This window comes from Artemia sp. Qi Xiang Cuo, chromosome 2 (genome assembly GCF_049724085.1).
Source record: "Artemia sp. Qi Xiang Cuo chromosome 2, ASM4972408v1, whole genome shotgun sequence".
NCBI classification, from domain to species: domain Eukaryota; kingdom Metazoa; phylum Arthropoda; class Branchiopoda; order Anostraca; family Artemiidae; genus Artemia; species Artemia sp. Qi Xiang Cuo.
Window position 1 is genome coordinate 53,531,257 of NC_142795.1, and position 66,068 is coordinate 53,597,324.

Here is a 66,068-nt window from a genome sequence, read left to right on the forward strand (position 1 = left end):
AGTGCCGATTAGACCAGGTAAGCTCCCACCTAAAATTCAGCCTATGGGCGCCCATAATTGATGCTATTACAACTATTGCTACTACGCAACCTAAGAGTATTAAAGTGAAGCTTTCAAGGAATATTTAGGCAGATGTTGAACTAAATCAAATTGAAATATGAGCATGAAGATTTGTGAAAAGGTGACAAAGTAATATTTCAAGAATGGCTTATATTATTAATTTAGACCTTTAAGGGTAAGATGTGGCTGATTTTGAACTAGCCAGAAAGCTATATGTGTATACTGTTAATACTACCATTACAGTAACTATACTAAGACACAAACTGTATTATGACACCAACTGGATTAAGATGAAACTCTTAGGGAATGTTTAGGAGAAGTTGCAATTAAACCAAAAAACTATATGCTTAGAGGTTTTCAAAAGGACATATAAGCATTATCATAGGCACCACCGCTCTATAAAAGCTAGAAATATTATAGACACTTTTAAAGGAGCTAATTTGATTAGAAATTAAAAGCTCTAGTATCCTTTTTAAGAGTCAAAATACACTGGAGGCCAAGCTGTCGTCCTCTCAAGCCCATTCATTTTCAATTCACATCCAGTCATAACTTTGAGACAGTCATTTTATTTGGCATAGTAGAACGGTCCAGTAACTATGTCTCTAGGGGTATAGGGTATGCCCCCCCCCAATTATGCAATTGGACCATTATGCTTGAAAACTAAATGTTGCTTCAAAACTAAATCACAAGGCACTGTGTGTATGGTTGCCAATAAGATACCTCAGCAGTACATAGAGAACGACTGGGGGAATTAAGTTGAAACTTTTGGGGCTACTACTGTTACTACTTCTGGTCTTACAACTTAAATAAATCAAAAGAGTGTAAGTATATCCAGGTTGTCAGAAAGCACAGATAGAATATTTTGGGATTGTATAAGTTTCATTTTTCAGGTACACTTGAAGAGGTGTAAAATTAAATTATGCAATACTATTTGCATCAGTATTAAATATTATTGAAAAAGTTTCTCGAACATACCAATAACAAGCCGTACTATGGGTTCTTATAGAAAAAAAAAACGAAAAAATATAAAATATTATTTTTTCCATGAAAAAGACTATGTCACTAAGAAACGAACAGAAAATATCTTATATTTTTTTTTTATAGAACATTTTTTTTCAAAGAAAAGTAAAGGACTACCGTAAACTAAAAATGAGCAAAAATAAAGTAAAATAATCTTCCAAGCGTAAAACTACCACAAATCACCGTTAGTAAACAAATGAAACCAAAACGAGCAGAAATTACAATAAATAACCGAGTCAAACCCAAAACAAGAAAAAATTAACATGAGTAGGGCGACAACCCCAATACCATCTCAAGACCAGAACATAATTTACACTTTGCTGAAAAAAACAAATGACTATGAATTTTTAGTTTAATGTAGGCCTACATTTACTGATATTTATTCCTTAATGTTTCGATAATTGTTTGTTTAATAAAGCCAAAAAAGTGAAAAATTTTAAATGTATTTTGTTTTCAGTAAAGTGCAAATTATGTTCTGGTCTGTAGAAGGTATGGGATTTTTCAGCCCTAGTCATGTTAACTTCTGCTCGTTTTGAGTTTGACTCAATTATCAATTGTGATTTCTGTTCGTTTTTGGTTTCATTTATTTATTGACTGTGATTTGTGGTAGGTTTGCATTTGGAAGATTAGTTGACTTTATTTGTATACCTTTTTGGTTTATTAGAGTTTTTATTTTTCTTTAAAAAACATGTTTTGTTGAAAAAGTTGTTTAAATTAATCCATTTAAAACAGCAAGGGTTTATCTACTTCGTTTTTATTTTGCCTGATCAGTTACATCTCGGATGGGTTCGATGTTACTAAAAGCTGCAGCTAAGAATATTATTAAAGAAGAAATATTTTATAAAATATGTATTGCTACTGAAAATAAGGTGCTGATTTATTTTAGACGCAGAGAAATTGTAAAATTCTGCAAAAAGAAGCTTATGATGGTAAATGTTTTGATTTGCCTCGGCTACTTCAATTCTTTCTTTCTTTTTCAAAACCCTGATTAGTATAAAAAAATATATTGTTATAGCATTTCATACTATTCTTAATATAATCAAATATTTCTACTTTTTCAAAAGTTCGGAAGTACGGAAGCCACTTGTTGAACGGACATTAGGTGTTGAAGGTCTTTTTTTATTGCTAACTGATTTTCACCCGAAGGAAAATGCTGAAATGTAACGTAATCCTTTTCTGTTGAGTTGAAACGCTTGAGATAGAATCGCTATTACTTATTTGCACGTAATACTGCAAAATTAAGGCAACAATTCTCTTTGGGTATGATACCACAACTATTAGTACTGAAAACTCCTTGGAGTACAAGGCCATACTAGGTCAGCTTAGCTATTCATGCTACTCCTCCACAAGGCCTTATCCAGGGAGGTTTGGGGGTTTGAACCTCCCCCCCCCCCCCTGAAATGTCTGTCCTACTCGTAAAAAACAAAAATGAACATAAAATAATTTTTGATGCGCCTTTTAATTTTTTTTTGTAATCCCCCCCCCCCGAAAAAAAATAGTTTGTAACCCCCCTACCCCTCCCCCCCGATGAAAAAGAAAATTTTGGATAAGACCCTGCTCCTCCACCCAATCCTATTCCGAATTCCACTCTTTCATCCCTTCTGTTCAGTTTCTACTTCCTTTAAATATTTTCTTATAACCATGTTAAAAAGTGTTACTATTGCTTTGCCCTTATCTGGAATGACAAAACTCACTTTTGGGACAAAAAGCACACGTTTGGCACAAAATAGACATGCCTTCATCGAACCATGCTTTTTGAGCAATCTTTTTGGGGCGTCTAAATAATAGGGATTTTAAAGGGAAAATAGAGCTTCCCCAGTTTGTTTCAAAATGAAACAATTACTATTAAAAAATAGAATGAAGAATGTATGGTAATAAAATAGTAATAATAATGCGTCCTAGGCTTATAGAAGTTCTTCTGGGGGGACTTGATGTTTTAACACTTCCCTTAAAGTATCTTGATTTGGATCTTGTGATGGGCAATTCTAATCTTTGTATACATCTTTGTATCAACGAAAAAAGAAACAAGCGTTCCAAAACTCGGGGAAAAAAAATCATAGGCAGCGCAATCGCGCTGCATAAGTAAAGTACGATTTTGGCACAATATTTTGTTTATTTAGACCAGGACACTTCGTATTAAAAGAGTTGTCGTAGAAACTTGGAAAAGGGCTCATTAGTAGTAAGGCAATGCACAGTCCTGAACGTGATTGCGTAATATGCCTTGCAACGGGTCAGTAACCTATTACAATGAACGACACTTACCTTACCAGACGGGTTTTCTGAGGTAACACCCATTTTTTGGAGGTCAAACAGAGAGTGGTGGTCACACTAACTTGATTAGTAGTTGGATTCGGATATAAGGAGTAATTTTCATACTGTATAATACACAAGTGATGATTTGCACAGTGTTGTCAATTTTAAATAGTTTAGAAATAAAAAAATTAACAAGAAATGGCTGAAAAGTGTTTTGAGGGAGTTGAGTTGCACGAGGGATGACTTGCACGAGGGTTCAGGTACATGCGGATTCAGTTACACGGGGATTAGTTAAATGGGATCGAGTTGCACGAGGGTTCAGTAGCACGGAGGTTCAGTTGTACGGGGTTTCGGTTATACAGGGGTTCAGTTACATGGGGGGTTCAGTTGCACGGGGGGGGGGGGGTATCTGCTATAAAAAACACTTCATTCTAAACAAATACGAACATTTTGAAAAGCAGACAAAAAATTGGACACTATAATTAGAATTATTTGATTAACATTTAAAAAGGGGTAATGAGATATGTGATCTGTATAATACACAAGTGATGTCTGATAAGTATTGTTAATTTAAAATAGGATCTAACGTTCCCTTCGTTCCCCCATTTCTGAGGGCAGGGATTATTGCCTAGCTGTGACAATGGATATTACCTCTAAATACAGAGAATTAAGGTGATAGTATTCCGATACAATAAGTCAAGTATACTAGAATTTATGCTCCTAGTGGAAGCTCGTAAAACCCTTACCCCTCCCCGCGCTAGGATTATTGCCTAGCTATGACAATGGATATTACCTCTAAATACAGAGAATTAAGGTGATAGTATTCCGATACAATAAGTCAACTATACTAGAATTGATGTTCCTAGTGTAAACTCGTAAAACCCTTCCCCCTCCCCGCGCTAGGATTATTGCCTGGCTGTGTCAATGGATATTACCTCTAAATACAGAGAATTAAGGTGATAGTATTCCGATACAATAAGTCAAGTATACTAGAATTTATGCTCCTAGTGGAACCTCGTAAAACCCTTCCCCCTCCCCGTGCTAGGATTACTGCCTGGCTCTGACAATGGATATTATCTCTAAATACAGAGAATTAAGGTGACAGTATTCCGATACACTAAGTCAAGTATAATAGAATTTATTCTCCTAGTGGAACCTCGTAAAACCCTTCCCCCTCTCCCGCACTATGATTATTGCCTATCTGTGACAATGGATATTACCTCTAAATACAGAGAATTAAGGTGATAGTATTCCGATACAATAAGTCAAGTATAATAAAATTTATGCTCCTAGTGGAAACTCGTAAAACCCTTCCCCCTCCCCGCGCTAGGATTATTGCCTCGCTGTGACAATGGATATTACCTCTAAATACAAATAATTAAGGTGATAGTATTCCGATACAATAAGTCAAGTATACTAGAATTGATGCTCCTAATGGAAGCTCGTAAAACCCTTCCCCCTCCCCCCGCGAGGATTATTGCCTAGCTGTGACAATGGATATTACCTCTAAATACAGAGAATTAAGGTGATAGTATTCCGATACAATAAGTCAAGTATAATAGAATTTATGCTCCTAGTGGAAGCTCGTAAAACCCTTCCCCCTCTCCCCCAATAGGATTATTGCCTAGCTGTGACAATGGATATTACATCTAAATACAGAGAATTAAGGTGTTAGTATTCCGATACAATAAGTCAAGTATACTAGAATTTATGCTCCTAGTGGAAGCTCGTAAACCCCTTCCCCCACCCCCCGCGAGGATTATTGCCTAGCTATGACAATGGATATTACCTCTAAATACAGAGAATTAAGGTGTTAGTATTCCGATAAAATAAGTCAAGTATAATAGAATTTATTCTCCTCGTGGAAGCTCGTAAAACCCGTCCCACTCCCCCCACTAGGATTATTGCCTAGCTGTGACAATGGATATTACCTCTAAATACAGAGAATTAAGGTGATAGTATTCCGATACAATAAGTCAAGTATACTAGAATTTATGCTCCTAGTGGAAGCTCTTAAAACCCTTCCCCCTCCCCGCGCTAGGATTATTGCCTAGCTGTGACAATGGATATTACCTGTAAAACAGAGAATTAAGGTGATAGTATTCCGATACAATAAGTCAAGTATAATAGAATATATGCTCCTAGTGGAACCTCGTAAAACCCTTTCCACTCCCCGCGCTAGGATTATTGCCTAGCTGTGACAATGGATATTACCTCTAAATACATAGAATTAAGGTGATAGTATTCCGATACAATAAGTCAAGTATGCTAGAATTTATGCTCCGAGTGGAAGCTCGTAAGCCCCTTCCCCCTCCCCGCGCGAGGATTATTGCCTAGCTATGACAATGGATATTACCTCTAAATACAGAGAATTAAGGTGGTAGTATTCCGATACAATAAGTCAAGTATAATAGAATTGATGCTCCTACTGGAAGCTCGTAAAACCCTTCCCACCCCCCGCGCTAGGATTATTGCCTAACTGTGACAATGGATATTACCTCTAAATACATAGAATTAAGGTGATAGTATTCCGATACAATAAGTCAAGTATACTAGAATTTATGCTCCTAGTGGAAGCTCGTAAAACCCTTCCCTCTGTAAAATCTGAGCTAATAAGGGTTTTTGACTGTAAACTCTACATTTTTGAAAGAAAATTATTGAAAATACACATATAATGTTCAACTGTTAAAATTAATTCCATTTTTGGATTGAAAAATGAAAATATATCAGTAAAATAATTAATAATAAGTAAGTATTTTTTTCATAAGATATAACTATTTTTTTTTTTTTAAACTTCAAAATTTTTAAACTTTGTTTATGTTTTTATTTTTGTATATATCTTAAAATGTCAAAGTATGATTACGGTTCTATCAATTGCGCTCTATGATTGGTCAGAGGCACGATGTGGCTTTCCCACTGGTATTCTATGACCGCTTATCGTCACTACCTAATCTACTGCATGTATTAAATCAGTATTTTTTACATAGTGGAACGATAAACACATAAGTCATATCTTTTAAAAAAGAAAGTGAAGATGGAACATTTTAATAGAGTGTGTTCTCATAACAAGGTTATTGTAGCATTTAATGCCGACAAGGAGAAGTATTTAAACTATGAAACAAGTACAAGTGGTAGCACTATTGGAAATGTATGCATGCATTGTCATGACAGTAAGGAATTAAATTTCTTTGGGATACCGAAAAAATTTAACTCTTATGATGGTGGTTATGCGAGACTGAGATCTCCAGAGATGATTGCACTCAAAGAGAATGCTAACATAAAAATCATTGTCGATGATAGAGGAAAACTCCTTGCTACTGCTGCAGGTAACACATTACCTACGGATACATCCAATCATCAGCTTTCGGGTATTAGCATTCAACGGAAGGCTAATAAAAGAAAGTCCTAATCTGCTACTAATATCGTAACCCATATCTTGTTTACGTGCCGAAACTGCTACATGTGTAAAAATAATGTGTTAATAGACAGTGAAATTGCAAGAAAAATAAAAATGGCATTGTCAAAAAATATCACTACGGAATATAAAGATGAAACGATGAAGAACAAAGCACCAGCAAACATTACTGGCATTGATCAAACAGTCAATGAAACAAATAATAGCAAAGAAGAAAAGCATATTGAGCCTGTTCATGAGACACCAGTAAAAATTGTGTATGATTCAAAATGGAATAATGATTATTCTACTGATTACGAACTAAAAGACGACAATAACTACAATATCAAGAGAGAACATGGTGAACTATTTTATGGAACAGATTCAAAATGTCCAAAGTTAATCATTGATATTAATAATTTATCATAATATATTTTTGTATTAATATTCAACATAGCATTATTTCATTTAAAATATTACATTGTTACGTGTTCATTATTTTTTAGAGTAAGCTAGCTTATCAAGCGTTTAGAATGTATATTAAAACATTGGAGATGTAGGAAAAGGAATTTGCGTACATCTATTGTCAGACACCCTATATCCGTAAAATCTGAGCTATTAAGGGTTTTTGACCGTAAACTCTAGTTTTTTTTTGTAAGAAAATTATGGAAATACAATTCTCTGGTTCAAATGCGGAACTTAAGTCTATTTTTGAATCGAAAAATAAAACTATTTCCGTAAAATCTGCGCTAATAAGGCTTTTTCGACCGTAAACGCTAGTTTCTTGTGAGAAAATTATGTAAAATAAATTTTTGTACGTATCGTAAAATGACAAAATATCATTCTTGAATTCACCTCTTGGATACGCATTACAAAAATTATAAAAAAAATTGTAATACTTCCCCCCAAACTCAAATTTTCTAAAATTGTTCTTTAGAAGCTTTTAAAATAATTCTAAAGCACCACTAGATAGAGTGATAAAACATCAGAATCAACTTCAGAGGACACGTTATATCACGGGGAGAGGTTTTGAAAATCCCCCTTCCCCCAAACTCAAAATTTTCCAAAATTCTACTTTAGAAGCTTTTAAAATATTTCTAAAGCACTAGTAGATAGAGTGCTAAAAACATCAGAATCGACTTCAGAGGACATGCTATATCACGGAAAGAGGTTTTGAAAATCCCCCTTCCCCCCAAACTCAAAATTTTCCAAAATTCTACTTTAGAAGCTTTTAAAATATTTCTAAAGCACTAATAGATACAGTGCTAAAAACATCAGAATCGACTTCAGAGGACACGTTATATCACGGGAAGAGGTTTTGAAAATCCCCCTCCCCCCCCCCCCCAAACTCAAAATTTTCCAAAATTTTACGTTAGAAGCTTGTGTGTGTCTCTTTGGGCTTTTTGTGTCTCTTCGGACTGTGTGTATGTCTCTACAAATGTAGAAAAACCCGTGTGGGTGAGTTGAAATAAAAAAAAATTTAACAAGAAATAACTGAAAAGTGTTATTCTTTGGTTCAAATGTAGAAAAAAACCCGTGTGAGTGAGTTGAAATAAAAAAATTTTTAACAAGAAATTATTGGCAAGGGTTTCGGGGGACATGGTTTGATTAACAGAAGTAATTGCTGGCGAAGCAGCAGTGCAGCGCGATAATGTCTTGAAAGTCAAGTTTATAAGAAACAAATGTTCGGAATATTGTATTCGGATTGTAGTTTACACACTAATATCAATATTAGTAATGATTCTATTTGAATTTTCTCCAAGTTGATCAAATTGGTCTCTAAACGGTTCATGATAAAAAAATAGTTTGGGACAAGAAAAAAAACTAAAATAATGTCATGAAATCATTTTCAACACTCAGAGAAGTTTTTTTTTTTTTTGGTTTTAGTTTTTTTTTTTTTTTTTGTTAGTTGGGTGTTTGTGGGTTTAAGTTTTTTCTTTTGTGGGTTAGTTTTTTTTTGTGTGTGTGTGTAAATTTTTTTTGTGTGTGTGTGTGTGTGTGTGATTTTTTATGTGTGTGTATTTTTGTTTTTTTTTGTGTGTATCTGTAAGTTTTTTTTTGTGTGTGTGTGTAAGTTTTTGTGTGTGTGTGTGTGTAAGTTTTTGCGTGCATGTAAATTTTTGTGTGTGTGTGTAAGTTTTTGTGGGTGTGTAAGTTTTTGTGTTTGTGTAAGTTTTTGTGTGTGTGTGTGTGTGTAAGTTTGTGGGGGGACAAGAAAAAAAAAACTAAAATAATGTCATGAAATCATTTTCAAAAAACAGAGAATTTTTTTTTTGTGTGTGTTATTTTTTTTTTTTTTTTTTTTTTTTTGTGTGTGTGTGTGTGTGTGTGTGTAATTTTTTTTTGTGTGTTTATGTTTTTTTTTTTTTTTTGTGTAAATTTTTTTTTTGTGTGTGTGTGTGTGTGAGTTTTTATGTGTGTGTAAGTTGTTTTTTTTTGTGTGTGTTTGTGTAAGTTTTTTTTTGTGTGTGTGTTTAAGTTTGTGTGTGTGTGTATAAGTTTTTATGTGTGTGTAATTTTTTGCTTGCGTGTAAATTTTTTTGTGTTTGTGTAAGTTTTTTTGTGTGTGTACGTTTTTGTGTTTGTGTAAGTTTTTGCGTGTGTGTGTGTGTGTAAGTTTGTGTGTGTGTGTGTGTGTGTGTGTAAGTTTTATGTGTGTGTGTAAGTTTCGTGTGTGTGTGTGTGTGTGTGTGTGATTTTTGACCATAAACTCTAGTTTCCTATAATAAAATTATGGAAAATACAGTTCTATCGTTCAAATATGAAACTTAATTCCGTTCTTTGGTTCAAATGCTGAAAAACCCGTGTGGGTGAGTTGAAATAAAAATTTTTTGACAACAAATGACTGAAAAGTATCTTTGGGGAGATGGTTTGATTGGCAGAAGGATGTATTGGTGAAGTTATAGTGGAGGGCGACAAAGTCTTCAAAGTCAAGGATATAAGAAAAAAAAGTTCTGGGTATTTTTGTAAGTTTGTAGTTTACGCACTAATATCATATCAGTAACGATTCGAGGATGTTTCCCCATTTATCGATAATCAGGGAATTTTCTCAAGCTCTTGGTCACAAATAGAGGCTGTTTCCAAAGATTTAGAATAAGAAAAAAATTGTCAGGTGTGGGACTCGAACCCACGACCCCATATAGGGTTGATGTTAGTGTTGTCAGTCAAAAGCTATGTCCTTGAGAAAAGAGCTTGAGAAAATTGCCTGATTATCGAAAAATGGGGAAACATCCCCAAAAGTCGACAGGAATGCTCCCCTACAGCGCTTTTTCGGATATGTTGAATAAAATATGCAAAGTCGACATAGCTTTATTTCATTTTTAAGGTTAATTTAGACGAGGTTACGTGCGCGCCCGTACCCTCGTGTAAATTAAACTTAAAAAATGAAATAAAGCTATGTCGACTTTGCATATTTTATTCAACATATCCGAAACAGCGCTGGAGGTGAGCATTCCTGTCGACTTTTGGGGGATGTTTCTCCCATTTTTCGATAATCAGGCAATTTTCTCAAGCTCTTGTCTCAAGGTCATAGCTTTTGACTGACAATACTAACAACAACCCTATAAGGGGTCGTGGGTTCGAGTCCCACACCTGACAATTTTTTTCTTATTCTAAAGCTTTGGAAACAGCCTCTATTTCTGACCAAAAGCTTGAAAAAATTGCCTGATTATCGATAAATGGGGAAACATCTTCGAATTGTTACTGATATGATATTAGTGCGTAAACTACAAACTTACAAAATACCCAGAACTTTTTTTCTTATATCCTTGACTTTGAAGACTTTGTCGCCCTCCACTATAACTTCACCAATACATCCTTCTGCCAATCAAACCATCTCCCCCAAAACACTTTTCAGTCATTTCTTGTCAAATTTTTTTATTTCAACTCACCCACACGGGTTTTCCTTAATTTGAACCAGATAATGGAAATAAGTTTCACATTTGATCGATAGATTTGTATTTTCAATAGTTTTATTACATGAAACTAGAGTTTATTGTCAAAAATCACACACACACACACAAACACACACACACAGAAACTTACACACACATACATAAAAACTTACAAACACACACACACACACACACACAAACTAACACACACACACACACAAAAACTTACACACACACAAAAACTTACACACCCACAAAAACTAACACTCACAAACAAAAATTTACATGAACCCAAAAAATTACAAACACATAAAAACTTACACACAAACACAAAAACTTACACACACACAAACAAAAAAAACTAACAGACACACACAAAAAAAAAAAAACTTACACACACATAAAAACTCACACACACACACACACACACAAACAAAAAAAAAATTTACACACAAACAAAAAAAAAAACTTAAACACAAAAAAAACTTCTCTGAGTGTTGAAAATGATTTCATGACATTATTTTAGTTTTTTTCTTGTCCCCACACCAACTTACACACACACACACACAAAAACTTACACAAACACAAAATCTTACAAACCCAAAAAAACTTACACACACACACAAAAAAATTTACATGCACGCAAAAACTTAAACACACACACAAAAACTTACACACACACACACAAAAAAAAACTTACACAAACACAAAAAAAAACAACTTACACACATAAAAACTCAAATACACACACACACACAAAAAAAATTTACACACACACAAAAAAAAACTACAACACACAAAAAAAAACTTACCTCCCCACCCCCACAACAAATACATAAAACAACAAAACCTTAAACCAAAAAAGACACTTATCTGTGTGTTGAAAGTGATTTAACGACAGTATTTTAGTTTTTTTTTTCTTGTCCCAAACTATTTTTTTTATCATGAACCGTTTAGAGACCAATTTGATCAACTTGGAGAAAGTTCAAATAGAATCATTATTGATATTGATATTAGTGGGTAAACTACAAACCGACAAAAATATTCGGAACTTTTTTTTCTTATAGCCTTGACTTTGAAGACATTGTCGCCCTCCACTATAACTTCGCTAATACATCCTTCTGTCAATCAAGCCATCTCCTCCAAAACACTTTTCAGTCATTTCTTGTTAAATTTTTTTTTATTTCAACTCACTCACACGGGTTTTTTTTACATTTGAACCAAGGAATAACACTTTTCAATTATTTCTTGTTAAATTTTTTTTTATTTCAACTCATCCACACGGGTTTTTCTACATTTGTAGAGACATACACACAGTCCGAAGAGACACAAAAAGCCCAAAGAGACACACACAAGCTTCTAACGTAAAATTTTGGAAAATTTTGAGTTTGGGGGGGGGAGGGGGATTTTCAAAACCTCTTCCCGTGATATAACGTGTCCTCTGAAGTCGATTCTGACGTTTTTAGCACTGTATCTATTAGTGCTTTAGAAATATCTTAAAAGCTTCTAAAGTAGAATTTTGGAAAATTTTGAGTTTGGGGGGAAGGGGGATTTTCAAAACCTCTTCCCGTGATATAACATGTCATCTGAAGTCGATTCTGATGTTTTTAGCACTCTATCTACTAGTGCTTTAGAAATATTTTAAAAACTTCTAAATTAGAATTTTGTAAAATTTTGAGTTTGGGGGGGAGGGGGATTTTCAAAACCTCTTCCCGTAATATAACGTGTCCTCTGAAGTCGATTCTGATGTTTTAGCACTCTATCTATTAGTGCTTTATAAATATTTTAAAAGCTTCTATAGTAGAATTTCGGAAAATTTGAGTTTGGGGGGAAGTATTACATTTTTTTTTATAATATATGTATTGTGTATCCAAGAGGTGAATTCAAGAATGATATTTTGTCATTTTAAGATACGTACAAAAATGTATTTTACATAATTTTCTTACAAGAAACTAGCGTTTACGTGTCGAAAAAGCCTTATTAGCTCAGATTTTACGGAAATAGTTTTATTTTTCGATCCAAAAATAGACTTAAGTTCCGCATTTGAACCAGAGAATTGTATTTCCATAATTTTCTTACAAAAAAAAAACTAGAGTTTACGGTCAAAAATCCTTAATAGCTCAGATTTTACGGAAATAGTGTGTCTGACAAAAGATGTACGCAAATTCCTTTTCCTACATCTCTGATGTTTAATATACATTCTAAACGCTTGATACGCTAGCTTACTCTAAAAAATAATGAACACGTAACAATTTAATATTTTTAATGAAATAATGCTATGTTGAATATTAATACAAAAATATATTATGATACATTATTAATATCAATGATTAACTTTGGACATTTTGAATCTGTTCCATAAAATAGTTCACCATGTTCTCTCTTGATATTGTAGTTATTGTCGTCTCTTAGTTCGTAATCAGTAGAATAATCATTATTCAATTTTGAATCATAAACAATTTTTACTGGTGTCTCATGAACAGGCTCAATATGCTTTTCGTCTTTGCTATTATTTGATTCATTGACTGTTTGATCAATGCCAGTAATGTTTTCTGGTGCTTTGTTCTTCATCGTTTCATCTTTATATTCCGTAGTGATATTTTTTGACAATGCCATTTTTATTTGTCTTGCAATTTCACTGTCTATTAACACATTATTTTTACACAGGTAGCAGTTTCGGCACATAAACAAGATATGGTTTACGATATTAGTAGCAGAGTAGGCCTTTCTTTTATTAGCCTTCCGTTGAATGCTAATACCCAAAAGCTGATTATTGGATGTATCCGTAGGTAATGTGTTACCTGCAGCAGTAGCAAGGAGTTGTCCTCTATCATCAACAATTATTTTTATGTTAGCATTCTCTTTGAGTGCAATCATCTCTGGAGATCTCAATCTCGCATAACCACCATCATAAGAGTTGAATTTTTTCGGTATCCCAAAGAAATTTAATTCCTTACTGTCATGACAATGCATGCATACATTTCCAATAGTGCTACCACTTGTACTTGTTTCATAGTTTAAATACTTCTCCTTGTCGGCATTCAATGCTACAATAACCTTGTTATGAGAACATACTCTATTAAAATGTTCCATCTTCACTTTCTTTTTTAAAAGATATGACTTATGTGTTTATCGTTCCACTGTGTAAAAAATACTGATTTAATACATGCAGTAGACTAGGTAGTGACGATAAGCGGTCATAGAATACCAGTGGGAAAGCCACATCGTGTCTCTGACAAATCATAGAGCGCAATTTTTAGAACCGTCAGCATAATTTTACATTTTAATATATATAAAAAAATAAAAAAATTAACAAATTGTAAAAATTTATAAGTTAAAAAAAAAAAAATATTTTGATCTTATGAAAAAAATATTGAATTATTAGTTAAGATTTTGAAGATATAGTTTTATTTTTTAATCCAAAAAGGACTTAAGTTTAACATTTGAACAATAGATTTGTATTTTTCATAATTTTATTTCAATAAAATAGAGTTTACAGTCAAAAACCCTTACTAGCTCAGATTTTACAGGGGGAAGGGTTTTACGAGCTTCCACTAGGAGCATAAATTCTAGTTTACTTGACTTATCGTATCGGAATACTATCACCTTAATTCTATGTATTTAGAGGTAATATCCATTGTCACAGCTAGGCAATAATCCTAGCGCGGGGAGTGGGACGGGTTTTACGAGCTCCAGTAGGAGCATCAATTCTATTATACTTGACTTATTGTATCGGAATACTATCACCTTAATTATCTGTATTTAGAGGTAATATCCATTGTCAAAGCTAGCCAAGAAGCCTAGCGCGGGGAGGGGGAAGGGTTTTACGAGCTTCCACTAGGATCATAAATTCTAGTATAGTTGAAATATTGTATCGGAATACTACCACCTTAATTCTATGTATTTAGACGTAATATCCATTGTTATAGCTAGGCAATAATCCTAGCGCGGGGAGGCGGAAGGGTGTTACGAGGTTCCACTAGGATCATAAATTCTATTATACTTGACTTATTGTATCGTAATACTATCACATTAATTCTATGTATTTAGAGGTAATATACATTGTCACAGCTAGGCAATAATCCTAGCGCGGGGAGGGGGAAGGATTTTATGAGCTTCCACTAGGAGCATAAATTCTAGTATACTTGACTTATTGTATCGGAATACTATCACCTTAATTCTCTGTATTTAGAGGTAATATCCATTGTCACAGCTAGGCAATAATCCTAGTAGGGGGAGTGGGAAGGGTTTTACGAGCTTCCACTAGGAGCATTAATTCTATTATACTTGACTTATTGTATCGGAATACTAACACCTTAATTCTCTGTATTTAGAGGTAATATCCATTGTCATAGCTAGGCAATAATCCTAGCGCGGGGAGGGGGAAGGGTTTTACGAGCTTCCACTAGGAGCATAAATTCTAGTATACTTGATTTATTGTATCGGAATACTATCACCTTAATTCTCTGTATTTAGAGGTAACAACCATTGTCACAGCTAGGCAATAACCCTAGTGCGGGAGAGGGGAAAGGGTTTTACGAGGTTCCACTAGGAGCATCAATTCTATTATACTTGACTTATTGTATCTGAATGCTATCACCTTAATTCTCTGTATTTCGAGGTAATATCCATTGTCACAGCTATGCAATAATCCTAGAAGGGGGAGGGGGACGGGTTTCAAGATGGTACTCTATGATTATAATTTATATTCTAATAGACTAAGTGTAATTGAATACTATCACCTTTATTCTCTGGATTTAGAGGTAATTTCCAGTGTCACCGCTAGGCAATAATCCTAGTGGGGGGGAGGGGGAAGGATTTTACGAGGTTCCACAAGGAGCATAAATTCTATTATACTTGACTTATTTTATCGGAATACTATCACCTTAATTCTCTGTATTTAGAGGTAATATACATTGTCATAGCTAGGCAATAATCCTAGCGCGGGAGAGAGGGAAGGGTTTTACGAGGTTCCAGTAGGAGTATCAATTCTAGTATACTTGACTTATTGCATCGGGATACTATCACCTTAATTCTCTGTATTTAGAGGTAATATCCATTGTCACAGCCAGGCAATAATCCTAGCACGGGGAGGGGGAAGGGTTTTACGAGTTTCCACTAGGAGAATAAATTCTATTATACTTGACTTATTGTATCGGAATACTATCACCTTAATTCTCTGTATTTAGAGGTAATATCCATTGTCACAGCTAGGCAATAATCCTAGTGCGGGAGAGAGGGAAGGGTTTTACGAGGTTCCACTAGGAGCATAATTTCTATTATACTTGACTTATTGTATCGGAATACTATCACCTTAATTCTCTGTATTTAGAGGTAATATCCATTGTCACAGCTAGGAAATAATCCTAGCGCGGTGAGGGGGACGGGTTTTACGAGCTTCCAGTAGGAGCATCAATTCTAGTATAGTTGACTTATTGTATCGGAATACTATCACCTTAATTCTCTGTATTTAGAGGTAATATCCATTGTCATAGCTAGGCAATAATCATAGCGTGGGGAGGGGGAAGGGTTTTAAGAGATTCCACTAGGAGCATAAATTCTAGTATACTTGACTTATTGTATCGGAATACTATCACCTTAATTCTCTGTATTTAGAGGTAATATCCATTGTCACAGCTAGGCAATAATCCCCCTCCCCTGCCCTCAGAAATGGGGGAACGAAGGGAACGTTAGATCCTATTTTAAATTAACAATACTTATCAGACATCACTTGTGTATTATACAGATCACATATCTCATTACCCCTTTTTAAATGTTAATCAAATAATTCTAATTATAGTGTCCAATTTTTGTCTGCTTTTCAAAATGTTCGTATTTGTTTAGAATGAAGTTTTTTTTATAGCAGATACCCCCCCCCCCCCCCCGTGCAACTGAACCCCCCATGTAACTGAACCCCTGTATAACCGAAACCCCGTACAACTGAACCTCCTTGCTACTGAATCCTCGTGCAACTCGACCCAATTTAACTAATCCCCGTGTAACTGAATCCGCATGTAACTGAACCCTCGTGCAAGTCATCCCTCGTGCAACTCAACTCCCTCAAAACACTTTTCAGCCATTTCTTGTTAATTTTTTTTTCTAAACTATTTAAAATTGACAACACTGTGAAAATCATCACTTGTGTATTATACAGAATGAAAATTACTTCTTATATACAAATCCAACAACTAATCAAGTTAGTGTGACCACCACTCTCTCTCTGTTTGACGTCCAAAAAATGGGTTTTACCTCAGAAAACATGTCTGGTAAAGGTAAGTATCGTTTGTAGTAATAGATTACCGGCCCTGGTAAGTCTTATTACGCAATCACGTTCTGGACTGTGCATTGCCTTACTACTCTCATTTGATTAGAAATTGGAACGGCTAGTGCCCTTTTTAATAGTCGAAAGTGATTGGAAGGCAACTAACACCCCTTCCACGTCCACCATTTTCCCAAACACATCCAATCCAAGTTTTGAGATAGCCATTTTGTTCAGCGTAGTTGATTTCCAGATAGAAATTATGTTTTTGAGGAGGCAACTCCCCCACAGCCTCAGCGCAAGGGTTGTAAGTTATGCCCTGGGGTGTATAAGGTTTTTTATAGAAAGCGTTGTCGTAGAAACTTCAAAAAGGCTCATTCAGTTGAAAATTCAAAGGGCTAGTGCCCTTTTTAACAGTCAAAAGTAATTGGAGGGCAACTGATCCCCCTCTCACGCACACCTTTCCCCAAACACATCCAATCAAAATTTTGAGATAGCCATTTTGTTCAACGTTGTTGAAAGTTCTCGAAATTAGGTCTTTGAGGATGAGCCCCCTCCCCCACAGCCCTAAAGGCAAAGGTTGTAAATTATGCCCTGTGTGCATATAAGATTTTTATAGAAAGTGTTTTCGTAGAAACTTCGAAAAGGGGTCATTTGATTGGAAATTGAAATAGCTAGTGCCCTTTTTAATAGTCGAAAGTGATTGGAAGGCAACTAACACCCCTTCCACGACCACCATTTCCCCAAACACATCCAATCCAAATTATGAGATAGGCATTTTGTTCAGTGTAGTTGATTTGCAGATAGAAATTATGTTTTGAGGAGGAAACTCCCCCACAGCCCTCAGGATAAGGGCTGTAAGTTATGCCCTGGGGATATATAAGGTTCTTATAGAAAGCGTTGTCGTAGAAACTTCAAAAAGGGCTCATTCGATTGGAAATTCAAAGGGCTAGTGCCCTTTTTAATAGTCGAAAGTGATTGGAGGGCAACTAACCCCCCTCTCACGCCAACCTTTTCCCCAAACAGATCCCATCAAAATTTTGAGATAGCCATTTTGTTCAACGTAGTTGAAAGTTCTGGAAATTAGGTCTTTGAGGATGACCCCCCCCCCTCGCCCCACAGCCCTAAGGGCAAAGGTTGTAAGTTATGCCCTGTGGACATATAAGATTTTTATAGAAATCGTTGTCGTAGAAACTTCAAAAAGGGCTCATTTGATTGGAAATTGAAATAGCTAGTTCCCTTTTTAATAGTCTAAATTGAATGGAAGGCAACTAACACCCCTTCCACGCCCACCATTTATCAAAACACATCCAATCAAAATTTTGAGATAGTCATTTTGTTCAAAGTAGTTGAAATGTCCGGAAATTATATCTTTGAAGATGACACTCCCCCCACAGCCCTCAGGGTAAAGGTTGTAAGTTATGTCCTGGGGGCATGTAAGGTTTTTATTGAAAGCTTTGTCATAAACACTTGTAAAGGAGTTCATTTGATTGGAAATTCAAAGGGCTAGTGCCCTTTTTGATAGTCGAAAGTGATTTGGGGGCATCTAACCCCCCTCTCACGCCCACCTTTTTCCCAAAAACATCCAATCAAAATTTTGAAAGCTTTGTCGTAGAAACTTGAAAAAGGTTTCATTCGATTGGAAATTCAAAGGGCTAGTGCCCTTTTTAATAGTCGAAAGTGATTTGGGGGCATCTAACCCCCCTCTCACGCCCACTTTTTCCCCAAACACATCCGATCAAAACTTTTAGGTAGCCATTTTGTTCAACGTAGTTAAAAGTTCTAGAAATAAGGTCTTTGAGGATGATAACCCCCTCAGAGCCCTCGGGGCAAGGGTTGTAAGATATGCCCTGGGGGCATCTAAGGTTTTTATAGATAGCAATGTTGTGGAAACTTTAAAAAGGGCTCATTCGATTGGAAATAAGAAGGACTTTTGCACTTTTAATAGTCAAAAGTTATTGGAGGGTAAGTAACACCCCTCTCACATCCACCATTTCCCCAAACACTTCCAATCAAAATTTTAAGATAGCCATTTTGTTCAACGCAGTTTCAAATTCCGGAAATTATGTTTTTGAGGATGACACTCCCCCCACAGCCCTCAGGGCAAGGGTTGTAAGTTATGCCCTGGGGGCATATAAGTTTTATTTTTATAGAAAGCGTTGTCGTAGAAACTTTAAAAAAGGCTCATTCGATTGGAAATTGAAAGGGCTAGGGCCCTTTTTAATAGTCGGAATTGATTGGAGGGCAACAAATGCCCCTCTCATGCGCACCATTTCCCCAAACACATCCAATAAAAATTTTAAGATTGTCATTTTCTTCAATTGAGTTGAAAGTTCTGGAAATTAAGTTTTTGAGGATGACACCCCAGACCTCCGGGCAAGGGTTTAAGCTATACCCTGTGGGCAAATCAGGTTTTTATTGAAAACGTTGTCATAGAAACTTCAAAAGGGTTCATTCGATTGGAAATTGAAAGGGCTAGGGCCCTTTTTAATAGTCGGAATTGATTGGAGGGCAACAAATGCCCCTCTCATGCGCACCATTTCCCCAAACACATCCGATCAAAATTTGTGAGATAGCCCTTTTGTTCAAAGTAGTTGAAAGTTCTGGAAATTAGGTCTTTGAGAATGACAGCACCCCAGCACTCAGGGCAGGGGTTGTAAGTTATGCCCTGGGGGCATATAAGGTTCTTATAGAAAACGTTGTCATAGAAACTTCAAAAGGGTTCATTCGATTGGAAATTGAAAGGGCTAGGGCCCTTTTTAATATTTGAAAGTGATTGGAGAGCAACTAACGCCCCTCTCATGCCCACCTTTTCCCCAAACACATCCAATCAAAATTTTGAGATAGCCGTTTTGTTTGACGTAGTTGAAAGTTCTGGAAATTAGGTCCTTGAGAATGACAGCCCCCTCACAGTCCTCAGGACAAGGGTTGTAATCTATGCCCTGGGGGCATATAAGGTATTTACAGAAAGCGTTGTAGGTAGAAACTCAGAAAGGGCTCATTCGATTGGAAATTAAAAGGGTTAGTGCCCTTTTTAATAGTCGAAAGTGATTGGAAGGCTTGACTTTTTAATAGTAAGTATCGATGTGGGTACAATGTATTACTTTTTTATTTTTTTTTAAACCAGGGCACTTGGTATCCAAAGAGTTGTCGTAAGAACTTCGAAAAGGGCTTTTTCAATTGAAAATAGAAAGGGCTAATGCTCTTTTTAATAGTCAAAAGTGATTGGAGAGCAACTAGTCCCCCCCCCCGTCAGGCCCACCCTCCCACTTGCCCTTTATGTTTAAAAACTGAATGTTGCTTTAAGATTAAATCAAAATGCACTGCGTTAATGGTAATTCCCAATAAGGGTTCTCAGCGGTATCCCAAGACCGACTGAGGGTATTATGTTCAAACTTTCGGGGCTACCTATGCTCCTAAAATTTAACCAAATCAAAATAGCGTAAGTGTATCCAAGCAATCAAAGAAAGTAAGCAGATTTTTTTTGTGAATAATATCAAGTTTCCTATTTCAGGTCTACTAGAGGAGGTATGAAACTAAATTAAACACTTCTATTTATGTTCAGATTTTTGAAAGGGTGTATGTTGTTAAAAATTGCTGAAAATATTTCTCCATCATACAAATAGCAAGCCAAACTATAAAGTCTTAAAAAAAAGATTTAAAGTATTATTTTCTTTTTCCCTGAAAAGACTATGTCAATATAAAACGAACAGAAATTAATTAAAAAAAAAACATTTTCCACAAAATATGTTTTTCAAAGAAAAGTAAAAAACTACATTAAACCAAAAATGAGCAAAAATAAAATAAAATAATCTACCAAGCGTGAAAGTACCAGAAATCAGCATTGATATATAAATGAAACCCAAACTACTACTACTACAGCTACTACTAACAACTCACCGCAGCCCCAAGCTGCCTGAGGCCAACACTGCTACGTACGCTCCTCCTCTATCCCAATCTTTTCAAAGGCTCCCTTTTTACACCCTCCCACAAGGTTTCCGTTTCCTTTAAATCTTTCTATATGACGTCCTCCCACCATAGACGAGGACGACCTGCTTTCCGTTTAGCCCCAGACGGTTGGCCGACAAGAACAATCTTCGACAATCTGTAATCCTTCATCCGCACAACGTGCCCTAGCCATCTCAACCTTTCTTTCATTATAGTCCTAGAGAGCGGTATTGAACCACATTTTTCATAAAGCCTATTGTTTGAAATACGGTCAGTTAGTCGGGTACCCAGAACAATCCTTATTTCCCTAGAAAACATCAAGCAAATCTTCATTTGCTTTTCGAAGCGCCCATGCTTCAGAGCCATATTGGACTACTGTCATCACTGTAGCTTCTAATATTCTAATCTTGGTTTGCAGACTTATCTTCCTATTCTTCAAACTTTTTTTAATTGTGAAAAAACACCCTGAGCCTTGGCTATTCTACTTTTAACATCTCGCAAAACCTCAAAAACTCATTCATTTTGCTCGCACTTTCCTCTAGGATGCTTAAATCATCAGCGTAATCTAAGTCCAGGAGACTTTTTCCTCCCCATTTGATTCCATGTTCTCCCATTGCCTTTCCTGTGCTCCTTAATAGAAAGTCCATCAAAATAATCCATATAAGGGGGGGGGGTAGAATACAACCCCGTTTAACTCCTGATTTAATACAAAACCAGCTGATAACCTTATTTCCTACTTTAACGCAGCAGTGTTATTCTTGTACATAGCACTAATCACTTTAATGTATTTGTCTGGTATACCATACAAGGATAAGATCTTTCCTAAAGCTCTTTGCTAAAGAATTTTTATCAACAGAATCGAACACTGGCTCATAATCTATAAAACTGAGGACCAAAGGTTTTGACAACTCAGGCACTTCTCAATTATTAACCTAAGAGTGAAAATTTTTTCGACACATCCTCTACCTTTTCTAAAACCGCACTGTTCTTCTCTTAAAACTTGTCTACGGCATCTCTTTAAAGTCTAAAATTATCATATTACTAAGTAATTTGCTACCTACAGACACCAGACTAATGCTTTGATAATTACCACACTCACTTTTATCACTTTTCTTATAAAGTGGCTTAATACGAACAGAAATTACAGCAAATAACAGAATCAAACTCAAAACGCGCAGATATAAACATGAGTAGGGCTCAAAACCCCCTATACCTTCCCAAGGCCAGAACATAGTTTACACTTTACTGAAAAAATACAAATGAATGTGCATTGTCAGTTATCATATTTAGCAATCAAAATGTTAATATTATTTGATTTATTAAAGTTATAAAAGAAAAACATTTATATTTTTTCAGTAAAGTGAAAATTACGTTCTGGCCTTGGGAAGGCATAGGGGTTTTGAGCCCTACTCATGTTAATATCTACTCGTTTTGATTTTGACTCGGTTATCTATTGTAATTTCTTTTCATTTTGGGTTTCATTTATTTATCGATGCCGATTTGTGGTAGTTTCACGCTTGGTGGATTATTTGATTCTATTTTTGCTCATTTTTTGTTTAATGGACTTCTTTACTTTTTGTTGAAAAACTTATTTTGTGGAAACAATTTTTTTAATTAATCAAATAGAAAACATGATTCTTGATGAAACTTTGTTAGCCCCCACATAAAGAAAACAAAATTACAACAAAGCCGAAAAGTTTTGAAATGTCATATTATGGACCAAAAAAAGGAAAACCAGGAGTAAGCTTTGCTTTTCTTTTTTCTGTTGAATACCCAAAGCTTCCTGTTTGTTACACAACCATTCAAAGGAGTGCCTTAGCACATTATTGAACAATTCCTATAGAAAGCATCTTCACGTTCTACTCAACTTCTCGAAGTGCCCACGCATCAGAACTAGGTCTATACATAATAAGTGAGATTACTGTTACCTCTAGTATTCTAATCTTGGTTCTAAAGCTTACCTTTTTATTCTTCCTAACTTTTCTCTAATGTAAAAACACATCCCATACCTTGGGTATTTTACTTCTTATGCAGTCACTAGGCCCATTTTTCTGTTTGAAAAGTCTAGCTATGTAAATTAAGCTATCAACTCCGTTGGTTTTCTTGGTACCCATGATCATATTTTACCATACATTTCCACTTATACTCATACATTTCCATTTATTGCTAATCTTAGTAATTTAGTCTTCTGAATGTTAATTTAGAACCTATTTCTGCACCCTGGACTAGAGTTGGTTAAAAACATGAAATTAACTTTTCTTATGTATATAAACGATACTCCTAATTGTTTAGCTCATAAGAATATCCTATCAATACGTCCACAGACGATAAATTAGTATCTTCTTTGTTGACGAAGAGTTTAGTTGCTGTAATAAATTTTGTCAATCAATGGTTTTTCCGTTATTCTTTAATCCCAAACTATTCCAAGAGAGAATTTATTGTTTTTGTAGATGCAAGGATAAAGTTGATATATAACTAATCATTGAAAGACAATAGAAACAAAAATGTTAAGGAATATATAGGCATTTTCTTGCTGAGATAATGTCTTTCCGTAATCACTCCTCCATGTGGGTAAATTAGCTCAACCCCCCCCCTCCCCACCCTTACTGTCATTAGTGTTTACATAACCTTCATTCGATAAAAATCAAGTGTCAGCAAATTATATGGAGAGTACATAATCATACTAAAATCCTACAAAAATAGATTTTGGGGGAGGATTGAGAGTATAGAGCCATCTACTTGAAAAGTATTTTGCTTATGCAGTATTTTACTTCCTTTAATAGGACTTGTGGCCAAAGACAACATAAAATCTAATTAATCTTTTTTTAGTGAATTATCTCCATTGTTTAGCCATAGAGTGTGAATATCACAGTAAACATTTTGCAATTGCTGACAATCATGACAAACTGGAAAATTTATATAAAATAATCCATAAGTAGTGCTGATCTCGTCTAAGGTTAGTTTAACAAACAAATTTGGGGATTGGTTTTATTGCAACACTGTTACAATAGTGAGAACTACTGCAAAGCATTAGTGAGTTATCTTTATTTGACACATTTGAGCATCTTACTTAATTAATTTTACTCGCACTTGAGTAGAATTTCTAAGAGGGGGGGGGGCAAAAAAACAGGTGAATCGTGTAAAAATACATACAGGTTTAGTGGAGGTAATATCTATCTTTGTATTTCTGGGGTTGCCCTCCCCTACTCTGTTGTCCTTTATTACACGTTCTTGTACTATTCTATAGAATTTGCCTATAAATGTGAACCAGAGAGGTAGTCAAAACTGACAGAGATTCTGTTAATTCAACTGCTGAAGATATGAATTTCTTAGTTCCAAAAATTTATTTATTGAGAAAGAGAAATTCAACAATCAAGCCTTAAAATAATGAAAAAAATTAGTTGACATACATTAAGTTAATACCCGATATTTATTTCTGTTTACAAACGAATTTGAAACAACAAAGTAAATAAGACAAAATTTGTCGTTGCTTGAGAAAAATATATACTAAAGAATGGCAATATGAAAGAAAATATGGCAAAGAGACAAAGGGATGACAGAGAAACAGAGATAAAGTTTATATACACATATACAAAAAAAGAAGATAAATATATGCATAGAGGATAATATTTACATATACGACGTAAATTTTTTCGTTATGAATCAACATGACTTGAATTAATTTTTGCTTAGAAATCTGTTCTGTATAGTCCAAAGCATTAAATTTATAAGAAGTAAAACTATTTAAAAGCTAAAAAGCCTATCAAATCAACCAAAAGTCCTGAAAACGATTCTATTAAAAGGTTCCAAATTTAAAAATTGAAAAAATCAAGCTTCTAACAATCGGATATTAGATAAACATAAAATAGAGATGGATCTTAAAGAAAAGTTAGGACTTAGATCTTAGAATAGTATCCCCACTAGAAAAAGACTGAGGAGTGTTTAGAATCATCTCTCTCAAATTCTTTTTTTTTTAAATTCCGGTTACGAAGTTTTCACTAGTCAGGAATTTTGTTCCTTGGTAGAAATTTTGTCACATTCTTGTTTACATGTTGCTAGTAGCTAAACTAATATTTTCGGTTGTGCCATGAATGCCAAACTAAGTAAATTGAAGTTTGGGAAAACGTAAAATAATACAAAAATGCAAAGAGTAAAAGGCAAATAATTTTTGAAGGAATCAGAACTCGAAATACAACAATTAAACGTCAAACAAACAAGGAGGTCTCTATTTTCATGAAAACAACTGAAAACAATCATGAAAACAACTTCGCGTTTAACGTGACATTCCAAAATACTAAGAAAAACTCATCATTCATAAAAGGTGTCTACTTTAAAATAACACGCAAAAATGTACATACATTAATAAAAGTTTTCATCAAAATGAATAATTGATGAATATACAGAAGGAAAATATTTTTGCTCTTATATTTCATCATTTTTCAGAAGACTTTCAGCCATTATGGTTCTTTGCAAAGGAAACATTAATCGTCTCTCTTCTTAAACTAGAACTGACATTACTTGAAATGAGAAAACACTTTCTTTCAGTATAGTCCACAAAATATTCAATAAATATTATATTTGTATGATAACAAACTATTCGTTAGGTTTAAAGAAATGACGAATGATATCAATAGGTACAGGAAAAACTATAGTTGAATTCTTTTCGTCGGAGATGGCGTTGAGTGTTTGTAGGAATCTTAACTGGAAATTCAAATGAAGATAAGTTAGTTTTAAAAGACAAGTTATGTAAAATTAAGATTGTGCTCAAGAAAAAGTGCTATGTACAAGAAAAAAAGCCGGAAAAGACTTGAAAGAAAATAAATCTGAAATAAAGGAAAAATCCGTTCGTTGACAAACGAATAAAAAGGTCGTCGATGGTATATCGTTCATATGTTTAAAAAGTTATAAAGATTTGCTAGACGCTTATTTCTGATTTATAAAATAGGGAAACTGACAATTTTAAAAGCTGTTTCATAAATAGGGTATTATTCAGGCTGTCTTAAATGGCCATATTTTAATTATATTTAATTTCCAAAACAATTATTAATCTCTAATTTTTAGTTTTAGCGATGGGAATATTTTAATATTATAGAAAACAAATATAGAAAGAAGGAAAATCCAGAATAGTGAGCGGCTCCATAGAATGAAACAAAATCAAATTTTAAAGGTGACCGTTTGTTCAATGGCTATCACCAATATATGACATGGAAGAAAAAAAAAATCGACTAATGTAAGACTAACTTTAAATATAAGACATTGTCAGCATACATTATTTAATATTTTGGGTCACCAAATAATTCACCGAACTTAAATAAAATTCTTGGTCCTTAATTTTGAGCCCCTAATTTAGGTTTATTATAGATTGATAGGGCTTTAATTTAAAGCCCTAAATTTCTGCAGGTGTCTCAATTCAGGTTGTCTTACATGGCTACTCTGAAAGCTCAATCAATTGTTTATTTAGCGGATTTTTCAGGATTTATGCTTGCAAATCACAAGAAACTAAGCATGGTGTGCCTAAAGATGGATCTTCTACTTCATTACCCCATGGGCTCTATAAGGTCTCAATCCGACTCTGCTTATATTATGTAACTGTTCGGTTTTATTTCTGCAACTAAATTCTTTTTGTATTGAAGGGATTAAGGTTAAAATCAGAGTAGCCATATGGAAGGGAATTTTAGAGAAATTTTACAGTAACTTAAATTCATCGATTTCAGAGAATAGCTAAATTGAAATTAATTTTCTGACATTCAATATTCTCTGCTTGTTATCTTTGCCCTTGGACCCACCTTGAAAATTTTTACTTAAAAATTTTTCCCCTCTATATCGTGGAGAAGAAGGTTTTGTCAATATCTTTGAATATACTCAGTTTCGTCTGATGATCATAGCTACTAACTATAAATCAAGTGTGACCTTTATTTGTGACGAAATACTGTAATGTCTAAAAGATGTCTTTCATCCTCCTTCTTGAAAACACTGTCATTTTAATTTCTGTCACTTTAAAAATGTGTGCGATATGTAAACAAGCCAGCTTTGGACAAAAATTAGTATTTTTCATTAGAAGTAATAAAAGATCAGTCACCCTTAATCAAATGATTGAATATATATTGTTAAATCATATCACAATCGTCAGGGACATGTCCGATAGGTGACTTTTTGAGGGATTCAGTTAAAGGAATTTCTATAAATGCACTTTACCCAACACATCTAGTGGTGCAGTAAAAATAGAAAGAAATACCAAACAGAAACTCATGTTTCTTAGTTTTTTTTTATTGACTTCACAATTTTTCTTAATCTGATTAACACTTGCATGTGATGTGTCATTCTCACTATAAATCATCTACTATTAGGCATTTACGTTTCATTGACTGGCTTATCAAAACGAAAATAGCTACTTTATTTTTATCCAGAAAGTTACGCTGCTAAAAACAAGAATGTATTGTAGAAGCGACTTTTTAAAAGAAAACAAACATTTTCATAAGAAAAGGATGATGGATTAAATAAAGACTATAACCCCAAGATATTTTAAGCACTACAAAAACTAAGTCACTTAAACACATGATCAGTTTCTTTTCTTTCACTTTCACTTAAAGAAATGTCTTATCAAGTCAATAGGTAAAGGAAAGATAATCGTGGAGTTTTTCTCAGCTGATATTGCATTCAGCGTCTGGAGATACCTCAACTGAAATGAAAACTTAATATAAAAATATTGCCGCTGCTTTACAAAACTGTAAGTGCATTTGAATGCTGTGTGGAATTATGAAACCTTGCAAAAATCATAGTGCACTCTGGCTTTAAATTTAAATGTTCCAAGGTCAATATTGTTATATTAAAAAGAAGGAGCATTATTCTTTTTCTCGTTTTCTAGAATTTTAAAATATTACATTTTTGTTGTTAAGCAATGTAATTAATGTAAGTTTTTTTGTTTATTCTGACAATAATGTTGAAAAACAACATTTAGAGGTCAAACAATTCTTTTTTTTAGTTTGTTTGGAATAATGACATATCTAAATGGAAGACCTACCTTATTATAAAGACCTACACTAAAAGTAGACCTACATTATTTAGTAGACCTACCTTATTTACGTTTGAATTAAGTAAAAAAAAGAAAAAAAAATCAAATAAAGCTAAACAGCGGAGATAAAACTTCAAACAAACAAAGATTATCCAACATATGAGGGGTGTTTCCGCTCACCTTGTTGCACTGAAATTTAAATAATACTTTGCTGTCAGCATGATCAATATCTATAATATCTCTAAATGTTGGTGTAAAGAGTGGGGGATTAGATCATGGTAAATCCCTTATATACAGGATCATTTCTCTTCGTCTAAAGAATCAACGTCACTCTTTACTTTTAAGTGATATATTCTTTTTAAATTCAACCTTATTTTATGCCTGTCGTGGAGAGATGGGGCCTTAAATTAAAGTCCTAAATTTAGACAAAGGTTGTCAATTCAAATTGTCCTACATGTGGCTACTCTGAAATCTGAAAGCTCAATAAATATTTCAAAAGGGGATTTTTCCCCGTTAATGTTTGTAAATTACATAGTATGTAAAGCATAGTTTATGTAAACAGGCAACAAAATTTCATTAACTCGAGGGCTCTAGAAGGGTTAGTTCTTGCCCTGTTTACATTATATGATCTGTAGCTAATTTTCCTGCATTTAGCATCTTTTGTATTCGGGGAATTAAATTTAAAATCAAGGAGAGGGGATTTAGGAGGAAATAGCAGAGTTACATTTGTATACCTTTAATTCACTAGACTTGAGAGAGTGTCTAAGTTGAAGCAAATATTCTGACATTCCATGCTTTCGCCTTGAGTCCTTTGTGATCTTATTTGCCTTTGAACGTTCCCATTTAATAAATGTTTCTTTTTTCTTTGTATCGTGGAGAGGAGGTGTGGCTTTGCCAATATCTTTAATCGAGCAATCTTAGTTTCGTAGGTCAATCATGACTACTAACTATTAATAAGTGTTAACTGTATTGATAAAGATATGTTGTAATGTCTAAAAGATATCTTTTGTCCACTCGAAAACGCGCTTTTTCGAGTCTTTCATGGGTTATTTTGCAGTTTTAATATATCCAGCTTATACCTCCACATGAGGAGGTTGCCGCTCCCCCAAAGTCAAGGTTCCTCAAAATCTGCATTAAAGTGCACTTTTCCTTCGAGTCTTTTATCCACCTCTAAAATATCCATCTCCTCCTAAAAGATAGTGCGTATGTGCGTATGAATGTATAATAAAATTATACATTCTTGTACAATCGTCAGTGTTGCTTTGTAGTCTAATTAAAAAAAAAAACAAGTTTTTTTAAGTGAAAGTAAGGAGCGACATTAAAAATTAAAACTAACAGAAATTATTCCGTATATTTTCATATATAGGAGGGGACTGTCCCCCTCAACGTCTCGCTCTTTACGCTAAACTTTTTTATTGTTTTAAAAAATAAAGTTGTGTAACAGAGTCAAACTTTAGCGTAAAGAACGAGGCGTTGAGGAGGGGACCGCCCCTTTCATGGATGGATTAATTTCTGTTCGGTTTAATTTTTAATGTCGCTCTTTACTTTCACTTAAAAAAAATTGTTTGTTTATTTAATTTCTGAATGTTTTTGAATTAATGCAGCTTTGATTTCGGCTCACCGTACATGAAATATTAGAATGAAATTTACATATTAATTTTACTTGTTATGGCTAAATGGCTTTTTCAAAATTTTGTTCTGACGTACCTTACGAATTAACTTACGTAACGAACTTCTATATTTTTATGTTTTTATTACGTATGTTAGGGAGTTTACCCCTAGTCAATACCTCGCTCTTTACGCTAAAGTTCGAATTTTGTTCGAATCACAAACCCCTGAATCACAAAGGCCGGTTAATTAGAATAGAAAGCTCTTTTGAAAGTACTAAAAAAAACTTTAGCGTAAAGGGCGGCATATTAACTAAGGGGTGAACCCCCTCATATACGTAATCATTTCTGTTCGTTTTAAGTTTTAATGTTGCTCCTTACTTTCAGTTGAAAAAAACTTGTTTATTTATTTAATTTCTGATGGTTTTTTAAATAATGCTGGGAAATCCGGCGTCCCCTTTATACAAATGTCCCTGCCCTTAATGAAAGATCCTCCATGGAAAGATTATCCCCTGTAACTCCCCCCTCCGACCCTTTCCCCCACTAAAACAAAATTCTTCCTGAAATGTCTGTATACTTTCCTTTAACCGATACTATCATAGGCAGCGCAATAGCGCTGCCTAAGTAAAGAACGATGTTGGCACAATGTATTATTTTTTTTCTTCGTCTTAGACCAGGGCACTTCGTATCGAAGGAGTTGTCGTAGAAATTTCGAAAGTGGTTCATTCGATTGGAAATTGGAGTGGCCCGGGCCCTTTTTAATAGTAAAAAGTGATTGGAAGGCAACTAGTACCCCTTCCACGCCCACCATTTCCCCATAGAAAATATAGAAAATATGTTTTTGAGGAGGTCACTCCCCCACAACCCTCAGCGCAAGGGTTTTAAGTTATTCACTGGGGGTGTGTAAGAACGATGTTGGTGCAAATTGATATTTTTTTTTTTCCTTTAGAGTAGGGTACATCGTATTGAAGAAGTCGTCACAGAAACTTCAAAAAGGGCTCATTCGTTCAATAATTCAAGTTGCGTAAGCCCCTTTTAATTGTCAAAATTGATAGGAAGGCAACTAATACCCCTTCCACGCCCACCATTTTCCAAAACACATCCAATCAAAATTTTGAGATAGCCATTTTGTTCAGCGTAGTTGATTTCCAGATATAAGAATTTTTTTGAGGAGGTCACTCACCCCCTCCAACCCTCAGGGCAAGGGTTTTAAGTTATGTCCTGGGGGCATATAAGAACAATGTTGGCACAAGATATTATTTATTATTTTTTTCCTTTGGACCAGGGCACTTCGTATCGAAGAAGTTGTCGTAGAAACTTCGAAAAGGGCTCATTCAATTGGAAATTGGAGTGGCTTGTGCCCTTTTTAATAGTCGAAAGTGATTGGAAGGCAACTAACACCTCTTCCATGCCCACCATTTCCCGAAAGACATCCAATCCAAAATTTTGAGATAGCCATTTTGTTCAGCGTAGTTGATTTCCAGATAGAAATTATGTTTTTGAGGAGGACACTCCCCCAAATCCCCCAGGGCAAGGGTTATAAGTTATGCTCTTGGGGCATATAAGGTTATTATAGAAGGTGTTGTCGTAGAAACTTCAAAAAATGCTCATTCGATTGGAAATTCAAAGGGCCAGTGCCCTTTTTAATAGTCGACAGTGATTGGAGGGCAACTAACCCCCCTCTCACGCCCATTCTTTCCCAAAACACATCCAATCAAAATTTTAAGATAGCCATTGTGTTCAACGTAGTTGAAACTTCTGGAAATTAGGTCTTTGAGGATGACAACCCCACACAGCCCTCAGGGCAACGATTGTAAGTTATGCCCTGGGGGCATACAAGGTTCTTATAGAACGTGTTATCGTAGAAACTTCGAAAAGGGATCATTCGATTGGAAATTGGAAGGGCTTGTGCCATTTTTAATAGCCGAAAATGATTGGAAGGCAACTAACACCCCTTCCACGCCCACCATTTCCCCAAACTCATCTAATGAAAATATTGATTGGATGTTTCACGCAGTTTAAAGTTCAGGAAATTATACCTTTGAGCAGGACACTCCCCCCATAGCCTTCAGGGCCAGGGTTGTAAGTTATGCCCTGGGGGTACATAAGGTTTTTATAGATAGAGATGTCGTAAAAACTTCATAAGGGGCTCATTTAATTGGAAATTGAGGGGGCTAGTGCCCTTTTTAATAGTTGAATGTAATTGGAGGGTAACTAACCCCCCTCTCACGCCCGCCATTCCCCGAAACACATACAATCAAAATTTCCAGATAGCCATTTTGTTAGATGTTGCAAAAAGTTCTGGAAATTAGGTCTTTGAGGATGAGACCCCCCCCCCAGCCCTCAGGGAAAAAGGTGTAAGTTATGCCCTGGAGGCATATAAGGTTTTTATGGAAATTTTTGTCACAGAAACTTCAAAAAGGCTCATTCGATTGGAAATTGAAAGGGCTAGTGCCTTTTATAATAAATGAAAGTGATTGGAGAGCGACTAACGCCCCTCTCAAGCGCACAATTTTCCCAGACATATTCAATAAAAATTTTGAGATAGCCATTTTGTTTAACGTATTTGAAAGTTTTAGAAATTAGGTCTTAGAGGATGAAAACCACCCTCACAGCCCTTAGGGTTAGGGTTGTAATTTATGCCCTGGGGGCATGTATGGTGTTTATAGAAAGCGTTGTCGTAGAAACTCAAAAAAGACTCATTCGATTGGAAATCGAAAGGCCTTCTGCCCTTTTTAATAGTCAAAAGTGATTTGAAGGCTTGAAATTTTTTAGTAAAGATCGATGTGGGTATAATGTATTATTTTTTTGTTGTTGTTGTTGTTTAGACCCGGGCACTTCGTATCGAAGGAGTTGTCGCAAGAACTTCTAAAAGGGCTACTTCGAATGAAAATAGAATGGGCTGATGCCCTTTTTAATAGTTAAAAATGATTGGAGGGAAACTAATTCCCCTCCCACGCCCCCCTCCTATTTGTCTATTATGTTTAAAAACTAAATGTTGCCTTAAGATTAAATTAAAATGCACTGTGTTAATGCTAATTCCCAATAAGGCATCTCAGCAGTATCCCAAGAGCAACAGAGGGTATTATGTTCAAACTTTTGGGGCTACTTCTGCTCTTAAAATTTAATCAAATCAAAATAGTGCAAGTGTATCCAAGCTATCAAAGAAAGTAAACAGATTTTTTTTTTGTGAATGGTATCAAGTTTGCCATTTCAGATCAACTAGAGGAGGCATGAAACTAAATTGACAACTACTATTTGTGGTTAATTTAGGGGAGTCAACTAGAGGAGGTATGAAAATAAATTAATCACTACTATTTATGTCCAGATTTTTAAAAGGGTGTATGTTGTTAAAAATTGCTGAAAAATTTTCTCCAGCATACAAATAGCAGGCCACTCTATAAAGTCTTGAAAAAAAAGAAAAGATTTAAAGTATTATTTTCTTTTTCCCTGCAAAGACTATGTCAATATAAAACGAACAGAAATTAATTAAAAAAACTTTTTCACAAAATAAGTTTTTCAAAGAAAAGTAAAGAACTCAATTAAACAAAAAATGAGCAAAAATAAAATCAAATAATCTACCAACCATGAAACTACCACAAATCAGCATCGGTGAATAAATGAAACCTAAAACGAACAGAAATTACAGTAAATAACCGAGTCAAACTCAAAACGAGCAGAAATTAAAATAAGTTGGGCTCAAAACCCCTATGCCTTTCAAAGGCCAGAACATAATTTGCACTTTACTGAAAAAAATACAAATGAATGTGCATTGTCAGTTTAATATAGATATACTGGTATTTAGTAATCAAAATGTTAATATTACTTGATATATTAAAGTTATAAGAGTAAAAACATTTATAGGTAAGACTAAACTTAATAAAACTTATATATTTGAAATCAGCGTAAAAATCTGATTCTATTGATGTATCTATTGGCATCAAAACTCCGGTTTTTAGAGCTTTGGTTACTATTGAGCCGGGTCACTCCTTACTTACAGTTCGTTACCACGAACTGTTTGATGACTGTTTGTTTTGCATGAAATGCATACGTTTTTGGGGACAAAGGTGCCACGACGCAGGCTTACAGTCTCTGAAAATGAGGAGAATATTAAAAAAAAAATTGATGAATAAAATTATCTTGTAGTTTTCACCAATAACAATTTTTCCCAAAGGCAGGCCAAAATGGATATTATGGTGCATGATGGTGGAAATAGGCAATTTACTGTAGCGTGATTTTTTTGTTGCTTCAAAAAGGCAAGAACTTCACATTGCCGTTCTAAAGATGACTTCCACAGCCACGGATATGATGCGATCACACCTGGGGAAAAAACAGCAACAAAAGAAAAACGCATTTATAAACACCCTCGGTTACAAATTTAGTATTTTTATGAATAGATATAGGAGCTCAAAATGCCTGTTGTAGTGTTCTCCTAAATGCTGAATTTGATAGTGTATTTTCATGAAAATCACCCCCTTATGCTACAACATAAATTTCTTGTGCTTGGAATATGTTTCTTAAAACGTCGGAAAACAATATATCGTGTTTAGATTTTTATATTGATTTAATTTGGTGTATCTTTTGTTCGGTTAGATTCTTTTAATTTCTATATTATTATCGAACTTCTGTCTTCTAGAGATTCAGCTTCAATTCAAAAACATTTCTCCTTACTTAGCGTTAATTACATGAACAACTGGTAATGACTCAACATGGGAGCGGAGAATTATATTTAAATATATACTTCTCACTTATTCGAAGCCTTTACCTGAAATGGATAGGGCTCCTTCTGAATTTGCACAATGATTCTATTTTCTTCAACTTTTTTTCAATAGTGATGGCTATATCGTGATTAGTTCTCACGAATCAATTTGTAAAATAAATGTTCTTTTTTTTAAAGTCGCTGCCTACAACGTCTCTTCAAATATATTGGATTAGAACTAGAACAATAAAAAAACTAATCCTAGGCAGCACAAAGGCTCATCCTAAGTGGAGAGTGATTTCGGTACAGTCTGTTATTTATTTATTATTATTTATTCCACAAATACGTCAAATAAAAATGTTTAAATATCCACTTTGTTCAACGTAGTGGAAAGATCCAGTAACAATGTTTATGGAGATGTCAACGTCTCACAGCCTTCGGGACAAGGGCTGTAAGTTATTCAATTTGCCTATTGTTTACAAACAGTACTGGTTATTGAGAAAGAGGGTATTTTTTTACCTTTAGTGGTCAAAAAGACCAAGGGCATTCAGGTGACATTTTCAGAGAATGTTGAGGGAAGTGTTAAATTAAATCAATACATATTATGTGCATAAAGGTTTTCAAAAGGACGTAACTCAAGGATGACTGAGGGTATTAAGTTGGAACTTCCAGGGATAATAAGGGGGACTACTACTACAGCTACTGCCACTATTACTGCTACTACTACAAATGCTACTACAATTACGGCTTCTATAGTGACTACTACTAAGACTGAGGACATGGAGGTGGAAATTCGAGAAATGTTCAGGGGAAAGTTGAACTAAATCGATACATACCACGCGCATGCATATTGTCAATAGGCCGTATCAGCAATATCTTAAGAACGACTTACCGTATCAAGCTGAAATTTCTAGGGCATCGTCAGGGGGATATTCAGCTGATCAAATGGCAATATTTTCATACTACTACTGATACTACTACTGTTATATTAATGCTAAAAGTTTCATGGACTTAGATTATGCTGAAAATTTAAGCATCCTAGATGAAAGTGTGAGCAAAATAAATGAACTTTTAGAGGTTTTGCGAGTTCAGGGTGCTAGAATAGGCTTGAAAACTAATCTTAAGAAGATTAAGTAGGTAAGGCTAGGAATAAGTGAAGATGAAAAGGTGACGATAAATAAAAGTTCAAAATAGGGATAAAATCCTTTTTAGTAGACAGTGTATAGAAAATTCACAAGAAAATACCAGATATTTCGGTCACATATACAGTGACCGTCATCAGTCGTAAAACTGAAAAGGTGACATTGGGCAATGAAAACATTGATCAGGTGGGCAGTTTCACTTACCTTGGTAGAATTATTAGTAAAGATAATGGGAGCAGTGAAGATTTTAAAAGTAGAATAGCCAAGGCTTAGGGTGTTTTTTCACAGTTAAAAAAAGTTTGGAAGAATAGGAAAATAAGTCTGCAAACCAAGATTGGAGTATTAGAAGCTACAGCGATGGCATTGGTCAAATATGGCTCTGAAGCATGGACACTTCAAGAAACAGGCGAAGATTTATTAGATATTTTCCAGAAAAAGTGCACACGAACTGTTCTGAGTACACGATTGACTGACCGTATTTGAAGCAGTAGGCTATACGAAAATCGTGGTTCATTAATGCTTTCTAAGGCTATAACAAAAGGAAGGTTGAGGTGGTTAGGGCACGTTGTTCGGATGAAGGATGAAATATTGCCAAAGATTGTTATTTTCGGCCAACTGTCTAGGGCTAAACAGAAAGCAGGATGTCCTCGTCTGGGATGGGAGGACGTCATAAAGAAAGAGTTAAAGGAAATGGGAACTTTGTGGGAGGGTGTAAAAAGGGAGGCTTTGAATAGATTGGGATGGACGAGGAGCATGTGTGGCTATGTTGGCCTCAGGCGGCTTGGTGCTGCGGTGGTTTGTTAGTAGTAGTAGCAGTAAGGCTAAAAGTATCAAGGTGAAATTTAAGAAAATAATGAGGCGAAAGTTGAAATAGATCAAAACACACACAAACAAACACACTATGTGCAAGCAGGTTGTCAAAGGACCTTTTTCAGAAATGGCTTAAGGTATTAAGTTAGAACGTTCAGATAATGCTTGGGGGAGGGGAAATAATTGACCAAAAGGCAATATATACACGCTACTAATAATAATACTACCATTACTACTACTACTAGTACTACTCCACTTACTACTTCTATTGCAACTGATACTAAGGCTAAGAGTCTTAAGTTGAAAATTTCAAGAAATGTTGAGGGGGAGTCGAATTAAATTACAACATACTATGGACATACTGGACATAATTATCAGAAGGATATTTCGGCAATATCAAAGCAACGGCTTATAATATTAGGTAGAAAATTCCAAACTTTGGCGAGGGGGCTGTTCAACTGGCCAAAGGGCACTGTTTACATACTACTACTGTCAGTAATGCTGCTAATCTTATTATTACTACTGCTAGTAATGCTCCTACTTCTACTACTGCGGCTATTGCTACAACTAAGGCTAAGGGTATGATGGTGAACATTTCAGGGAATTTTTGAGGGAGAAGATGAACTGAATCAAAACACACTGTTCGCATGCGGGTTGTCAAAAGGGCGTATCAGAAATATGTCAGGAACTACTTGGAGTATGAAGTTGAAACTTACACGGCCTGTTGTAGGTGACGTTAAACTAACCAAAATGTAATATTTGCATACTACTAATACTATTTCTACTACTACTGCTACTACTAATAATGCTACCAAAGCTAAGAGTATTAAGGTCAAAGTTTCAGAAAATGTTGAGACAGCGTTGAACTAAATCATAACACACTATGTGTATGATGCTCATTAAAAGATGTATGAGCAATGCCACAGGAACAGTTTATGGAAATAAGTTGAATCTCTCAGCATGTATTGAGGGGGAGGTTAAAAAAATTAAAGGTACTACATGCGTACTATTACTAATGCTACTGCTTTACTAGTACTACTACTGCAACTATTGCTGGTACTGAAGCTAAGGGTAGTATGAAGATTATCAAAAGGGTGTACCAGCAATATCTCAAGAACAGCTTTAGCACAATATATATTTTAAATGTTTTCTCTTTTTGAACAATTAGTAAATCCAAAATTATTAAGACTTTTAAGAATGACTATCAGTATATATATATATATATATATATATATATATATATATATATATATATATATATATATATATATATATATATATATATATATATATATATATATATATATATATATATATATATATATATATATATATATATATATATATATATATATATATATATATATATATATATATATATATATATATATATATATATAAGTAGAGTAAGAGGTACCATTTTGCGGCCTTTACGTTCCTTGGTAGCTTTCCAAGGCATAGTCTACAGCCAGTGGTTATTTGGCAGTGTATAATGTGGTCAAACAGGTTTTTTTTCTGTTTTTGTTGTCAATTACACAATGAATGTAGGTCATGAGTTCACATACACATTCTTAAAACTACACGTGATTAAACACGTTATAAAACTACGTGCTATTTGCTTGTGTCCTGTTGGTACCATTCCAAACGAGTGGGGATTCCCCGCCTGTTCCTAAACATTGCAAAAAAGATAACAGTATGAACGGGGGCTTCCCCGGGCAAATTTGTTTCAACTCCAAGTTTTTTTTTTCAATCAGAGTGTTTTTTTTCAATCATAGTGTGTACATGTGTGTAGGCTTTGTGATTAAAAACTTGGACACAAAAAACAGAATTTTTTGATAGACATTTAAAAAGGGGTAATGAGATTTGCGAATTGGAATAAAAATTTTTAACTAGAAATGGCTGAAAAGTGTTTTGGGGGAGATGGGGTGATTGTGTACTGCATAATACACATGTGATGTTTGGACAGTGTTGTCAGTTTAAAATAGTTTAACGTTCCCTTCGTTCCCCCATTTCTGAGGGCAGGGGAGGGGGGGGGGTCAATTTCGGAGGGAAAATAAAAAATACTCAGAATCGAAAATAAAGCGTGATCTTCCTCAAGGGGAAGGCTCAGAGGCCCTTCGTTCTCCCATTTCTGAGGGCAGGGGAGGGGGGTCAATTTTGGAGGGAAAATCAAAAATACTCAGAATCAAAAATAAACGGGATCTGCCACAAGGGCAAGGCTCGGAGTCCCTTCATTCAACCCTTTCTGAGGATAGGGGAGGGGGGGGGGGTAAATTTTTGAGTTAAACACAAAAATTCAAAGAAAAGAAAATAAATGGGATCTTCCTCAAGGGGAAGGCTCAGAGGCCCTTCGTTCCCCCATTTCTGAGGGCAGGGGGGGGAGGGTCAATTTTGGAGGGAAAACCAATAATAATCAGAGTCGAAAATAACTGGGATCTGCCTCAAGGGCACGGCTCAGAGGCCCGGAGTTACCCCATTTCTGAGGGCAGGGGTAGGCGGGGGGTCAATTTTGGAGGGAAAACCAAAAGAGACTCAGAATCGAAAATAAATGGGATCTGCCTCAAGGGCAAGGCTCAGAGGCCCCTCTTTCCTCCATTTCTGAGGGTTCGTTCCCCCATTTCTGAGGGCAGGGGCGGGGGGGTCAATTTTTGAGGGAAAACCAAAAATCCTCAGAATCGAAAATAAATGGGATCTGCCTCAAGGGGAAGGCTCAGAGGCCCATCGTTCTCCCAATTCTGAGGGCTGGGGAGGGGGAGTCAATTTTGTAGAGAAAATAAAAAATGCTCAGAATCGAAAATAAATGGGATCTGCCTCAAGGGGCAAGGCTCAGTGGCCCTTTGTTCCCCCCTTTGCGAGGGCCGGGGAGGGGGGGGTCAATTTTGGAAGGAAAACCAAAAATACTCAGAATCGAAAATAAACGGGATCTGCCTCAAGGGCAAGGCTCAGAGGCCCCTCCTTCCCCCTCAGAAAAAGTTTTAACAAGAAATGTCTGAAAAGTATTTTTTTGGGGGATGGAGCGATGACAGATTGGATGTCTCAGACTAGTGATAGTGCTGTACCGTGGTACGAATTGCTTGTGAAAAACCCTAATGAATTAGTTGAAAATAAAGTTTTAACAAGAAATGTCTGAAAAGTTTTTTTTTTTGGGGGGTGGGGCGATGACAGAGTGGATGTCTTAGACTAGTTATAGTGCTGTACTCTGGCATGAATTGCTTTCGAAAACCCGGATGAATTAGTTGAAAATAAAGTTTAAACAAGAAATGTCTGAAAAGTATTTTTTTTGGAGGGGTGAGGGCGATGACAGAGTGGATGTCTTAGACTAGTTATAGTGTTACTGTGGTACGAATTGCTTGTGAAAAACCCGGATGAATTAGTTGAAAATAAAGTTTTAACAATAAATGTCTGAAAATTATTTTTTTGGGAGATGGGACGATAACAGAATGGATGTTTTACACTGGTGATAGTGCTGTACTGTGGTAAGAATTGCTTTAGAAAACCCGGATGAATTAGTTGAAATAAAGTTTTAACAAGAAATGTCTGAGAAGTATTTTTTTGTGGGGGGTGGGGGCGATGACAGAGGGGATGTCTTAGACTAGTTATAGTGCTGTACTCTGGCATGAATTGCGTTCGAAAACCCGGAAGAATTAGTTGAAATAAAGTTCTAACTAGAAATGCTTTCGAAAACCCAGATGAATTAGTTGAAATAAAGTTTTAACAAGAAAGGTCTGAAAAGTAATTTTTTTGGGGGGTGGGGGCGATGACAGAGGGAGTGCTGTACTCTGGCATGAATTGCTTTCGAAAACTCGGATTAATTAGTTGACATAAAGTTTTAACAATAAATATTTGAAAAGTATCTTTTGTTGGGGGGTGGGGGCGATAACAGAGGGGATTTCTTAGACTAGTTAAATTGATGTACTCTGGCAGGAATTGATTTCGAAAACCATGATGAATTAGTTGAAAATAAAGTTTTAACAAGAAATGTCTGAAAATTATTTTTTTGGGGGGATGAGGGCGATGACAGAGTGGATGTCTTAGACTAGTTATAGTGCTGTACTGTGGTACGAATTGCTTGTGAAAAACCCGGATGAATTAGTTGAAAATAAAGTTTTAACAAGAAATTTCTGAAAAGTTTTTTGTTTTTTTCTTTGTTAAACACAATTTGCTGAAATAAAAGCGGAACTCTTAAAATCACAACTCAAGGTCATTAAATAATTCCTTTTTTTTTGTTATTTTTTCTTTTTTGTTAAAAACGATTGGCTTGAATAAAAGCGGAAATTTTAAAATCACAACAATTAAATGTCAGTAAATAATTCCTTTTTTTTTTGTTAAAAACGAGCTATTTTAGAAAATAATTTCAAAGTACCAAGTCACTTGATAGTTACGCTTTTGTTGAAAATAGTTTCAAAGTACCGATTCATATTATAGTTACGCTATTGTAGAAAATAATTTCAAAGTACCAAGTCACATTATAGTTACGATATTGTAAGAAAATAATTTCAAAGTACCAAATCACATGATAGTTGCGGTATTATAGAAAATAGTTTCAAAGTACCAAGTCACATTATAGTTACGCTATTGTAGAAAATAATTTCAAAGTACCAAGTCACATGATAGTTACGCTATTGTAGAAAATAATTTCAAAGTACCAAGTCACATGATAGTTACGCTATTGTAGAAAATAATTTCAAAGTACCAAGTCACATTATAGTTACGCTATTGTAGAAAATAATTTCAAACTACAAAGTCACATGATAGTTACGCTTTTGTAGAAAATAATTTCAAAGTACCAAGTCATATGATAGTTACACTTTTGTAGAAAATAATTTCAAAGTACCAAGTCACATGATAGTTACGCTTTTGTAGAAAATAATTTCAAAGTAACAAGTCTCATGATAGTTAAGCTATTATAGAAAATAATTTCAAAGTAACAAGTCACATTATAGTTACGCTATTGTAGAAAATAATATCAAACTACCAATTCACATGATAGTTAAGCTATTGTAGAAAATAATTTCAAAGTACCAAGTCACATGATAGTTACGCTTTTGTAGAAAATAATTTCAAAGTACCAAGTCACATTATAGTTACGCTATTGTAGAAAATAATTTCAAAGTACCAAGTCACATTATAGTTACGCTATTGTAGAAAATAATTTCAAAGTACCAAGTCACATTATAGTTACGCTATTCTAGAAAATAATTTCAAAGTATCAAGTCACATTATGGTTACGCTATTGTAGAAAATAATTTCAAACTACCAAGTCACATGATAGTTACGCTTTTGTAGAAAATAATTTCAAACTATCAAGTAACATTATAGTTACTCTATTGTAGAAAATAATTTCAAAGTACCAAGTCACATTATAGTTACGCTATTGTAGAAAATAATTTCAAAGTAACAATTCACATAATAGTTACGCTATTGTAGAAAATAATTTCAAAGTACCAAATCACATGATTGTTACGCTATTGTAGAAAATAATTTCAAAGTACCAAGTCATATGATAGTTACGCTATTGTAGAAAATAATTTCAAAGTACCAAGTCACATGATAGTTACGCTATTGTAGAAAATAATTTCAAAGTACCATGTCACATGATAGTTAGGCTTTTGTAGAAAATAATTTCAAAGTACCAAGTCACATGATAGTTACGCTATTGTAGGAAATAATTTCAAAGTACCAAGTAACATTATAGTTACGCTATTGTAGAAAATAATTTCAAAGTACCAAGTCACATGATGGTTACGCTTTTGTAGAAAATAATTTCAAAGTACCATGTCACATGATAGTTACGCTTTTGTAGAAAAATAATTTCAAAGTAACAAGTCCCATTAGAAGTACTATATTGTTGAAAATAATTTAAAAGTAGCAAATTAAATGATAGTTACGCTATTATAGAAAATAATTTCAAATTACCAAATCACAAGAAATCTACACTTTTAAAGAAAATAATATCAATGTAACAAGTCAAATTATTGTTACACTATTATAGAAAATAATTTCAAAGTACCAAATCACATGATAGTTACGCTATTATAGAAAATAATTTAAAAATACCAAGTCGCATTATAGTCACGCTATTTTAGAAAATAATTTCAAAGCACCAAGTCACATGATAGTTACTATATTTTAGAAAATAAGTTCAAAGTACCAAGTCACATTATAGTTACTCTATTGTAGAAAATAATTTCAAAGTACCAAGTCAAATGATAGTTACGCTATTGTAGAAAATAATTTCAAAGTACCAAGTGACATGATACTTACGCTTTTGTAGAAAATAATTTCAAAGTACCAAGTCACATGATAGTTACGCTTTTGTAGAAAATAATGTCAAAGTACCAAGTCACATGATAGTTACGCTATTGTAGAAAATAATTTCAAAGTACCATATCACATAATAGTTACGCTATTGTAGAAAATAATTTCAAAGTACCAAGTCACATAATAGTTATGCTATTATAGAAAATAATTTAAAAGTACCAAGTCACATGATAGTTACGCCTTTGTAGAAAATAATTTAAAAATACCAAGTCACATGATATTTACGCTATTGTAAAAATTAAATTCAAAGTGCAAAGTCACATGATAGTTACGCTATTGTAGAAAATAATTTCGAAGTACCAACAAATTTAATTCAGGAAATTATGAAAAAAAAAAATTAGACGGGGTTACGTGCTCGCACGTAACCCCGTCTAAATTTTTTTTTCATAATTTCCTGAATTAAATTTCTTGGTACTTCGAAATTATTTTCTAGAATAGCGTAACTATTTTGTGACTTGGTACTTTGAAATTATTTTATACAATAGCGTAACTATCATGTGACTTGGTACTTTGAAATTATTTTCTACAATAGCGTAACTATCATGTGACATGGTACTTTGAAATTATTTTCTACAATAGCGTAACTATCATGTGACTTGGTACTTTGAAATTATTTTCTACAATAGCGTAACTATAATGTGATATGGTACTTTGAAATTATTTTCTACAATGGCGTAACTATCATGTGACTTGGTACTTTGACATTATTTTCTACAATAGCTTAACTATCATGTGACTTGGTACTTTGAAATTATTTTCTAGAATAGCGTAACTATCATGCTACTTGGTACTTTGAAATTATTTTCTACAATAGCGTAACTATCATGTGACTTGGTAGTTTGAAATTATTTTCTACAATAGCGTAACTATCATGTGACTTGGTACTTTGTAATTATTTTCTACAATAGCGTAACTATCATGTGACTCGGTACTTTGAAATTATTTTCTAAAATAACGTAACTATAATGTGACTTGGTACTTCGAAATTATTTTCTATAATAGCGTAACTATCATGTGATTTGGTACTTTGAAATTATTTTCTACAATAGTGTAACTATAATGTGACTTGGTACTTTGAAATTATTTTCTACAAAAGCGTAACTATAATGGGACTTGGTACTTTGAAATTATTTTCTACAATAGCGTAACTATCATGTGACTATGGTACTTTAGAAATTATTTTCCTACAATAGCGTAACTATCATGTGACATGGTACTTTGAAATTAGTTTCTATAAAAGCGTAACTATCATGTGACTTGGTACTTTGAAATTATTTTCTACTAAAGCGTAACTATCAGGAGACTTGGTACTTTGAAATTATTTTCTAAAAGAGCGTAACTAACATTTGACTTGGTACTTTGAAATTATTTTCTACAATAGCGTAACTATCACGTGACTTGGTACTTTGAAATTATTTTCTACAAAAGCGTAACTATCATGTGACTTGGTACTTTGAAATTATTTTCAGCAAAAGCGTAACTATCTTATGACTTGGTAGTTTGAAATTATTTTCTACAATAGTGTAACTATCATGTGACTTGGTAGTTTGAAATTATTTTCTACAATAGCGTGACTATCATGTGACTCGGTACTTTGAAATTATTTTCTATAATAGCGTAACTATCATTTGACTTGGTACTTTGAAATTATTTTCTAAAATAGTGTGACTATAATGTGACTTTGGTACTTTGAAATTATTTTCTACAATAGCGTAACTATAATGTGACTTGGTACTTTGAAAGTATTTTCTATAATACCGCAACTATCATGTGATTTGGTACTTTGAAATTATTTTCTACAATAGCGTAACTATAATGTGACTTGGTACTTTGAAATTATTTTCTACAATAGCGTAACTATAATGTGACTTGGTCTTAATATTTTCTAATAACAATGTGACTTGTACTGAAACTATTTTCAACAAAAGCGTAACTATCATGTGACTTGGTACTTTGAAATTATTTTCTACAATAGCTCGTGTTTAACAAAAAAACAACAAAGGAATTATTTACTGACCTTTAGTTGTTGTGATTTTAAAAGTTCCGCTTTTATTTCAGCAAATCTTTTTTAAAAAAAAAAAAATAAAAAAAAAAAAGGAATTATTTACTGACCTTGAGTTGTGATTTTAAGAGTTCCGCTTTTATTTAATCCAATTGTGTTTAACAAAAAAAAAAAAAAAGCTTTTCAGAAATTTATTTTTAAAAATTTATTTTAAACTAATTCATCCGGGTTTTTCACAAGCAATTCGTACCACAGTACAGCACTATAACTAGTCTAAGACATCCACTCTGTCATCGCCCTCATCCCCCCAAAAAATACTTTTCAGACATTTCTTGTTAAAACTTTATTTTCAACTAATTCATCCGGGTTTTCAAAAGCAATTCATGCCAGAGTACAGCACTATAACTAGTTCTAAGACATCCCCTCTGTCATCGCCCCCACCCCCCAAAAAAGATACTTTTCAGACATTTCTTGTTAAAACTTTATTTCAACTAATTCATCCGAGTTTTCGAAAGCAATTCATGCCAGAGTACAGCACTATAACTAGTCTAAGACATCCACTCTGTCATCGCCCCCACCCCCCAAAAAATACTTTTCAGACATTTCTTGTTAAAACTTTATTTCAACTAATTCATCCGGGTTTTCGTAAGCAATTCATGCCAGAGTACAGCACTCCCTCTGTCATCGCCCCCACCCCCCAAAAAAATTACTTTTCAGACCTTTCTTGTTAAAACTTTATTTCAACTAATTCATCCGGGTTTTCGAAAGCATTTCTAGTTAGAACTTTATTTCAACTAATTCATCCGGGTTTTCGAACGCAATTCATGCCAGAGTACAGCACTATAACTAGTCTAAGACATCCACTCTGTCATCGCCCCCCCCCCCCACAACAAAACGGTGCAGACAATTGTTTTTTAAAATTTATGTCATCTAATTAATCAGGGTTTTCGAAAGCAATTCGTACCACAGTAGAGCACTATCACTAGTCTAAGACATCCACTCTGTCATCGTCCCATCTCCCAAAAAATACTTTTCAGACATTTCTTGTTAAAACTTTATTTTCAACTAATTCATCCGGGTTTTTCATAAGCAATTCGTACCACAGTAACACTATAACTAGTCTAAGACATCCACTCTGTCATCGCCCTCCCCCCCCCCAAAAAAATACTTTTCAGACATTTCTTGTTAAAAGTTTATTTTCAACTAATTCATCCGGGTTTTCGAAAGCAATTCATGCCAGAGTACAGCACTATAACTAGTCTAAGACATCCACTCTGTCATCGCCCCACCCCCCCCAAAAAAAACTTTTCAGACATTTCTTGTTAAAACTTTATTTTCAACTAATTCATTTGGGTTTTTCACAAGCAATTCGTACCACGGTACAGCACTATCACTAGTCTGAGACATCCAATCTGTCATCGCTCCATCCCCCAAAAAAATACTTTTCAGACATTTCTTGTTCAAACTTTTTCTGAGGGGGAAGGAGGGGCCTCTGATCCTTACCCTTGAGGCAGATCCCGTTTATTTTCGATTCTGAGTATTTTTGGTTTTCCTTCCAAAATTGAGCCCCCCCCCCCCTGCCCTCACAAATGGGGGAACAAAGGGCCTCTTAGCCTTGCCCCTTGAGGCAGATTCCATTTATTTTCGATTCTGAGCATTTTTGATTTTCCCTCCAAAATTGACTCCCCCTCCCCTGCCCTCAGAAATGGGAGAACGAAGGGCCTCTGAGCCTTCCCCTTGAGGCAGATCCCATTTATTTTCGATTCTGAGTATTTTTGGTTTTCCCTCAAAAATTGACCCCCCCCTCCCCTGCCCTCAGAAATGGGGGAACGAACCCTCAGAAATGGAGGAAAGAGGGGCCTCTGAGCCTTGCCCTTGAGGCAGATCCCATTTATTTTCGAGTCTGAGTCTTTTTTGGTTTTCCCTCCAAAATTGACCCCTCGCCCACCCCGGCCCTCAGACATGGGGGAACGAAGGGCCTCTGAGCCTTCCCTTGAGGCAGATCCCAGTTATTTTCGATTCTGAGTATTTTTGGTTTTCCCTCCAAAATTGACCCTCCCCCCCGGCCCTCAGAAATGGGGGGCCGCAGGGCCTCTGAGCCTTGCCCTTGAGGCAGATCCCATTTATTTTCGATTCTGAGTATTTTTGGTTTTCCCTCCAAAATTGACCCCCCCGCCCCTGCCCTCAGAAATGGGGGAATGAAGGGCCGCTGAGCCTTGTCCTTGAGGCATATCCCATTTATTTTCGATTGTGAGTATTTTTGATTTTCTCTCCAAAATTGACCCCCCCTCCCCTGCCCTCAGAAATGGGAGAACGAAGGGTCTCTGAGCCTTCCCCTTGAGGCAGATGTCGCTTTATTTTCGATTCTGAGTATTTTTGATTTTCCCTCCAATAATGAACCCCCCCATCCCCTGCCCTTCGGAAAGGGGGAACGAAGGGAACGGTAAACAAATTTGAAATGACAACACAGTCCAAAAATCACAAGTGTATTATGCAGTACACAATCACCCCATCTCCCCCAAAACACTTTTCAGCCATTTCTAGTTAAAATTTTTTATTCCAATTCGCAAATCTCATTACCCATTTTTAAATGTCTATCAAAAATTACTTTTTTTTAGGACCATTTTCTTAATCGAAACGCCTAAACACATGTACGAACCTCGATTAAAAAAAACCACTCTGAGTGAAAAAAAAACTTAGAGTTTGAAACAAATTTTTGTGGGGAATCACCCATTCATACTGTTATCTTTTTTTGCAATGTTTAGGAACAGGTGAGGAAACCCCACCCGTTTTGAATGGTACCAACAGGACACAAGCAAATAGCACATAGTTTTATAACGTGTTTAATCACGTGTAGTTTTAAGAATGTGTATGTGAACTCATGACCTCCATTCATTGTGTAATTGACAACAAAAACAGAAAAAAAACCTGTTTGACCACATTATACACTGCCAAATAACCGCTGGCTGTAGACTATGCCTTGGAAAGCTACCATGGAACGTAAAGGCCGCAAAATGGTACCTCTTACTTATATATATATATATATATATATATATATATATATATATATATATATATATATAGACACACATATATATATATATATATATATATATATATATATATATATATATATATATATATATATATATATATATATATATATATATATATATATATATATACACACACACACACTATATATATATATATATATATATATATATATATATATATATATATATATATATATATATATATATATATATATATATATATATATATATATATATATATATATATATATATATATATATATATATATATATATATATATATATATATATATATATATATATATATATATATATATATATATATATATATATATATATATATATATATATATATATTATGTTTAGAAAATTATTTGACTTTATTTCTGCTCATTTTTTTGGTTTAATGTTGCTCTTTACTGGTCTTTGAAAAACTTCTTTTGTAGAAAAATGTTTTTAAATTAATAGCGAAGTAAGGTTCAAGTTTTATTGTTGTCAGGTTTTGGCATACTAAGGATTAAGTTTTTACTCTTTTTTTAGTATTAAAATAGTAGTCTGTCAAAGACCAAGAAAAGCTGATGAAAACTTTGCATATAACAAAATAAAAAATAAATCCATTCATGTTTGCATCAGTTGAACAACTATTCCTGGTTTTCAGTGAAACGTTTTTTCTCGGTTTGTAAATTATACTGTTAACACTTTTAGTACGCTTATATTTTTCGTTTGTTTTGCCCCTGTTTTGCTACATTAATTTCAAAATATGTCACTTTCGGTCAATTATACTGATTATTATACTGATAACACTTTTAGTACGCTTATATTTTTCTTTTGTTTTGTCCTGTTTTGCTATATTAATTTCAAAATATATCACTTTCGGTCAACTTATTTTTGTTTTGTTTTGTCCCTGTTTTGTTACATTAATTTCAACAGATGTATCTGTTTTTTCCTTGCAACCCATTTATATTTGTTTAAGAGTAGTTGAGATGATCTAAGTCCTTGAATAGAATTTTAGTTCCTTAGAAATATATTTCGTCGAATTTCTTTTTCAGTTGTTGGTACCCCTAATCTTTTTGGTAATATCTCTATTTAACATTTTAGACTTCATTGCTTAATGCTGTTTATTGGTCATAGCTTCTGAATTTTATGCAGTTTTTTATTTCATTTGTATTGTGTTTAACAGTTATATTTGTCCTCAAATTCTCGACTTCTGCAATTCAGGTTCTGGTGATTGCTCTCTCTCATCCAAATAACATTTTCTCTCTCTCTCTCTACCTTGCATCTGTATCTCCTCTTTCTCTCTCACTATAGGGCTCTCTCTCTCTCTTTATTCGCCTTTCTCCCTCTCCTTCCCCCTTTCTCACTATCCCTTTGTCCTTTCCTTTTTTCTCTCTCTCTCCTTCTACCTTCCTTTCCCTTTTCTTCAGGATGTTTGTGCAATTACCTGTAGTGCGGCTGGAGATTCAGCAATGACTTCGGCGGCTTCCTTAAGAGCTCTTGAAGCTTTTTGTTCTCCTTCAGCGGCTATAACCTTGGCCCTAGCTTCTCTTGCAGCCTCAGCCTCTGCAGCCATTGCTCGTTGAAGCTGTTGAGGAAGACGGACATCTTTGCTGTAAAAGAAACTTTTTTTTTTAGCAGATCCAGGTTTCGGGGGAAGTTAAACAATTGGACATGGATACTTTCCCGCACTGTTTTAACCCCATTAACCGTGAAAGAAATCTGATCAATGGGAGTTAGGCAGAAGCTTTTGAGTTTTATATAGATCTCAGGCAAAGCTTTGGATCATAAGCTAGTATATTTTCTATAGAGGTGATCATGAAATATTAAATCTATCGAAGATGCGTAGAAAACCCTGATAAAATACGCAACAAAATACTGCCAGGTTTTTCATTAGTTACGGTGGGATATTCAGTTTGGACCTTATTTTTAAGTTTCACCGTCACTACCTTCTCTTTCTATCGAGCTTCTAGAGAAAAGGCTATAAAACTTAAATAATTAAGTTCTGCAACTTCTTCTTTATTTTTAAGAGGAAAATATATTCACTGGTTAAAAACTACTACATATTAGGAAACAATACTATGTCTAGATAGTAAAGCCGTTTCGATATTACTTTATTTGATAAAGTAGAATTTTAATAAAGTATGAACGGTTTGAAATTGACTTTATTTGATAAACTTTTCTCGTTTATATCTCAAGCTGATCTTTTGTGTCCAAACCAAGCATGATACCTCTGCTTTTACCAAGCTTTTACCAAACCGCTCATGACAATGAACAACAAGAAAAAAGTGACTACCCAAGGCAATAGGAACAATGTTAAAATTAGATTGTTAGGCCTGTATTGATTAATTTAAAAAAAAAATACATGAAAGTGATACCTAACTTCTTAAATCATTTTCGCTAGTACAACTACTAACAGCTCACTACAACACTAAGCTTTTCAAACAAAGGTAAGGAGCCCTACGAAAATAAAAGACGATCAAGAATAAAGTCATACAATAATTAAAAACTAAGTTGAGCAAAAAATACTATCAGCGAATAAAAGAAACCCAAAACGAACAGAAATAAAAAGGAATAATTATATAAAAATAAAGGTACCTATGGTGCTATAGATTAATAGATGAATACTAAATCAAACAGAAACTAAAATGAATTTTTAGGTCGAACTTAGGTCGTATGGAAATTACCTTAAACAAGAGTAGATGAAAATCTCTTAAGCCGCCACAGCCTCCTTTGAGATTTACTGGAAAAGACTTGTAATCCGAGCAGTGTTGTAAGATTTTTTTTTTATTTCAACTCAAACAAAAAAGAAAACAACATCACAGGTATAATCAAGGTTTACAAATAAGAATGGCGCTACCCTCTTTCTTCCCTCCCTAACATTCTAAACGTCTTGAGTGTTATTTGCAGTTTTTTTTTCAAAACTGGATATATTTTGAAAAGTGAGGTTTTTGTTTGTCAAATCATCGACAAAAAAATAATAATAAAGTATTCAATATTTGTGTAAAGAACTAGTGAAATTAGCCTGATAGTATACAAATACATTATGATGTTAATTCCTTATAGTTTGTAAAATTTAATTTTCAGTGTTATATTTGTAAAAAAAAAACGAAACTGCAAAAGTAAAACTTCTTAAAATAAAACTGTTAAAATTAATCTGCTAAATAAAACAAACTGCCATGAGTAATAAGAAGAAAAGTACAATTTCAAAAATATAAGAAATATTTCAATAAACTTTCAAAATCAAACATTCAGGTGGAGGGGTGGGCCCACTATTACCATCCTGCCTAAGTACTTTCCCTGTTTGTTCAATGATTATAAATCTTAGTCGAGTAGCCTAAACTAATTCTATTGGTGAGCTCTTGACGTGCGAATAAATACTGGTATGAAAATAATTTCTTAGACCACACTGCTTTTCCATTTACGAAAAATTAAGCAAGAAAAAATGGATTTTAATTTTTATAAAGCAGTGAATAAATAAAATAAAATAAACACTTAATTAAACAAACACACTCCAAATATTTCGGGCCCCACGTCATGGGAGCCTTTCTGAACGAAAAAAAAGGAGAAAATGAAGCAAAAAATGTTCTTTTTTAAAACTTAACTTACATCAAAATAAAACGTACTAAACATACGAAGAGAAAGAAAAAAAGAAAAGAAATATAAACAAATAAATATGAATCAAAACTCACATATTAAATAACACTTTCACGCACTGGCATACAAACAAAATCGAATGTCTATAATGATACACTAGTCTCCTCACAGTATATAAATGAAAATCTATAAAAAAAATGAAGAATAGATTTATACTTAAACCAAAACAATAAAGGTCAGCTAATTCCCGGTCCATAATCCCTAATTAAATCTCACAAATTCATCAACCCAAATTCATGAATTATAAATTGAACGGATTTGTTTGGTTGCAAGCCTAGCTGCAGTTCGTTTACTTTTCCCAGCATTTAATCCATTCTGACGTTTGTTCGTAAGGTCAACATTCGTTTCAGAACAATTATTAAAATCAGTACTGGTTGAATATCTAACCTGCTTTTTAATTAAACTATTATAAATTGAATTGATCCTAAGTTCCCCTTCGTCTCTATTGATACTAATACCCCCATAGATTGTCTTTTTTTATTTCTATAATTTCCCTGAAGCTTTGTAAAAGTCCTACAGACGTATCTACTATTTTTGTCTGATCAAATAAAATGCTATGATGAGGAAAATTATAAACATGTTCTGCAACAGCTGACTCAAACGTTTCCGGTGCTTTATTATGTTTTAGAGAGCAATCTATTGCATTCTTGTGTTGCTGTAGCCTATTTTCTAAAATCTGTTGTGTTCTTCCCACATAAAATTTACCACAAGAGCATGGAATTTTGTATACTCCCTTTTGCATATTTCTTGGTACCTTGTCTTTTCTATTATTTAACAAAGAGCTTAGAGTTTGTCCTGATTTAAATGCTGTTTTTATATTATGTTTTAATTCTCTCTAACTTTTGTGACAGTATTGGGATAAAAGGCAAAGTTATGTAATTTGTTTCTTGATTTGACCCATCTTCTTCTAATAATTCTGGTTCTATCAACTTTTTTTTCCTTTTTTCAATTATTTGAGACATCATATTTTCCGGATAGCCATTGCCTACTAGAATATCCTTAATAAAAATCAGGTCATTGCAATGAACTAATTTTTATTAAGGATATTCTAGTAGGTAATGGCTATCCGGAAAATATGTCTCAAATAATTGAAAAAAGGAAAAAAAAGTTGATAGAACCAGAATTATTAGAAGAAGATGGGTCAAATCAAGAAACAAATTACATAACTTTGCCTTTTATCCCAATATTGTCACAAAAGTTAAGAAGAGAATTAAAACATAATATAAAAACAGCATTTAAATCAGGACAAACTATAAGCTCTTTGCTAAATAAGGGGAAAACAAGGCACCGAGAAAGTATGCAAAAGGAGTATACAAAATTCCATGCTCTTGTGGTAAATTTTATGTGGGAAGAACGCAACAGATTTTAGAAAATAGGCTACAGCATACACAAGAATGCAATAGATTGCTCTCTAAAACATAATAAAGCACCGGAGACGTTTGAGTCAGCTGTTGCAGAACATGTTTATAATTTTCCTCATCATAGTATTTTATTAACTAAAAAAACAAATTTTTTTTAACTGAAAGTAAGGAGCGACATTAAAACTTAAAACGAACAGAAATTATTCCATATATGAAAGGGGCTGTCCCCTCCTCAACGCCTCGCTCTTTATGCTAAATTTTACGCTCTTTACGTAAAAAACTTTAGCGTAAAGAGCGAGGCGTTGAGGAAAGGACAGCCCCTTTCATATATGGAATAATTTCTGTTCGTTGTAAGTTTTAATGTCGGTGCTTACTTTCAGTTAAAAAAACTTGTTTTTTTTGTTAATTTCTGAACGTTTTTGAATTAATGCATCTTTGATTTTCGCTCACCGTACATGAATAATTAAAACGAAATTCGCATATTAATTTTCCTTTTTTTGGCTAAATGAGTTTCTCGAAATTTTTTTCTGATGTAACTTACGAGTGAACTTACGTAACGAATTTCTACATTCGAATGTTTTTATCACGTATATTAGGGAGTTCGCTCCTTAGTCAATGCTTCGCTCTTTACGCTAAAGTTTGAATTTTGTTCCAATTCTTTAAAAATGACCCCTTAATCACAAAGGCCGTTAAGTAGAATAAATAGCTCTTATGAAAGTACTAAAAAAAATCCTTGGCTTAAAGAGCGAGTTATTGACAAGGGGGCGAACGCCCTCATAAACATAATACTTTCTTTTCGCTTCCACTTTTAATGTTACTTCTTACTTTCAGTTGAAAAAAACTTGTTTTTTTATTTAATTTCTGATTGTTTTTTTAAATAATGATGGGAAAGTTGGCACCCCCTTCAAGGGAATGTCTCTTCCCCCAAGGAAATATCCTCCATGGAGAGATACTCCCCCGTAACCCCTACTCCGAACCCTCCCCCCCACTAGAAAAAAATTCCTCCCTGAAAACACCTGTATACTTCCCAATAACCAATAGTATACTATATGTAAACAATGGGCAAAGTTCATAACTTGCAGCCCTTCCCCCGGGAACTGTGGGGGATCAAGTCATCCTCAAAGACATATTTATTAGATTTTCGACTATGCTGAACAAAATGGCAATCTAAAAATTTTGATTGGGTGACTTCGGGAAAAAAAATGAGTGTGGGAGGGGGCCAAGTTGCCCTCCAATTATTTTGGTCACTTAAAAAGTTTTGGTCACTTAAAAAAGGAACTCGAACTTTTAATTTTCGTTTAAATTAGGTCTTCCACAATGTTCTAAAACCATTGGTTCGATGCGATCACCCCTGGAAAAAAAAAGAAAAAAAAAAAAAAAAAAAAACAAAAAAAAACACGCATCCGTGATATTTCTTCTGGCAAAAAATACGAAATTCCACCTTTTGGCAGAGAGTAGCTTGAAACTTCTTCATTAGAGTTCTCTGATACACTGAATATGATTGTGTGATTTTCATTAAAGTTTTATGACAATTAGGGGTTGTTTCCTCCTTTTTTCAAAAATAAGGCAAATTCTTTCAGGCCCGTAGCTTTTGATGGGTATGACTAAACTTGATGAATTTTATATATTTGAAATCAGCATAAAAATATGATTCTTTGATGTATCTATTGGTATCAAAATTCTGTTTTTTAGAGTTTCGGTTACTATTGAGCCGGGTCGCTCCTTCCTTACAGTTCGTTACCACGAACTGTTTGATTTGATCAAACAAAAATAGCAGATACGTCTGTAGGATTTTTACAAAGCTTCAGGGAAATAAAAAAGATAATCTATGGGGTATTAGTATCAATAGAGATGAAGGGGAATTTAGGATCAATTCAATTTATAATAGTTTAATTAAAAAGCAGGTTAGATATTCAACCAGTACTGATTTTAATAATTGTTCTGAAACGAATGTTGACCTTACGAACAAACGTCAGAATGGATTAAATGCTGAGAAAAGTAAACGAACTGCAGCAAGGCTTGCAACCAAACGAATCCGTTCAAGTTATAATTCATAAATTTGGGTTGATGAACTTGTGAGATTTAATTAGGGGTTATGGGCCGGGAGTTAGCTGACCTACATTGTTTTGGTTTAAGTATAAATATATTCTTCATTTTTTGATATATTTCCATTTATATACTGTGAGGAGACGAGTGTATCATCATAGACATTAGATTTTGTTTACACGCCAGTGCATGGGAGTGTTATTTAATATATGAGTTTTGATTCATATTTATTTATTTATATTTCTTTTCTTTTGTTTTTTCTTTCACTTCGTGTGTTTAGTATGTTTTATTTTGATGTAAGAATGTTGTAAAAAAGAACATTTTTGTTTCATTTTCTCCCTTTTTTTCTGTTGAGAAAGGCTCCCGGACGTGGGGCCGAAATATTCGGAGTGTGTTTGTTTAATTAAGTGTTTTATTTTATTGTATTTATTCACTGCTTCATAAAAATTAAAATCCGTTTTTTCTTGCTTAATTTTTCGTAAATATTGGTATGAGGTGCGGAATTTTCCATGATATACCGATCGGATATTAATCGTTTAGTTACTGCAACAGCAACAATGGCCTTTTACGTGTTTCTCATCAAGAAGAACTGATTGCTTTCACCAAACTTCAGAAAAGAACTCGAAAAGTATATTTAACCTTGGATCAGGTAGGCTATGTATCTTGCCCTGGAAAAATCTTTTTTGTTAAAGTTGTTTCAGCCAATAATCGGAACTTTGATACATAATAAGTTTCAATTTCCCATAAAAAAGGTTGATTTCAAATATATAGGTGATTCACAAAGTACAGATAGATAAGCAAACAGAAAAAAATAATCCCAAGAGTTTTCAAAGAAAATTGAAGAGCAATTTATTGCCTCTCCAGTCAAATCAAGTCAAGTTTTTTCCTTTTTTTTCTTTACAGAATTTAGACTTTTAAATGATATTCAAAAAGAATACTTCGAACAATTATGAAATTTAGTGTTTTTTAATGTCATTAAAGTTTCATTTTTTAAAGAAGTCTTGAACCCTCTTCACCCTCAGGCTGATAATTTAAGTTTGACCTAGCAGTTTATTTTCTTTTTCAATTTTCTCATTTGTCTTATTGCAGAGTTGACGGATATTGCAACTAAACTACTCAATTAACGACAAAAAATAAATAAATTACTTACATTTCCACCCTTTCCACTTTGACCCCCCAAGGGTCAGTGGCCTCGTCTAGGGTAGATTGCATTACATGAGAAATAGTTTCTCTTTCTGACAAAATTTCGGCCAAATTCTTCGTTCCAAGCACGTTTCTCAAGGTTGTGGCTGCGAGTAAGCGTGTGGAATGACTAAATAATAAGGATTGTTAATAAAAATTTCCTTTACTTTAACATATCACTTATCTACATGACTTTTAACTTTCGATTATTATCATCATTATTTTTCTGTGTAATGGGAACTGAGCTAGAACACGATGCTAAGACGCATACAATTTAAAGTACAATATATATGCTATTGAATTTAAAGCTATCTAAAAAGCACAAAAAAGAAGTAGGCTTCAAAATAATAATTTAAGCCAGCATCGAAATAATACTTTAATATTGAAATTTATCAGTTTTTATTTTAAATGTATTTCAAAGATATATTTGAATGATTTAGATATTTGGATAATACCCGAATACGCTTCGACAGAGATTTTCATTCGAGATATTTTCCAATCAAGAACAGGACGTCGAATGAGAACCAGAATAGTTAGTATTCGGGTAATTAGTCGAATATTAGGTATAAAAGATATGTAACTCATAAAAGAACAAATTTCATTTAAAAGGCAGTGTCGTCATCAAACGTGACATCAGGGTTGGCCTTTTGAACATTTGTTTAACGTTATTTTTTTATTAGCCTAATTTCCTTTTGGCTAAGGAATAAGCCTAGCTCCGTCCCAGATATTCGTCTAATAACAGGTGCTTTTATGGCGACGCTGCTTATCTACATTGTTGCTAAGCAATCTGTCATGGTGAGACATTGCTGATCAACAACTGTGTTCTAGCGACTGACGAAGGTTTGTCCAATCAGCATTGTAAATGAAAACGATCAACAATTGAAATAGTTGTTTTCAAGCTTGTTCGTAAAGTTAAGCAGAAAATTTCAAGGCTGAATACCATGGGGAATTTTTTATTTATTTTTTTTTTTTGTTCTCACAACTCTAGAAGAGAAAAGCAGTTATTTCATAAAGGTTGTTATTTTATTGTTAGCGCTTGCCTAAGGAAACTAGACATACTTATTTGTATAAAACTGAATATGTCATAATTTGATCAAACAGTGAAAACCAGTGTGAACAGTGAACATTATTAGAGTTTACCTGAGTCTAATAGAAAATAATGTTCAACTGACTGTGAAAATACTGCCATGTTTTCCCAACAATAATATAAATTCATGTTCTCGCGAAAAGTATTGTTGATCCACAACTGAGGATAAAAAAATTTGTTTTTTCGCGCTTGTTGATCGGCAATGTTTTCACCAGAAAAGACACAATGTCTCCGCTTGACATCTGAAAAAAAAAATGCTGAGCTGCACGTTCCACATACATTTTGAGCTAAAATTGAGAACTGTGGTCGGAATTATATCTGAACAAAAGTGAAAGGTAAAAAAAGTTATTTATATCATACAAGATACAACTAAAAATGAAATAAAAACATGAATAGAACCAATCTTACCCGGAAAGGAAAAAGTATAGGATACATAACGCCACTTACATGCAGTTTCGTGCAAGAAAAATATGCCATTTATACTTTTAAATCTTTCTTATAATATTAGTGCAAAAGTAATAACTTCCTTCACATCATCCAAGTAAGTAAAATCTCATTTTCACTGCAGACAAGCAATCCACTAAAAAATGTCACAGGATTGTGAATGGGATATTCATACACAACATCAGTTTTCAGCTTAAATTCCAAGTCAATTGTTTGAAAACATTTCAGATTAATGTTCTTTCCAATACAAAAGGCTTTAAGCCGTTTGTGCTGTTCCATGGGTAGAACCTCATCATTTTATAAAACATCTTTAGTCAATAAAAAGTATACATTGTGAAACGTAAGCTGTGAAAAAAGTATATAGTTTGAATTTAAAGCTGAATAAATCTTTGACAAATTCGCTAGCTTCCTCCCATTGAACTTTTGTTTTTCAATTCACCTTACGAAATATGTACTACTGAAGAAGGGACATTCTAATACAACTTTTAATCTATGCTCATACTTCTTTATTTATAAATAAATGGCATATCTTTTAGTGCTACACCCTTCCTTAATCATGCTCTAGCTTTCTAGTATATGAAATCTACGTATATGTATAACATACCCTTGGAAAAGTTGCAGCCACGGTTTAAAATCTTTTGTGCATCAAGGCACTTTTAGAACTTAAAAAGGAAATAAAAATGAAATTCGCGGCAGAAAAACTTTTCTTCGATGTACTTGAAGAAGAGAAGGATATAATCAAGACAGGATATATTTACTGGTGTTTATATCAAGCACCTTTGCTTGTATTTTGTTAACACACCTTATGATTAAACAGATTTTGAATGTTAGTTGGACAGCGCTATTTGAAAATTGACCAACGCACATGATTCTTGATTTGAGAAAAGTCGGTACAGAAAGGTTATTATGAGCATAAGAAATAACATTTATGGTGACTGTGGGGATTTTGAATCAAGTTAGTTATATGCAATTAGTTTGTCAATTCAATGTAAATTCTGTTCGATTTTAGAAGCCAAACTAAGTTCACATTTAATTTATATAAAAACCATGAGCGCACATGCAATGAATATAGTTAAGCTACTATAACGGATCACGCCAGTATATTCAGGTGATATACTAACAAGTTTAAGCAAATGATATTCTTTTCTTCCAGAATAAAGACAGAAAAAGTAAGTTAAATTTTTTTTGGACAGTCCGTTGAATGACTCTTGTGTTTCGTTTCTTACTCTTGAAGAGTGTAGTACTATTTGTATTTAAAGCCCTTCGCAAGAGTATGTATATGCATATAAATGTATGCCACAGAAACTTTTGTTGCACAAATACCTGAAATTTTGAACATTGGAAATGGCAATAGTTGGGTTTTGAACTCGGTAATATACAACACCATCTACGGAAACGGTTACAGAGTCTCGTGATAGTATCTAAAAAAAAATCAAAAAATATAGCCTGTCATGCTATGTGATATTTGATTTATCCCCGCTATTATAAGTCCTGTGCTTCCCTAAGTTAGATTGTTTGCTTTTTTTAACACCTGCCACCCTAAGATCTCCCACTAAATCGGTCTATTCTTATTTAAATTATGTGCCAATAATTTTTATTAAAAGGGTTTAGTTTAATCCCTTGGAATAGAGTATGTAACTGATATAGCTTTTTAAAGTTTGTTTCAAAACGCAGGTTTTACTTTGCTTTGCTTCCATGATCTGATGTAAGGAATTTGTAACCTGCCTATTTGGCTAGATATTGGCGGAATCATTTTTGCTTTATATAGGTAGTATAATTTTGGATATAAAAAGCAACATAAACTAATTTTAGTTTTGATTCGAGTGGTTCCGCAACTGCAAATAGTATGCTGTTTTTTTATGTGGTCACGCTTTTAGGAAAACGACAAAGCAAATTAGTGGCTTGCAACACAAGCCTTAATTATGCTATTGTAAGCTAATTAAGGATTTGAAATTTGTCTGGTAATTTTAGATGAATTTTATTTGATTCAGTTTGCGTCAATAATTCCTTTGCTAATAGCTGTATCTGATATATTTCTTTTCTTCTAAGTTATTTTCTTCTCATTACATATCTTCATCTGAAGTTTAACAATTTGGCTAGTTTTTGTATATATTTTTTTCTTAGTGTGGGAAGACTATGTCACAACTTTATCTGGTGTGATGTAATAAATGATAGTTCTAATGCATGATATTCTTAGAAATGATTTGGTGACTTTTGGGTAGCTGCAACAGCAATCAAACACGGTATCACCATCAATTTGCTGAGTGTTTAGACCTCTGTTTTCAAATATATCTTTTTTTTTTTTACATTTAAAACCACTAATCCAATTCTTATTCGCACCTTCATGGTCGAAATATATATATATATATATATATACATTATATATATATTAACATATATTATATATAATATATATATATATATATATATATATATATATATATATATATATATATATATATATATATATATATATATATATATATATATATATATATATATATATATATATATATATATATATATATATATATATATATATATATATATATATATATATATATATATATATATATATATATATATATATATATATATATATATATATATACTAGGATATACTTTAAGAGTCTCCACAATTAACTTATGTTCTTTCAATTTATTTTTGGTTTTTTCTTTTTAATTTTGCTTAACTATGATAATGATAATTCAGATAAGGTTGTAATAGATGCTTAAAACAGCTTGTTATAGCAATTCCCTATTTTGGGTGTAGCACTTTGGTGAAAGCAACAAAATGGTATACTGGGGTTTTTGTGATCACGTGATTCAAATTATTTCACCTGTAATCCTCAACATTATTTGTGGCCATAATTGGATTTTTGATCCGAAAGTATACAACTGCATCAACGCTTACTGTCACTGAGTCTCGGGATAGTACCTGATAATACATATTATATACAATCACTAAAGCATAAAAATTCACATTTAATTAAGACACAACTAAAGATAGCAGTCATGTAAATAAAAAAATATCAGGTCCAAAGTTCAGCTTTGAGACCTTGCAGGTTACAAAAAATGCAGGTATACATTGTGCACTGAAGACGGAAAATTGATCAACAATATTCCATTCATAAGTTAACTAAATGGAGAGCGAAATCCTAATTTGGGTGTAGCACTTCGGTGAAAGCAACAAAAAATTAGAAAGGGGTGTTGTGGTCACATAATTCAAATTTTGTCACCTGAAATCCTGAACGTTATTTATTGCCATAACTGGATTTTTGACCCGATAGTACACAACTCCATCAACACTGACTGTCACTGAATCTCGGGACAGCATCTGATAATACATATTATATACAATCGCTATTGCACAAATAGTTCATGTTTAATTACAAATAAGTAAAGACAACGAATTCATAAAAAGGGGTTTTTAGCAACATATTCCAATACAACGCGGATTTAAACAGTATATTAAATAGTCAAAGTGAAAGGAGTGTAGGTAGATGGGTAGGCAGATTGTTTCCTTTCTTTCTCACCTGCTTTTTTTTTATCTCAACTTCCCCCAAAATATTCTCGTTTTATCAAATTTCAAATTCTGACGGTAATTCTCCCGCACAAGACATGTTTTGTTCGCTAAAAAAATTGTAAGTGTAGGAATCGATTGCAAGTCTATCTTCCCCTAGAAAAAGGCGGAATTGATCGACCTTACTTTCTACTTCCAAGGTGGATTCTGGTTTGCAAGCTCTACAAGTTTCTTCTAAAGCACCAAAACCTGTCTTGCAGCTTTCCAATGAGTTGCAATTGTCTCAAAAACTTCTGCAAGTTAACAAGTGTCTAAAAAAACATTTCAATAATAATAGTAATAAACTAAAAAAAGTTGAACTCTTAAGCTGATTAAATGAAATAAAAACAAGTTGTTTTCAAACTAAGGCAAACAGTGACGTAGAAGCGTAAAATAAGCAAAGAAGGCTGTGAATATAAGGAGGTGCCCCTTAAACCCCCCCCCCCCCCCAATCTTTACGCTTAAGTTTGCATTGCGCTTTACTGAAACCATTTTAGAATGCTACACATGCATAGTCACATGCAAGTCTTTTGTATAAAAAGAAAGCCGTTCAAAACGGTTGAACTGAAGATTTTGTTCTTCAAAGTAAATGTGGATAAATTTGCCCTTCCCTCGGGGCTTTGTAATAAATAAATATCCACGTTTTTTCACATTATCCATGTCCTTTATTATTCGTCCTTAAAGCACATCACTGAGGAAAGAAGTTGGATTTTAGCGTAAAGTACCCCTCTCCCCTTCATATACAGGTCATTTTTGCGCGTTTTATTATTAATGCTGCTCTTTTCCTCCATTTAATAAACTTTTTTATAGTCTCTGTTCGGTCTTCATATCATTTTCAGGTCTATTCTAAATATAAGTTTTATTTCCTATAAAAATACTTCGAGGAAAAGGGCCGATTCAGGTGCTTTTGCTATAGAAACAGAATTTAATTTTACAAAATTAAAAATGAAGCGCATCGTAATCCACGAATTTTCTGTTGAAAACTACAATTTCTACAGTAAAACCGTAACTACCCACCCTTTTTCAAGGATAGATGTTGCATGCTTTGTTCAAAAATTTTCCTGGTAATGAAGCCCCCCTCCACGGGACTTCATCCAGGCTTATCTGAGGAAACTCTCGAGGTAACACTTATGAGGTTTTGGGCTCCTTACATGCATCCTCCAAAGAAGAGCCACAGATTTCTGCCTTAATAGTGATATACGATGCTTTATAATTATCAAATTAAAAAAAAACATGTTTTTTTTAACTGAAAGTAAGGAGCGACATTAAAATTTAAAACGAACAGAAATTATTTCGTATATGAAAGGGACTATCTCCTCCTCAAGAACTCTCTCATTACGCTAAAGTTTTTTATTGTTTTATAAAACAGAGTTGTGAGAAAGATTCAAACTTCAGCGTAAAGAGCAAGGCATTGAGGAGGGGACAGCCTCTTTCATATAAGGAATAATTTCAGTTTGTTTTAAGTTTTAATGTCGCTCCTTACTTTCAATTAAAAAAACTTATTTTTTAGATTTAATTTTTGAACGTTTTTGAATTAATGCAAGTTTTGATTTTGGCTCACCGTAGATGAGTAATTAAAACGAATTTTTTTACATTAATTTTACTTTTTTTGGTTAAATAGTTTTTTCGAATGTTTAATTTTATTTACGAACGTTTTTACAAGTAATAAATATACTTAACTTAGAAATTAACTTACGTAACGAACTTCTATATTCATATATTTTTGATAAGTATATTAGGGAGGTTACCCCCTAGTCAATACCTCGCTCTTTACGCTAAAGTTTGAATTTTGTTCCAATTCTTTAAAAATGACCCTTAAAAATCACAAAGGCCTTTCATTACAATAAATAACTCTTATGAAAGTACTAAAAAAACTTTAGCGTAAAGAGCGAGGTATTAACTAGGGGGCGAACCCAAGCATATACGTAATAATTTCTGTTCATTTTAATTTTTGATATTGCTCCTTATTTTCAGTTCAAAAACTTGTCTTTTTTAATTTAATTTTTGAACGTTTTTGAACTAATGCAGGTTTTGATTTTGGCTCACCGTAGCTGAATAATTAAAACGAAATTTGCATATTAATTTTACTTGTTTTTTGTTAAATGGCTTTCTCGAAAGTTGTTTAATTTTATTTACGAACGTTTTTATTAGTAATAAATATACGTAACTTACGAATTAGTTTACGTAACGAACATCTATATTTACATATTTTTAATATGTATATTAGGAGGTTCACTCCCTAGTCAATACCTCACTCTTTACGCTGAAGTTCGAATTTTGTTCCAATTCTATAAAAATGAACCCTTAATCACAAAGGCCATTAATTACAATAAATAGCTCTTGTGGAAGTACGAAAAAAACTTTAGCGTATTGAGCGAGGTATTGACTAGGGGACGAACCCAATCATATGCGCAATAATTTCTATTCGTCTTAAGTTTTGATGTTGCTCCTTACTTTCAGTTGAAAAACTTCAGTTGAACGGGGATTTGTACCAGAAAAAATCCCCCTGAAAACGTCTGTATACTTCCCAATAACCTATAATATAAGTAAACATAGGGGAAAGTTAATATCTTGCAGCCCTTCCCCCGGGGACTGTGGGGGATTAGGTTATCCTCAAAGACACAGTTATTATATTTTTTGAACATGCTGAACAAAATGGCTATCTCAAAATATTTTGATCGGGTGACTTTGGGGAAAAAATGAGCGTGAGAGGGGGCCTAGTTGCCCTCCATTTTTTATCACTTAAAAAGGTCACTAAAACTTTTAATTTCCGTTAGAATGAGCCCTCCTGCGATATTCTAGGACCACTGGATCAATACGATCACTCCTGGAAAAAAAAAAACAAACAAATAAACACGGATCCGTGATCTTTCTTCAGGCAAAAAATACCAAATTCCACAATTTTGCAGATAGGATCTTGAAACCTCTACAGTAGTATTCTCTGATACACTAAATTTGATGGTGCGGTTTTCATTAAGGTTTTATGACTTCTAGGGGGTATTTCTACCTTTTTTCGAAAATCAGTCAAATTTGCTCAGGCACGTAAATTTTTGATGGGAGTGAATTTCCGAGAACTTGATTGCGTAATCGTTCGTGAATGTCATGGTGTCCAGAAATAGTATTTGTTGTTGTTGTACTCGCCCAAATGTTATGAGTTTCCCGGAATTTGGAACACCTGTGCTGTCGACCTCAATTCACCTATCGTGAATCAATAATTCCCCTTAGAAACAACAAATTAATTTCCCCTTTCTTGACAGATCAATCAATCAATGACATCATCTGTCAGACTTTAAAAATTTTCGCCCTAGAAACATTTCTCCAGGAATAGATCCAAATCATTAATGTCTTTGCCTCGGGAACAACTCTTTTGGTCGAACTCCAAAGGATATTAATAACCAAAGGCCATGGAAACAATTAGGCAAGAAACATCTTAGCGATGAATTGTTTTAGCGCGCGAAAAGGTTTATTATTAATTTGAAATGCGTTAGCGCAGAGATGCCAATAACAAAGGAACACGCTGAATTTACGTTTAGGGATTATTTGGGCGAAACCGTTTTAGACAGGTTATGGAACTATTTCGGCGAAACAGATAGAGACATTTTAAAAGAAGATTTTTGAAGAGATTTTGGAAGAGGTTTTGAGTGTGGTCGTTATAATACACAAGTTTCATTTGAACAGTGTTGTGAGGTCCTCTAACCCAACCCCAAAGGGTTCCAATCCTCCTACCCCAACCCCGAAGGAAGCCCCGGTCCTCAAAAGCCCCCAAGCTCCCAAAGGCCCTCCACCGGTCCCCAAATGTCCCCCAGGCCCCCAACTGTCCCCCGGACCCTCAAAGGCCCCCCAAGCTCCCAAAGGGCCACCGGCGCCCCCAAAGGCCCACCCAGACCCCCAAAGGCCATCCCCGGGCCCCCCAAAGGCCCATCGAGCTCCCAAAGGACCAACGGGGTCCCAAAGGCCCTCCACCGGCCCCCAACTGCCCCAAAGGCCCTCCCCTGGTCCTCAAAGGTCCCCGGGCTCCCAACCGATCTACGGGCTCCCACACACCCACCCTCGGTCCCCAAAGTTCCCCCACGCACCCAAAGGCCCTCACTGTGCCACAAAAGCCCTCCCAGACCCCCCATGGCCCTTCCCGGGCCCCCCTACAGCCCCATCGCGCTCCCAAAGGCCCAACGGGGTCCCAAAGCCCTCCACCGGTCCCCAAATGTCCCCCAGGCCCCCAAGGCCCTCCTGTGCCCAAAGGCCCTCCCTGTACCCAAAGGCCCTCCCTGTGCCCCCAAGGCCCTCCGGCCCCAAATGCCCCGGACCAGAGAAGCGCCGCCGGGGATAACACACACACACACACACACACACACACACACACACACACACACACACACACACACACACACACACACACACACACACACACACACACACACACACACACACACACACACACACACACACACACACACACACACACACACACACACACACACACACACACACACACACACACACACACACACACACACACACACACACACACACACACACACACACACACACACACACACACACACACACACACACACACACACACACACACACACACACACACACACACACACACACACACACACACACACACACACACACACACACACACACACACACACACACACACACACACACACACACACACACACACACACACACACACACACACACACACACACACACACACACACACACACACACACACACACACACACACACACACACACACACACACACACACACACACACACACACACACACACACACACACACACACACACACACACACACACACACACACACACACACACACACACACACACACACACACACACACACACACACACACACACACACACACACACACACACACACACACACACACACACACACACACACACACACACACACACACACACACACACACACACACACACACACACACACACACACACACACACACACACACACACACACACACACACACACACACACATAGAGTGAGTTCTAAACACACACACACACGCACGTACGTGAGCTACCTAGCCTAACCTAACCAACCAAACCTACAATCTAACCTAACCTAACCTAATCATACACCTAACTTTTGCCTGTCTCTCACCTAACCTAAGCTAACCTAAGTGAAGCGTAAGTGGCTAACTAACCCTAACTTAACCTAACCCTAACTTAATCTAGCCTAACCTAACCTAACCATACTCC

At 34.5% G+C, this 66,068-nt stretch overlaps 1 protein-coding gene across 3 annotated transcripts; it reads right to left on the minus strand.

The window, feature by feature from the left end:
* Positions 1 to 24,161: 24,161 nt before the first annotated feature.
* LOC148955369 (band 7 protein AGAP004871-like) lies at positions 24,162 to 60,659 on the minus strand. 3 transcript variants are annotated; one of them, XM_089101838.1, is made up of 4 exons: positions 60,487 to 60,659; positions 55,685 to 55,846; positions 48,918 to 49,083; positions 24,162 to 25,528 (listed from the first exon to the last, which is right to left on the minus strand). In XM_089101838.1, the coding sequence occupies exons 1-4, from the start codon at positions 60,594 to 60,596 to the stop codon at positions 25,421 to 25,423; spliced, it is 546 nt and encodes a 181-aa protein (XP_088957964.1). In that variant the 5' UTR covers positions 60,597 to 60,659; the 3' UTR covers positions 24,162 to 25,420. The 3 variants fall into 3 exon arrangements, with proteins under 3 accessions (XP_088957964.1, XP_088957954.1, XP_088957974.1); XM_089101828.1 differs by lacking the exon at positions 60,487 to 60,659 and adding an exon at positions 60,088 to 60,462; XM_089101848.1 differs by lacking the exons at positions 24,162 to 25,528; positions 60,487 to 60,659 and adding exons at positions 26,243 to 27,506; positions 60,088 to 60,457.
* Positions 60,660 to 66,068: the final 5,409 nt, after the last annotated feature.

What these genes read in the sequence shown, in the direction of transcription:
- LOC148955369 (XM_089101838.1), bottom strand. Translation starts at nt 60,596, where the DNA reads ATGTATTATCAGATGCTGTCCCGAGATTCAGTGACAGTCAGTGTTGAT. An exon ending in AATAACGTTCAGGATTTCAG is followed by an intron (nt 55,847 to 60,486) that starts GTGACAAAATTT and finishes CTTATTATTTAG; the next exon opens with TCATTCCACACGCTTACTCG. An exon ending in AATCTCCAGCCGCACTACAG is followed by an intron (nt 25,529 to 48,917) that starts GTAATTGCACAA and finishes TTGAATTTCCAG; the next exon opens with TTAAGATTCCTACAAACACT.